The sequence below is a fragment of the Cynocephalus volans genome, chromosome 17, assembly GCF_027409185.1.
Source record: "Cynocephalus volans isolate mCynVol1 chromosome 17, mCynVol1.pri, whole genome shotgun sequence".
NCBI lineage: Eukaryota > Metazoa > Chordata > Mammalia > Dermoptera > Cynocephalidae > Cynocephalus > Cynocephalus volans.
In genome coordinates this window covers 43940392-44007470 of record NC_084476.1, presented here as the reverse complement: position 1 = coordinate 44007470, position 67079 = coordinate 43940392, and the positions used below count along the sequence as shown (strand labels likewise).

Sequence of the window (67079 nt, the reverse complement as noted above, 5' to 3'; positions counted from 1 at the left end):
AAACAAATTCTTGGCATCCCAGATCTTCTGAATCAGAAACTCTGGGGATGGGGCTCAACAATCTATGTTTCCGCAAACCCATCAGATGCTAAAGTTTGAGAACCAGAGACCTAGAGGAAGAGGACTTCATCCACTGAGTGAAGACGGATGCTGTGGTAGATTGCAAAAATTATAATTCTTCACTTTTTTCAATGTTTACACCTTTTACAATGTAATTTTGCAGCTCCTCCCAGCAACGGTGGAGTCTCTTTTCCCTCTCCTTGAATCTGGCCTGGCCTTGTGACTTTCCTATTAGGCAAGAGAATGTGGAAGTGCAGATGTGTCCATTCTGAGCCTAGGCTTCAAGAGACTTCTCTCTCTCTCTCTCGGACTCCTGTGATCACCTGTAAACAAGCTCAAGCTAACATTCTGAGGCCACCTTAGATCAGCAGTTGACTGAAGAAGACATGAGAGTGCCAGTCAAGACCAACTAGGTAGGCAGTGTCTCTAATAACTAATATGATAGAGGTGTTGTTTTTGGTAAACAGGCACAGTTTATATTTATCTGAGCCTGGTGCTGACCAGAACTGCCCAGCCAGTCAGTGAAAGTGAGTGGTAGAAGAGGGAAATTTGAGGAAGAAAAGGTGTGAAAGAGCCATTATACCAAAAACAATGAGTGAGAATACTAGAGCAACTTGCCCACTAAAGTTGTAGATCATATGAAGTTGAGGCGACTGATTACATTTTTATGGTACACCAATCTGTAGTTACTGACAACTGAACAGTTGGTTCATCCAAATTGAGGTCACATGAAAAACAAAAACCAAATCTGGTTATCCGAGAATTTCCCTCTACCTCACAGCCCATCCCCTGCTAAATGGTGCCCAAATATTGCCTAGTCTACCTCAGAAATCTCTTGAATCCAGCCTTTCCTCTGGATCCCTATTGTAACTGTTCTTGTATAGGCCCTTCTGATATCCGGTTTGAGCTACTGCTCCTTAAACAGTCTTTTACTGAGGCTCTCCCACTCCAAACTTTCCTATATGTTATGGCTAGTTGCTTCCCAAAAACAAATCCAACTGTTCCATTCCTGCCTTCTTTAAATTTCCTGTTGGTTCTATCCTATCCATCCTTATATCCCTAGCATTTAGCATAGTCTTGGACCATACGGACTCAATATTTGTTGAATACATGAATTTTATAGACAGAAAAGCAGAGATATCCTCTTGCGCTAGGAGAGAACTGTTTACCTATTTAAACTGCAGATGGTCATGCAGATAAGCAAGAGCCAGCCTACGCCAAGAAAATTCTAGAAGATGCCTAATTTTGACCCTTTGTGTCTACTAAACAAATTTCAGCCAGTGTTCTGGAACAGTCACAGCTGCAGATTCTACAGGGAGAAATTTAGACTCAGAGCTTAGCCTAACTTAAATTCCATTCTCCTTGCCTCTTGTTTTTCTCCAGTACAGATCCAATGGTATTTACCATCCCCCAAATACCCTTGCAGGTATAGTAGGAAAGAATTTGCTGATTTTCATGACATTATATAACAACCGATCTTACTGTACTTTTTAAAATGGCCATATCCCACTTAACTGTTTTCCAATATTTAAGTGATTCATATATTGATTAAAAATCCAGAATAAGGAAATAATCATTTAGTCAGCAAGTTTTGATTATCTTCTCTGTTCATGTTCTAGCTTCTGTGAGGGAACACAAATATAGTTTAAAGGACAAGATATAATTGCATGACACAACTACCATTCTCTTCTCCACCATGTATCTCCTGCCATCACCCAGTGTGTTTCATGTAGAGAATACTCACAGCCTCGCAGATCATTATTCTCAATTCCAGTCGTCTTCACCTCCACCCATTTCAATTTCAGTCACCCATCCCCAGCCATGCCTGGAAGTAGGCACTCCCTAAAACACTTTTTGTCTTCTTTCTCCTGCCCCAGTACCTACTCGATCCTCACTGGAAAACCAATCTCTTGACATTTCCGTCCTCCAAGTGTACTCGTCATCTTATTGCTTCACTTCCTTCCCAGCTCAGCCCAGATGCCAGAATGCATTAATTCAGCTGCTCTTACCTGTACCTCCCTCCATTCCCTTGCCCATTCTTTTACTACTCACATCCAGCAGAACTTCAGCCACAGATAAATCTATGTATTCTATTCACTCATTCAGTATATATACTGAATGTACACTACATGGCTAACATTAGTTTCTGTTGCTATTAGTTTCCCTGTGTTGAATGCTACCAGGACAAAAATAAATCACAAATCTTAATGCCCCACAAATTTAAATATCCCATCTCAGGTGAGGCCTCAACACTAATCAGCAATTCTTTTTTTTTTTTTTTTGTCTTTTTCATGACTGGCACTCAGCCAGTGAGTGCACTGGCCATTCCTATACAGGATCCGAACCCGGGGCAGGAACATCACTGTGCTCCCAAGCGCTGCACTCTCCCGAGTGCGCCACGGGACCAGCCCCTAATCAGGAATTCTTAATTAACCCTTTCTCCATGCCCTGCAAGCGACATTTTTTCACTCCTCTCCTCAGGCCCAATCCTGCTTAAGATCCATTGTTCTCAGAAGACGAGATTCTCCCTACTTCGTGGAGAAAAGAGAAGCTTTAGGGCATATACTACCTCATCTTAATGTACCTACCCACAAATATTTGCCCATTTTTACCTCAATACTTCTGCCATTTTAGAACAAGACTTTCCTCTGCCTCTAATGCACTTGCCTGTGCTCTGGATCGTCTCTCCCATTCAGGAACTTTGCTTCATCAACTATTGCTCTCCTTTATTTTCAACCTTTCCTGCTCCAAAGTCTCCTTCACAAAAAGCTCAAGTCTCTCCCTCCCATCTTAAATTTAAAAGGCACAGCAAACTCCCTTTTTGTACCCCTCTAGTTTAGACTTTCTATTTTTCTTCATGGCCGAGCTTCTAGTAGCAGCCTTTACTCAACACTCCACTTCCTCACCTCTTAACCCAAAATAAACTTGCTCTGTTCTACTGAAACTGCTCTCATGATTGACTTCTCAGCTGACAAGTTGGATGATGTAATAATCTTCAAACTGGTCTCCTCACTTGTAGCCTCAGCCCCTTATTACTACTAGTGATATTTCTTAACACAAAATACACCTGATACTCCCTTGCTTAAAATTCTTCCTTCCTACAGAATCAAATATAATCTTGCAGGGCATTCAATTCTTTATTAAGACTACCAACCTTCCAGTCTCAAATCATACGCTGTCACACTTTATGCTCCAGCAATTCTTAACTATTCTATTGTCCCAACTATATCATGTGGCCACTTACCTGTACTGGAATGTCAAATCCTCCCACCTCTCATTTTATATGCCTTGCAATGTCTTACCTTTGAACCCAAAATCAAATGCTACCTTATTGGTTTGGCCTTTCCTGATGTGTCTGAGCACATTTGGTTCATTATGTTGAGTTTCAATGCACTTCACACATAAGGCCATTGGTGTATACCGCTTTCCTGTGACCCTGAGTTATTGAGGTTAGGGCCAAATCCGACAATCATTGCACAACTCTTGGCATCTAATGTGCAGTGTATGACACATATTTATATGTTAAAGAAGATTTCGTGAATTTAATAATGTAAAGTAATGCATGGTTAGGAAACATGAATAGTAGTGTGAGACAAGTTCAGAAGAGGGAGGAATCTAGGAAGATGCTATGTGAGAAACAAATTGGTTCTTGAAGGGTGTTGGATGTCTAATGAGGCAGGGGAGTAATTTTCAGGTGATATCAAGAGCAAGAACAAGGGTTCAATGGCCAAAAAGAATACAGTATGTTCAAGAGAGAATAGAAAGTTCAGCCAGGACAGAATAGAGGTTAAAATCAGAAAGAGTCAGATTTTATACAACCCTGCATGCCAAGCAGAGATTTGGACATTTTTCTGTCCAAGTGGGGAGGCACATTTTAAGTATAGCAAGGTTCTTGTTAACTAAATTGGTCATTGTTAACAGTATGCTGGAGATATAGTGAAGATTTCTGCACAAATTTGGGAAACAAGATTGTCCTGAGTTGAACTCTAAAATCAATGAATAATGGATAAAAACAGAGTGGCCCTAAAGTTCCTTTAAAAACTGGCTGACTTCGGGTAAGGTAAGTGACAAGGCTAGAATATTCTTGTTACACTAGAAAAGAGTGCTAAAAAAAAAAAAAATGATGGACTATATTAAAAGGATTCAGAAGCCAGCTTGAAGATGTTCTCATTGGCTAAATATGGGAAAATTTGAGCACCAAAATAATGACAGGACTGGATTATAACCCATTGAACAAAATAAGAATCCATGGGTCCATACTAATAATAGATAAATGAAGGGAAAACTCTTCCTTACAGGAAAATGCCACCTAATAAACATAAAAGGAACCATGGGAGTTAAAAGATCACCACTTAACAGTCATCATAGTAAAAACTGATTCAGGCAAGAAGCATCAACAGATGCTATATTTAAGCAGGGGAAAGCTTAATGAGGAACAAGATGCTTACATGACTTTAAAGTATCTCCCCACAAATTACTTAATTGCAAAGGGAAAAACAGTAACTAGACAATGGAGAAACCAGACAATCTAACCAAGTGATCAACATTAGTATCACCAATAAGGTGCAAATGGACATCTACTGCCCTTTAGATATACCACCATACATGTAGTACTTTGTAGCCCCAAATCTACAATCTGAATCTAATTCTGAAGAAAACCAGAAATTGAGGGACATTCTATAAAATCTATTCTTCAAAAGCATCAATATCATGAAAGGCAGGCTACAGAACTGTTCCAGGTTAAGAGAAACAAATCAAAAAGCAAGAACAAAAAACAAAATGCAATCCTGGATTGGATCCTATTGGAGGGAGAGAGGCAATTGCTATAAAGGACATTAGGAAGGACACTTTAATAGAATATAGACTACAGATTATTTTATCAATGTTAGATTTGCTTAACTTGGTAACTGTACTGTTAGGTATATCCCTGCTCTTAGGAAATACTAATATTAAGAGATAAAGGGACATTGTGTATAAACTTACTCTATAATGGCTCAGAAAAAAATATGACATATATAGATGGAGAATAATAAAGCAAATGTAGCCAAATGTTAAAAATTGGCAAATGAGGGTAAAGAGAATATGGGAATTCTTTGTAGTATTCTTGCAATTTTTTCTGTAAGCTGGAAATAATTTCAAAACAAATTAAAAACAAAAAAAAAGTTTAGGACCGGCCCATGGCTCACTTGGGAGAGAGCGTGGTGCTGACAACACCAAGTCAAGGGTTAAGATCCCCTTACTGGTCATCTTTCAAAAAAAAAAAAGTTTAAAAATAATAAAAGTGCCCTTATAGGCCTGCAAGTCTGCCTGTATAAGAGTGTGTCAACCAGAGTGACAACAAAAAGAAAAAAAAACTACAAAGGCATATACTGAACATCGAACATCAAAGCCACTTCCTCTAGAAAAAAGAGCCAAAGTCACTAGACAAGTATTCTGGTCCCATTTATAAGACTGGGCCTGTAGAGATGAGGATCTCAGTCCTAGATCATACAGTTAATGTTCCATGTCCAGAAGCAGGCTTATGATTATGATTCAGCTTCCCATGTTGGTTTTCCTAAAGGTACAAGCACTGGACATGTATACAAATTTTGGTCTCAATGAATCTACATTACCATAGTAATCTCATCAGTATTCCGATTGTACATAAGTATGAGCTTAAAGCAAGAAATGGACCACACTCTGAATGCTGCTGAAATCAGGTTTTTGACACAGAGGGACTCCTCTTCCTCCACTTCCCATTCCCTGTTCCCACTGGTGGAGACACTGGGGTTGGCAACAGTCCAAACCATACCATATTTGGGTTCCAGCAACCCAAAGTGCCTCCCAAAATTTTTTCCAAGCCAGAGCTGCACTACTCACTGGCTCAGTGTGTCCACAGTCTACAATGCAATTATTCTTCATGAGGGAATAATTCCCAGCAAATGTGCGTCGTCTCTTGCCTTGCTCAAGTCCCTGCCCATCACTACTACAGACTGAATGGGTTAGTGGGGCCCTTGGATTGGCTAGCCTAGAGAGGCTGATAAGGTCAAATTTGACTTAGACTGGGAGGTAAAGCCACAACACTGAAAACCTGAGATAAAATGCCATGGACATTGAATTCAAAAGAAAAAGTTAAAAGTATACACTATTAGGCTAAAAGTTTATAGATAGTGGAGATTCGTGAAAGCAGGTCAGGTTTCAGACAATTTTTTAAATCTCTAGCACCTACTACCCATTCATCCAATATTTTAAGCACTTCCTATGTGATATAGTGAAAGGATATACCAGTACACATAGTTATCATAGAACTTTCAGACTGGTGAGAAATACAGCATTTAGTAATCAATTACCAATTGCAATGAGTGCTCTGAAGAAGTCTAGGGTTTTTCAAAGAGGAAGTAATTAAGGAGAAATAATGGGGTAGGGAGTTTAACCAGGATGGAGTTCAATTTCCAGCAGAAGAAAAATGCCATGTATGAAGATCTGCCATAGTAAAGAGCAGCACCTCCACAGACCTGAAGCAGCTAGTGTGGCCTAAGCACAAATGAGGTGGCAGAAATGCTGAAGATGGAGTCTGATTGGCCAAAGATCTGTAAGCCGTACCATATCATGTTGTTGGAATTTTGGGTTTTGTTTTTTGGGTTTTTTTGTCTGCTTTTAGAGAATAACAGCAAACTACTGAAAGATTTTAAGTAGGGGAATGCCATAGGAAAAAAAAAAGACAACACTTTTTTTTAAAGATCTTTTGAATGCTGCATCAAGAATGGATTGGGGAAAAGGCTGGGTGTAGAGCAACAGCGGACGCAGGCAGATGCATTAAGGTAATACAGGTGAGAGATCTTGGCTGCCTAGGCGAGATGGTATAAGTCATAATAGAAATATTAGAAAAATATTTAATGACCGACATTTGGTGGTTGGAAGAGGGGGCCGAAAGAGAGGGAGGAATCGAAGACTTCGAAATCTTTGGTTTGAACACCTAAGAGGACGATGGTGCTGTATTGTTTCATTAAATGTTTTACTAAAAACGTGATGTGAAATCACAACCTGGAATAAAACAGCATGCTTCAGGTTTTAATACTCATTAAGAAAAATCATATTGTAACTGCAAAGTAATTTCATAATTTCAAAGGATATTCCTTGATCTACCATAATCTTTCCAAAATTTCTCAATGTCCGAGCTTACTAAAAATTGCCAATATCAGTTTTAGATTCTTGTAATTTTAAATCAACTTTCTAACTACTCTTAGGATAAACAAATTCTAAATATGGCCTACAAAGCTTGCTCCCACACTTTGTCCTTTAGCTAACTCACCCTGCCTTCTTTTAGTTCTTGGAATATGCTAGGCTGCTTCTACCTTTGGATCTTTATATTTTCCTTTGCTAACAGCAACTCTACTCAGCCAATGTTTACTTGTTTTCTGGATCCCAATTCAATCATCATTTCCACCTGAGATTAGGCTCGCATTATATACTCTTATAAGGAAATTATACTTTCCCTTCAGAGAACTTATTAATTTGTAATGTTATATTTATATAAATATTATCTGTCTTAATTCAACAGTCTGTAAGTCCCATGAGGGCAGGGAGCATATCTGTTTTGCTCTATCACTAAAACCTAGTACAGAACCTGCCACACAGCAGACATTCAAACTTCTATTGAATAATAAATAAATATGGTAGCAAGACAAACTGAAGGCTGAATTTAGATTTAATTCAAGCTCTGTTATTCACTGTTAAGCTTGTAAGGCAATTTCATCACCTCTAAACCAAGGTAAAATATAAACATAGCCAATTTTTGTAAAAGAACTACCAATTGTAAAAGAAGTTTGGCAAGGGGTTTTGTATTTTTAGTAAACTAAACGCCAATTGCATTTTACTGAAGATAGAAAGCAATTAAGATACTCCTTAAAATCAGATTAAAGAACTAAAATAATCTTTAAAGCTGTGAAGTATCTGTACATGCTGATCACCTGAAACTTAGTATTTATGACACAATTATATCCTGTTATTTTCAAGATTTTGGCTCTACTAAAATAACTTTACTTTTTAAAAAAGCAATATTGCATAGGAAAATTTCTGATTGTTTTGAACTGTTACTGTTTTATTTTTTCTTTTATTGAATACACATTTCTTTTATTGGCAGTCCAGATAAACAAGTTTATAAAGGTAACATTAAACTTTTCTTTTGGCAGAAGATAAACTGTGCAGATTTAAATGCCTCAATTTAACCTGAAGAAATGGTTCTGAATCATACAAATTTTTAAGAAAAATAAAGACTGTCCAAAGGGATTCTCCTAACTTATCACACATCTCCAGAATAACTTTCAAAAAAAATTCAAAAATACTCATTGACTACCTTAAAAATATGTCAATACCATATGGCTTTATGAAATAACTTCTAAATTTTATATCTTTTATTTAAAAAGGATCCCAAGTTTTAAATAAACTGCTACCAATATCATTTTCTTCACTTAAAAGTGCATATCTCTGAGGGTGGAACATACATACATTTTGAACAAATAATGATTTTTACAAATTAACACCAAAAAAATCATTTAAAATATTTTAAGGGGGAAAAGAGTTTTAACCAAAAGTTATCTTTAAATAGACTGCAGTAGATGACATTGTTCTTTTTTTTTTTTTTTTTTTTTTTTTTTTTCCCTCTTTATACCATCAGAACTCTCAATGAGATGCTTTGGCAGTTTTAAGACATATCACAGTCTACCGAGACACTCTGACATTAACGATGTCCGTGGAGATGGCAATTGCCTTCTTGATGGCTCAGTTTGAATAGATACAACATTACTGGGCTGGTTCTCCAAATCAGAAGCAAAGGTGCTCTCTTCTCTTACATCAAGAGTTTCTCCTACTGAAGCTGCCTGGGATGGATTATCTACAGTTTTGTTGGTATTACTCAAGTTGTTAGTAAGTGTGGTAACATCACACTCCTTGTCCAGGACACCAAATTCATCTTCTATTGTAACTATATCTTTACTTTCAAATGGTTCCAAGGAAGGAGCCAAAAACTCACTTTGTAGAGGGTCTTGAGGACCACTATTACCACATTCTGTATCTTCCCTTAGTTCAGAATCTTTATCACTATCACTGTCAATGGTAATTACAACTGGAGAATGTGAAGTATTATCTCCATGGTGTTTCTTATGCTTCCTCTTGTGTTTCTTTCTTTTCTTTTTATGATGTTTAGTTGTATCAGTAGCTTTTCCTTCATAAACTATCTCTACACTGAGGCTCCGGGTCCTCCTTTTTCTCCTTTTGTGTTTTGTCTCTCTGTCTGATGATCGACTATCTGAAAAGCTGTCACTCTCGTTTTTGTAGTTTCCATCCAGTTTTGATGAAGATTTTGGGTAATGACTGTCCTTCACTTTAGAAGTAAATTCACGAGACTGTTGAGACACTTCATTAGTACCCTCCAAATGTCGTGTTTTGTATTTTCGTTTTCCTCCAGGCTTTTCATTTCTCACCCGGTCAGGCCCTGTAGATGCGGTCTTCGATCTATTACTAGACAGGCTCCTTGATCTGTGCCTTTCGTAATAGTAATATTTCCTTTCACTATGATTATTTTTTTTCCTAGCATTTGTTCTTTCAGAAAAGGACTGAATTCTAAATTCTGGACTTGAAGATTGTCTGGAATAATGGGCTCTGGACAGAGTTCTCCTCCTATACGAGGATTCATAGCCATCCCTGTCCTTGTTTCTACTATAATAAGTATACTCCCACTTATATCTGCTTCCATAATTATTTCTCAAATAATAGCGATCTCTATTTCTGCTCCGTGACCTTCTTTTACCATGATCACTGCTACGAGACCTTGATCTGCTTGTGCTTTCACTACTTAGGGACAGAGTTTGGCTTCTTCTGGACCAACTGCTATCTCTAGTTCTTGCCATCTTTTTGTCTCTTCTCCCTCTAGGTCTGCTACTCTCCCTGCTTCTGGATCGTTTGCTTTTCATTCTTTTCTTCCCATGATGCTTTCTATGATTCTTTTGGTCATGACCATTTCTGCTCTGGGAACGTGAATCTGAACTTCTTGATCTTCCCCTCTTTCTGTGTCTATGGTTATATGGAGAATATATTCTGTCTCCTCTCATAGTTGAGCTCAGGTCTCCGGGAGATGACAATGTAGATCGTTTCTCTTCCTTCTTTGATTTGATTCTCGTACCAGAATCATGACACTTACTTATTTGCTCATCCTTTCCAAGGACAGAGTGTGGAGATGAACATCTACTGACATCACTATCACCAGAACTGTAAGACTGCTCCTGTTCTTGTATTTTCACTGTCTCCGTTTTCTCATAACAGCCTAACTCCTCAGAATCAGAGGACAGTTCAACAAGTTCTGGGGTCCTCTCAGCTAGTGGTTTAACAAATCCAACAATGACACAATTATCTGAAGAAGAATCACTGTCATTATTTAGGTCCTCAAGGGCTTGTACTCCTGGTATCTGAGTTATGGCTCCTCCTGTGACAAGGTCTTCATCTGAACTGTCAGAAGTATTTAAAAGGGAAGACATGGTAACATGTACCTGCTCTGAGCTTGAGTAAGATGGTCCTGGAGTTTCATCATCCCATGGTGCCTGACTAACAGTGCCTACATTAATATCCAGCTCTTGGGTCTCAGCCTCATCTGGAGATATTGTTATGACCGAAGAATCAGAATGGCTGCCTTCTTCATATGAAGGGGCAGGGCAATCATAATTAGCATGCTGGTCAAAAGCTGCCATGTTAAAAGGAGACCGAGCAAAACTGATAAATTCATGTATAAAATGCTCAGTTCGATTAAGTAAAAATGGTCTTAAATCAGATACAAATGCCTGGCTCTCCAAGTCATAGCGAGTAACGTTACTCATGATGATGTGCTGTACAATATTAACTAAAGATCCATGAGCTCCAAAAAGAACTGTAAGTTCACGTTTTAACCAGGGGACTAATCTGTGAAGGCAAGCTGGATTTCTACGGAAAAATTCAGCTGAAATATCCCTGTAGCGGCCACCATCTTCAATATTTCTAACTCGAGCACCAGCACGATAAAGAGTTCGTCTAAAATTAATAATATCCTGTTCTTGAATTTTCCGCAAAGATCTTTCATCTGTTGTAGCTGGCCTCCTTATTGTAATCTGTCTCATAAGTTGAGGAATTTCAGCATCTCTAGATCTTGTTGAAATGCCTAACCCTTCAAACAGTACTCCACTATCTGGTGGAGTTGTTGTTCTTCTATTTATGGCATTAGTAGGTGAATAAACAGAAGCATTTCGTTCTCTTGTCATAGTTGTACGGTAGCGAAATCGTCGAACATCAGAGGTGGCAAAAGAACCATTATATGAAGGCCTTAGGACATACTCCTTGAAGTCATCTTCTGCCCTCACAGAATGGAAAATAGAATCAAAAGGCTGTTTACAGAGTGGACATTCAGCTTTGTTTTTTGACCACTCCTGTACACAGCGAAAACAGAACTTATGTAAGCAGCGATCTAAGTAAGACACATTATCAAATCTATCCAAGCATATAGGACACTTAGAATCAGGAGATGCATCAGCTGGTACTGTCTGCTGCAATTTGCTAGTGCCAGCTTTAGGTGAAAAGTTGTCCATTTTAAATTCCTTAGCAGCTGATGCCATTATCTGTAAAAGGGAAAGAAATATATCAGTAACCTGATAAAAAGAAGAATGACTAAATAATCTGAACAAAGATGCAAATAAAGCCTTGAAACGTGTAGTTTGGTGAAAATACTTCTGTGCTTCATTGTTTTTGTAATATAAAGGAGCAGTGTAGCATAGTAATATAGTGCTTAAAGCGTAAACTCTAAAGTCAGATTTCTTGGTACTGAATTCTGGTTCCACACTACCAATGTGACTGTAGACCAGTTACTCTCTCTGTGCTTTAATTTCATCTGTAGGTCAGTGCTAATAGAATCTGCCTCACAGAATTTGTGAAGATGTAAAAAGCCCTTAGAAAAAGTTCCTGGTATGTAATAAGCTCTCAAAATTATATAAAATTCCATTATTCTTTTTAAAAATAATTTGAGAAATATTTGACATATACAAAAAAGTATGAAAGAAGATATATCAAGTACTCATCTCTACCATTCAGATTTAACAACTAACATTTTCTCATAGTAATTCCAGATTTTTTAAAAATTTCCTTTATCTTCCCCTTCTATCCCTCTCTAGAAAACAAAAGACAAGAACATCACAGTCCTCAGCTGATGTTATTTCTATGTATGGTTTTACATCTTTCATATACATATGCCCCTAACAATACAGACTACTGATTTATTTTATGTGTGATAATACTGTATATGTACTTTTCTAAAACAGCTTTAGTGAGATGTAATTTCTGTTTAACCAATTCTATGAATTTTAGCCAAAGATTCTTCCACTAAAAAAGGACCTTTTAGTAAAGATTAAATGAAATAATAAATTTAGTAAAAGCACTCAAGGGCAGTGCTTCATCACACTGGTTCATGGTAACTGCTAAGTAAATGTTAGCTGCTGTTATTACTTTACTACTACTACTACTATTATTTCTACTACACTATTATATTCAGTTTATCACTGATTACCTTCAGCATTCCTAAGAAGCCTTCCTTAGCTTTTGTATTTAAGCCAAAAGTCAAGCCACGAAGTATCTTGAAATTATGTTTTCAGTCCCCTTCCCTACTATCTTTTCCCACAAGGATCACTAAGACGTTAATGATTAGTTTTGTCTTCTTTAAATTTATCACTTTCTATTGGCTCTTAATTTGCCAAAGCTGAAATCCAGTAGGCATTATATTTTGGCCTATCTTATAAAACTCCTTTTTAGCTGCATTTCATACTAATGATTTTTTATATATTAAATATTAATTTCTTCTTTTATGTTTCCCTAGGCCTGTTATTCATCTTCCTCCACCTCCTCTTTTACAGGAAGGTCCATCATGGGTCAACTGCTCTCATATCAGTCAAATAACAGTAATTTTCTAAACAATAGACACACTGCCTTAACAATCTATAAGAAAAACAAATAAAACTCACAACAAAAACACATGATTGTGAAATACAAGCATTCCATCATAGGTTTCAAATTAAACTTGCTCATCTAGGGCATCATAGCTTTCTCAGAACCATAATTTAACAGAGAATCAATGATGAACAAATGCGTTTCTTCAGGGACCCAAATATTTCTAGTCTTCCATTTTCTGGACTGGAAATGCAAAAATCACCACTGTACTGAAATCTTTAACAGGTCTGGAAAAGTAGAATTATAACATAATACTAACCACTTTTTTGTTAATATATTTAAACTCTGAAAACTTAATACTGCATAAATATTTCTCAACATTTCCACCTACTTCTAATTTTTTTTATCCATCCGCTTACGGGGGAAAAAAACCCATAAAAATAAAAACCTTTAGGATCAGAGACAGTGTGTATTTTCTATGGGGAAGGGGTAGAGAAGGGTGGGGAGGGAACTGGAGAAGTTATCAGAAGACCTAGATTAAAGACCAGGCAGGTTTCACTAAAACTAGCTCTGTAAACCAAAGAAATCCACATTAACTCTAGACTTTAGTTTTCCCCTTTATATAATGAAGAGATTATTAGACTTGGAAAAAAGACTGGTGAATTTCAAGTTAAAACATTTTATCTTAATCTGGGGTTTTTCTGGAATGTAAAATTTTAGTGTTTACTGAGCATTTCCAGTTCACATAAAAATTATAACCTAGAATCAATTTATTATAGGAAAGAGGTAGTAAACTTGATGTTTAAATTTTTAAAAACTCAAGTATGATTTTTAAAAAGTAAAACCTTAGTCATCCCTTCTCTAGTTTTATAAGCCTGTTAACCACTTTGGCAACATAAGGCTAAAGAATGACCAATGATGTTTTCTATAATAGCTAAAAAGAGTAAACAGGAGTTCTCTCTTGTATTTCTACACAGGAATATCTTTAGCTACAAAAAATAGTATTCATCAGAAACATCAAACAACGGTAATGCACGTAGATCATGAAATAAGAAATTACCTCTTCAAAATCATCACTAAATATTAAAATTAAAATGTTAACATACAAATGAAGTGGAATTACCACATGACCCAGCAATTCCACATCTACATTATCTACTCAAGAGAAATGAAAACATGTCAAAAAATATATATATATATTTTTATGTCCACACAAAAAACTGTATGTTAATATTCACAGCAGCATTAGTAATAATACCTCAAAAGTAGAAACCCAAATGTCCATCAACTGTTGAATGAATTACGTGGTCAATCCACACAATGGAATATTATTTGGCAATAAAAAGGAATGAACTACTGATACATGCTACAACACAGTTGAGCCTTTTTATACGCTAAATTAAAAAAAAAAAAAACTCAGTCACAAAAGACAACATATTGTATGAATCATTCATATGAAATGTTTAGAAAAGGCATATCTATAGAGAAGGTAGACTGGTGGTTGCTTGGGGGTGGTAATGAGGTTTCCTTTGGGGATAATGAAAACATTCTATAATTAGATAATAATGATGGTTACACAACTCTGTAAATATACTTTATATACTTTAAACAAGTGAACTTTATTTTACAGTTTAATCACCAATTCCAAAAGAGGATACCAAAGTTATAGGATCTATTGGCCAGATCCTATCAAATTTAATTTCAACTTCAGCAATAAAAAGAATTGCTTAGGAACCATTCCCCTCTAACGCTATTCATCTCAGATAAGCATAATTGGTTTTGGCTGACTGTATATAGCTTTGCATTTCATGCACTAAAACCCTCATGACTATTAAATCTTGAGTAGCTGTTTCTTAATTTAACTTAAACAATCCTTAAAATTACCTACCAAAAATTCTATTCAGTTTTCCTCTTAAATCACTATGTGCCTCATCTTGGCACCACCCCCTTCCAGTCTACGAATTGGTAGCCCATGCATGAGGAAAGCTGCACTAATTGGATGGATGAAGTCGCCACAGGCAGGCAAGCCAACCCAGAACGTGGAACACTCCACAGTCAACTCCAACAGTCACAGTCATAATAATCGCTTCCTCTGATTGAGAACTGCCACCGGCCAGTATCTAAGATAAGCACCGTGTGTATTATATAACTATAACGAACTAAAATACAGTCATGTTCATTTTACAGATAGGCTCAGGGGGTTAGAGGAACTAGCCAAGGTCACACACCCTGTCAGTGGAGATGCCACGACTCAGACTCGGTGGTGTTGTTTGTTTGCTTCTCCCAGAGACCGAGCTCTTTCCAGGATGGCTAGGCTCACGCTCCTCGGGAGCGCTTCTGGAAACGCAACCCTCATCCTCCCACCGGCGCAAATCCACAGGTGCGCCACCGGAGCCGCCCTCCGAGACCCCCACCTTGCCGAGGCCCCGACAGCCCCTCACGCCGAGATCTCAGCCTTGGGCCTCGCTCCTGGCGGGAGCGCCAGCTCGCCCAGCCCTTCCGACCCCCGCGCCCCATTGTTCGCGATCTTACCCACCCCAGAGGATGCCGGCGCAGGCCTGGCTGGAGCGCTCGTGGCAAGCTCTCGACGGCCCAGTAAGCTGGGTCGGTGACGGCAGGATCCGCGGAGGCGTACCCGGCGACTTCTCCGCCTACCCTCAGGAGCAGGAGCAGGCGGGGGCGCTTCACCCTCCTCGCGAGACAGCGGAGACCCCGGCGGTTGCTGCGACCCCTGTAACGTAAAATGCTCATCACCAATGGCAGGCTGGGGGCGGGGCAGAAAGTGAGACCCACCCCCAGCTCCCGGTGGGTCAAAACACAACACTCGCCCTCATAACGCATGCGCGACAGAGGGGCGCCCGCATTGAAGGCGGGGTTTAGTGGGCTCCGGCCCGAGACCCGGCCCTCCCCCACCGCTCCCTTCCCAGACTGAGAGCAGCGTGACCCTCCGACGCAGAAGTCGCTATCATCACCATCGCTCTTCTCATTAACTGCCGGAGTTACAGGGACACAACTTAAATGTCCGCAACTAACTTACTAGGAAAAAACGAAAACTATCTTTGTCTCATTTGAGCCTCACCAAACTGTGTGAGAAGTGACTAAGATTATCTCTAGGGTATACATAAAGGAACTGTTACAAGGAGTCTCACCCCCGGTTGCACCGCTGGGAAGTAACACCGAGTTTCGAAGGAGATGATCTACTCCAGCCTGGGGAGAAACAATCTGACCTAACAGAGCAGGGCCTGAACTTCCTCAAACAGATAAGATTTCTCTCTCAAAAGAGAGCTTTGTCCCTTCCCACTCCCCGAAATCGGGGTTAAAACCCGATTTAAACGGTATCAGACGTAGAGACCAGGCACGTCCGAGCCTGAAGCGGCACTGCCAGACCCTACCACTCGGGCCTCAACTGTGAGCACGCAAACATTCTAGAGCGGAACGTGGTGCGTTCGCGAGCCCAACGGCCGTGCTACGGGCTTGATACTTCACATGTGCTGCCGGTCTAAGCACCTAAAGAGCGCTCAATAAACACTTGTTGAGTGGCTGGTACATGTATGCAGGGTAACGCGTGACACGCTGTTTCTTAGAAATATTAATATCAACAAGCCACTGCGTTTTCAGACCATACGTTTCTTGAAAAGGGGCTCAATTAAGAGGGTGTCCCATAACAGTTGTCACTGTTCTATAAAATATTCTTGCTTAAGTCAAAGATGAACATACGAAAGTCTAACTATATTATGTGGGAACAGAGGAGGGGAAAACGTTAATTCTTCCAGCGTTAGACGCCGGTGTAATATTTAAAACATGGATTATTTTTCAAATGCACACGACGGCACATTATCCTGCCTTAATACTGACTGCAACTAGAAAGAAAACTGGTTGAGGAGGCACGCCTACCTCTCCAGGTGGGAGATAACAAAAAAAAAAAGCAATTTTTATCATATTTTCTGGTTTATTTCATTCCCACCCAGAAAGGCGGGCTAGGTCCCCGGTCACGTGATCCCTCCCCCAACTCCGGGCGGAAGAGGCCGGCCGGGACGATGGGAAAAGTTCCTGGAAGCTAATGGGCGGGCGTTCGTGCCCGGCTGAAAGATGGCCGCTGCCGCTCGGCAACCACCGCCCAGGAGATTACTGTAGGGCCCCGCGGCTTTCGCCGCCGCCTCCTTACCATGAGACCAGTGAATCGCCGCACTCTGGACTGGACTTATTCCGTGGTAAGTCTCGAGTCTGGCGGGGTCCCACAGTATCGAACACCTGGGCCCGCAGGCGGAAGGCCCCCTATTTCTTCAATCCCAGAAAACTCCAGAATCCATTCCTGAATTAAGTATTTCACTCCCTCACCTAGACTCCGCCTCTTCCTGGAGGACACGAGCTTCCGCTTCTTACGTAAGGGTGGCTGGGTACGCGCCTCTGAACCCTTTATTCGGGTTTGTCTGTGTCATTTCCACCTTAGCAATGAAATTCACGGGGCGAGGGGAAGTACTACGCATTTTTTTTTTCTTTTTTTTTTTGCTTTTACAGCCCTTTTGCGTTTGTTTTTGTTTCTAGTTACTGCTTGCAATTGTTTTAATCTCCTGGGGATACGTCATCTATGCATCGACAGTAGCTGCACGACGACAGCTAACGAAGGAATACCCAGACAAAATCTTCGGGATGAACGAAAATTTGTAATTCCTCTGGATTTAATTCTCTGCAAATACAGTTCTTTTCCTCATGCTACGTAGATTTAAAAGTAAAATTCATAATAAAAAGTTCCCAAATGTATTTTTGCATAATCCTTTATAAAAGTCATGCAAATTTTTCAAACAGATTTTAGTCTTTTACATTTTCAAATGACGAAATTAAAAGCAACCTAGATCTGACAACCTCTCAGATCATAGATGGAGTGACAAGCTTTCCAATAAAGTTTATAAAATACTTCTTTTAAAATGCCTCAGAAAACCTTTAAAAGTGTGTGGAATTTTTGTTCTTATTTTTGTTTTTTTCAACTTTTCACTCTGTTGCATACCCTCACACCAAATTAAAGTACTGTGTAAGAAAAAACATCTATCATATAACTACTTTCCTACATCTGGTTTTCCATATAACCAGTTGTTTATTAGCATGTCCCGTTTTTACTTATTATTATTCAAATAATTCCAAATTGTAAATGTTTGGGAAGGAATATTACAACACATTTCTGAGAGTTAACTTTATTAAAGTCACTTTTCCAGAAAATATATTCAGTAAATATGGTAATGTAGGAACAAACTTGGGCTAATAATAAGCCTTTGAAATTTGTAAGTAATCTTCAATGATGTTGATCAGGAAATTCTTTCATTGGTGGAATTACTTCTCCAGTCTCCAGAATTGTATCACCCTAGAAAAATGAAAACACATTTACTAAAAAAATATTAAGTCTGCAGAGGTGATAGTTCTCCTCAGTTCCATATCGGTCAGCCCTCTCATGGAAAATCTAGTTGAGTTCTGGCATTGTCTTTAAAAAAGACTTAGACAAAGTAGAAGCTGTCTAAAGATGAGCAACCAGTATTCAAAATCTTAAGGTACAAGTTAAAGAATAGGAGAAGTTTCCTTGGAAACAAAGTAACCAAAAACATCATGAAAGTTGTGTTCTCCAAGTGACAAAGGGATAATCCTTATTTCACATGGCCCTAAGAAATAGAAGCCCTAAAAAGAAGTTGTAGGTAAACACCTTCAGTTCAATTTGGGAAGGTAATGTATCACCAGTTTTCCATTTGGCTTATATATTGGAGACAGAATGCAAACTTTGTTTGTAGTCCAAAGGGCTTTGAAACCAGAACCAAGTGGTGGGAATCTTGGAAACTCCATTGACAAACTATAATTTTAGGCAAATTGCTTAGCTTTAGTTCCAGTCATATGTTTAAGATAACAGATTCTCTGTCAGAATCTAACAGATTCTCTTGACAGTCCCTGAATGACTGGGTAGAGGAGAATTAGCCCCACCCCCACCCCTGCCATTCCCTGACCTAGTACTGCTCAGGACTGTTATCTAATGAAGAAATAAACATTATGTTTAAGCCATTTTGGGAACAATTTGTTACCACAGCTTAGCATTACCCTAACACAGAAATTAGTGCCTTGAAGTGGTACTAATCCTGCTGTAATAAAAATCAAAACTATATGTCACTGGCTTAGAAGTTTGGTGGCAAAGACATAAGCACTGGAGGTTAAAAGATGGAAACAAAAGGCAGTGGCAAACTATTTAGCAAAATGTCTCCTATAATAAGTAGGAAACAGACTGCCTAATGAACTTGAGGTTCTAGGAGAAGTAGGTGAAAAAGAAGTTATAGTATGTACTACTGGCTGCCTTGGGAATGTACTTAAAGAAACATGAGCTCAGGGAAGAAGTGGCTGATTTGAGAGGAGAAATAAAAACGGACAGAATCTAAAAATTCAAGACCTTGTAGTATTAGAAAATCAGATTGCTTCTGAACCCCTAAATAGTAAAAGTTATCACAGATTCTGAGCAACAGAAGCCCAATAAAATTCAGTAAACAGACGGACTCAGCCCTATGGCTAAGATCACAATGAAGGCAGCCTTTGAACCAGTCTGTTTCAGATGGCCTACACATAACTGCCACTGAGTTGAGAGAAGAGAAGCATGAGAACAAAGAAATGAGAGAAATTTATAACTGTATAGAAAGAACAGATACTGGCATGACTAGAAGCAAGTAGATTAGCTGTCTACTAAGTACTTTTCTTTCCATGCCTATCAAATATTGAGGGAAATGGATGGCCGATGAATGGATATTCACAGACTATAAATGCCTGTGAATGTTTGAAATTAAAACAATCTCTGGCACTCAGCCTTCTGTGAGCAGGAGGCAGATTTTGAAGGCTGTACAATCCTAAGGAGCGTATGCTTCCCAATACCCATTTATATGTGGTCTAGGTTGATAATGAAAAAGAAAGAACCCCATGGATACAGCCAGGGACCAGGAAGAACAATGGACAAAGTTGTTCCTTCCAGAAAACAAAATCAGTGCCCATTCTAGTAACTTCCACACAGGAGTTAAGAGTTTTTACAATGTTTCACTACTGGGATTTCAGAATTGCCAAGAACCAGTGACTGCTGTGCTTTCCCACCACTGAACAATGGGTAGGGTTGGGGAATACAGTTAACTTGCCTTCTTAATTCAATGATCCTCAAATCAAGAGAAGTCACATTTAAACCTCACAGATACTACTGTGTATCACCTGTAGATTTTGGATTCTGGGCTAGCTGTAATGATGGAATGGGCCTTTCGAATTTCTCCCTATAGGAGGTACTGAGAGTGTTATATGTGTGGGAAGAAGGAAGCAAAGAACTCTCTGGTGACTAGAAGGATGGACTGTGGCAAGGACTCCATGCATAACAGTTGGAAATAACAGAGAGCATACAGATATGAGTATTGGGGGCAATGAGGAGTTCCAGCCAATATGACTTGAGAAGCAATGTAAGTGACTTTCAAGCTTAGACCTTAAAATCATTCCAAGTTGTCCAGCCCTCTTTTCCCCTTCCACGATGTTGGAAGCCTCATATTTCAGAGGCACAGCAATAAGACTGAGGAGGATTGTAGCATCCACACTAGTCTGTGATGTCAATAAGAAATAAACTTTTTTTAAGCCACTGAGATTTGGGTGTTTATTAACTGCCCATTCTATTCTAAAACATTTGTACAAATGAACATTCTTCAGTTTCTCAAAAGGGAAGATTTTCAGAGGGGTCAGTGGCACAGAAATAGAAAAGAACTACAGTAGCAAAAAATACAGAAATATGAGAAATGCTAGAGAATCACTTATGTGGTCTTCCGAAGAGAGCCCTCCTTTTCCTTTGAATAATAATGGCAAAATAAATAAATAAATAGTAAACAAACATATAAATGGAAGACTAAATAAATATAAATTGCCCAACTGGTGAAACCAACAAGATAATTTTCTATTTGGAGACTACATAGGCCCTGACACACATCAATTACACACAACGGAATAATAGGAGAAATCCCCTACTATTTCCTAAATCAGAATTCCAACTGGGATGGTCAGCCAATTTTGGTGGTTCTCCCTAAAATTCTCTTGTTGCAATAGATAATGGATTATTGTGTCTATGTCATTTGATTGAAGCAAGAATCACTGTGCTTTGTTTTTTTAAATTATAGAATTTGGAGTTATGATAGTTCATGCAAGATCTGTGACTAGAAATAGTCAACATTATAACATGTATTTTACTATGCTAAACAATAAACTCCCAAATAGCCAACTAGTTACTGAGTAATCTTAACACTGAAAGAACTCAGTTAAAATTATGGCTTACATATTCAAAGTATAAAATTTAAAACACACATTAATGGATTTTAAATGTACAGATGACAGCTTAAGGTCCAATCTTGAAAATGAGGCACAAAGCCATAGGAAATGAGAGTTTGGAAATAAAAGCAGAAATTCAGTTGTGACCATGCTAGGTTGTCTGCTCAGGCTTGTGCTATAAGTCCTTTACCCAACATGAAAGAGGGCACCAGTGAAAAACAGCTGGTATCGTCATCTCACTTTAAGACAAAGTCATAAAACAAGACTGAAAATAAATATGCCCATTTCCAATTTTTAACTGTAATTCTACCTCAACCTATTTCCTCCAACTTTTTTTTTTTTTTTTTTTTACAAGAATACACAAAACAAGCATTTAAACTGACAGCAAGAAGAAAAACATTTTAGTCTAATGATCACTTGGTGGAGGGGTGAAGAGAGAAAAATAATGAACAAAAGAAAACTCAGAGAAGTTTTAAGACTTACTGGGAATATTCTGGGCTTCCGTTCAACGATGCCATATGGTTTTTTCTGTAAAAAAAGTAACTCTGTTAATTATGGTGTTAGGATTTCTTCTGAAAATAAAACAGATCATATCCCAAATTTTAACTTAAGATCCAAACTTTTACTGAAGTCCAGACTCATACATCCAACTGTTTACTCAACATCTCTACTTGGCTATCACATAGGCATCTCACACTCTCTATATATAATAACACTCTCTCTATATAATATATATATATATTAATATATAATTAATACGTATATTAACATATACGTATTATTCTATATATATAATAACTCTCTATATAATAACATTATATACCTCTTTGTTTATGTATTTATTGCCAGACTCCAACATTAGAATAAACATTTCATGAAGACAGAGACTCAATCTGCTTTGTTCACTGCTGCATCCCTGTGTTTAGAACAGTGCCTTGCACACAGGAGGTGCTAAGTAAATATTTGCTGAATATGTACTTATCAAGCACATACATCCACACCAAAAAATTTAAAAGATTATTGGCATGATATAAGACCTGGAGAATTGGAGTCACAGGTATGAGAAATTCAGAATACAATATGAGGTCATTAAAATGTCTTTATTAAAAACTGTGGCCAAAAGCAAGAAGACACTGAAATGTCTTCAGAGAGATTTACAATTTAATTCCGCAGTAAAGAAGTTAGCTGAAGCAAACGGTCTACAATCGTATCAAAGATGCAGGCTTCCACCTACCTGAATCAAGAGAAAGAATAAAGAAAAGGGGTGGCCTTTGGGACTTCTACTGACACAAAATGTTTAACTAAATATGTTCATCCATGGCTCAGAAAAAATTACCTGAACGTGAATCCCTTAGTTAAGCAACCGTATTGATGTCCTGAATTGCCAACACACTAACTGCAGCTTGTTAAATTTGCTTTTCCTAGAAGATAAGTGTCTTTTCATCCTAGAACATTTTAGGTTCAGGATTCCAGTTAAGATGCATAATTGATTTAGACTTATGATTTTAAAATGAAAAAAATTTTGCTTCTTATGGTCATAAATTTGCCCTGTAAATATTTAAAAATAAAATTGAACATATAAAATTTATAAATGCACTTTAAAGCATTTAAGAGAATTTGTTTATGTTTGTAAGTGGAATTGTCTCAGGAGAGTTCAATTTCACTTAATCCAGAAATAATACGAAGAAAGAAAGAAGATTGTTCTTATTTTACTTCAAATAGTTTAAGGGAATTTTAAAACTTAACTTAAACAATTAAGAAAAAAGTGGGCTTTCAAATTTGAAACTAACGAATTGAGTATTAATTTATATTACAAGTAACTGTAACCAGTTCTTTCTGTACTCAAAAAACACTCTCGGATAATAAAAAAACTTTCATTGACAGAAAGTAATATTTTTTCTTCTCTGGTGTCTTACATGCTAAAACAGTGGGAAAAACAGATGTAAAATGATATTAAGTGGCCTGTGGAGCTGCAGGTGAACATAAAGTTTTTTTAAGCCCATCAACAACAGATATATAAACTATCCTCTGACCCTCAGAAATATAAATTGTCAGCCCCCTTTAGCAGTTGCAGAAAGTTTACTATTGGATTATAAAGTGAAAACATTTTAACCTAACTCGAATTCCCACTAGCCCCAACCAATCTCATGTTTCTAACACATAAGACAGGCCATCTTCAGAAACTTCCATGGCAGCACATGCTCCTAAACAAATTCACTTCCTCCCCATCATCAGAAAGCTTTCCCCTCCAAAAACCCTACTTATAACTTCCAAAGCTAGAAATGTTACAGGCAGAAATGCCTCAGAACTTTGGTTTTTATCCCCAACTTAATCGAGTGCTAACTTCAGGTGTTTCTTCCTTTAAAAGTGTCTCCTAGCTTCACTTTCCTTTTTTCTCCCTGCTATCTTCACTCTAACAGATTCTCATCAACTAACATCTGAACGGCAACAGCCTCTAGCTAATCTGCCTGTCAGAGCTTTCCTCCCTTCAATTCACCCTACATATCAATGCTTTCCTATGTTTTCTTCAATATATTACATTCATCAAGTCACTCCCCTATTTAAAAATGAAAAGCTTCCTACTGCCTACTATACATAGTTCAATCTCTTCTGCCTAGCTTTCAAGACCTTTTATAAATTGGTCTCAGCCTACCTAATCAAGAGAGACCTTCTTCTATTCCAATCATTTCCTCAGTCATGGGTACATATGGCCATGCTCATTACTGACTCCATATCTTTCCTTCTAACTAGAATAATTTTTCTCCACCCTCTTACCGAAATCATACCTATTTTCCAACTTTACTATAAACTCCTTCAAGTCAAGAACTTGGTTTTATATATCCCTTCTGTAGCAATAAAGGAAGAGGACATACTAGGCACTCCATACGTATTGATCAAGGGACATAATCTGCTTAGTGAAGAGAACAAAGATGATGTCAGCAATCAGAATTTTAAAGAGCGTACACAATTAACAGAGAACAAGTCATGTTAGAGGGGATTTTCTGAAAACCCCAAACAATTTTGGTTATTTGTTTCACTATCCTTTCAGCAGGCTAACAGAAAGCAAACCTCAACCGGATAACCTATAATTTGTTAGGAAGTCTCTCCCTATCTTTTGTTTTCTTTTTATCTTCAAATAATTTTAAACTTACAAAAAGTTGCAAGAATGATAAATAGAATTTTTTTCTTGAATCACTTTACAGTAAATTGCTAACTGGTTTATTACTCTAGTTTATATACAAATACGGATAATATTCTTAAAATAATCACACTACAATCATCAAGATCATGAAATTAACACTGATACACTACTACTTTTATCTAAAGAACCCACTCAAATTTTACCAGTTCTCTTGATAACTGTTTGAACTTCTCATAGAATCCCCTTACATAAGTTATTCTTCATTGATTGTGCAGGCTCTTTAAAATACTGACTGCCAATGCCATCTTTGTTCTTTTGACTTCTCAGATTATACCCATTAATCAAGAATTGGATTTAGTTGACATGTCTCTTTAGTCTTCAAATGAACAATTTTTTAACTTTCATGATCTTGACACTTTTGAAGGTAACAAGCCAATAATTATGCAGAATAATCTCTCAATTTAGGTTTGTTTTATGTTTCTTCATTATTAGATTCAGATTATGCACCTTGGGCAGGAATATCACAAAACTGATGCTACTTTCTTCTTATTGCAACCTATCAAGTAGTACATAATTTAGTTTGTCTCATTATTGATAAAGTCAATTTAGATTTCTTGACTTAAGGTGGTGTCTGCCAGATTTCTCCACTACAGTGTTACTCTTTTTCCCTTTGTAACAAATAAGTACTTTGAAAATAGGTATATTAAGATTAGTTTTAGCACCCTTTGATGTTCCTTGGCTTAATTAAATATTACTGACAATTCTCAAATGTGACTTTTCCAATTCTATATACCCTGTCCATTTATTATTTAGCAATCTATTGCACACACACACAAAAGTTTTCTCTTCTATCCATTTATTAATTTTATTTATATCTGTCTGTACTCACGGATTTTCATTTATTTATTCAGTTGACTTTCGTTTATTACTATCATTTATTTTGAAGCTCAAATTGTCCCTGTGGGAGTCCTTTCAAGCTGGCTGTCCTTTTGACATGTCCCCATCATTCTCTGAACACTTCTTTACTTCCTGACACAATATGTTCCAAGCTCATCTTGTACTTTCCCTGTTCCAGTCCTGGAATCAGCCATTTCTCCTTGGTGTTCTGGTTCCTTCCAACACAGAACTGTCTTCAGAAAGTAAGACTTGGCTGCTAGATGTGCTAATTACTAAGATGTATCACTCCCCCCAGGCCCACTTAGTGGACAGAGCATGGGAAGATGCCTATACAAACACATACACACACATATCTATATTTACATCAATACATATTAAAAACTATGAGTTCAAATCAATATCTCCAGTTCCATCCTAGCACCACAAGGTTTTCTCTGTTTTCAAACACATATCTGTTCTAACAGTGAGAATCCAGGGTCCCATTATCATGAACATATGTGCTTATTTGATCAATCTCCCTATATAGAACCAATCTCCTGTCACCACCACCACACCCCAGTATGAATACTCTCCTCACCTCATTTGGGTTCTGACATCTCACTCCAGGTTGTCACCTCCATCAATGCCCCACACTACCCTTCCTCCAGATGTCCTCCTCCCTCTGCTCAGGTTCTAACATCCTATACCGGGTTGCTGCCACTGCTGCTCCCCAAACAGGTGTGCTCACCTCCCACCCCACAACCTACTCAGGTTACTTGGTAGAAGAATGCCTTCCTCACTCTATCTATGTTCCAACACTCCATGCTGGGCAGCCACGGCTGCTCTCCCTTCCATGCCACTCCTCAAAATGTATGCCCTCCTCATCTTGCCTGGGATCCAACACCCGCACCAGACTGCACCATCTCTAGCCTTTAGAACATGGCAACTGGCTCAGTTCAGTCAGCCCATGCAAGATCTTTCAGTGAAAAGTTCAAGCTTTTGGATAGCCTTGATTCTAAAGAAAGTTGAGGAAAATCATTTAAAATGAAGGATAGGGAAACAAGATAATGATAAAGATAACCTTTGCCTATTTTGAATTTTATCTTATACCAGATCTACGCTCAAAAAAAGGGGCAGAAATTCTTTTTTTTTCCTTCCTACTCAGGACCCCAAGTTTATACTGGTATTCTGATCATCTAAGCACTATAACTGCATTTAGAAAAGTTCATGGAAAGATTTGTATTATCTTGTAGGTCTATTTTTCCATGAACTATCAGAAGTACTCTCACATTTCTATGAGGAAATGCATTTCAAGTTGTAAATATAAGGACTAACTTTTTGAAAAATCATACTTAATCCTTAAGTTTCATTAAACCTTTTACCTAAAAGAATTCAAAGCAGAACAAAATCAGTTTAAAGTGGCAGATTTCCACTAAAAAAGCAGGATAAAGCATACCCACATACAAAATAATTTTGAACAATATTAAAAATAAATTCTAAAAGGAAATACTTAAAACATACTTACAGTCACATGATATTTGAAATAATAATGAATAGTCCAAGCAGGTACAAGTACATGAGTAAAAGCAAAAATACTGTGATAGTATGTCTTATAGACCTGGGGGGAAAGGACACAAAATAAACAGATATCCCATTTTTTTATGTTTGTGTTAGAAAAAAAAGCATTGATGATTTAACAATGTTGTTATTATTTTACAAATCTCTAACTGGTACATATTTTCTTACAGTCTGTAGCTAACCTCATCCACTCAAATATTTTCGCTAAACGTAGGACCTGCTAGGGAATACTTACAGAGTCCAGAGCAAACGAGGCTTAAAAGTAGTATTTTGTGAGACTGTAGTAAGGCATTTATAAATATATCTTTTTTAAGAAAGACTTCTGAAAGTTTCCTCATAAGTTTGTTAAAGATAAAACATGGCATAAATAATGAAAGAATAATTTTAACGGATTTAACACAGTAATAAACCTACAGAATTTTTCAGGTGAAAGTCATCTCCCTGATTTATCAATTTCAGATACCCACAATCAACACCACTTACATCATTCTAAATTTAAAGCAGACACCCTTGAGTACACTGATGCTGGAAAAAGAACGTTTTACATACTGAGATAGGGGTTCCAAGCGCACTCTGAGATGCCTTCTGATATACTATTTTAAAAGAGAAAGACAAAAGAGAACTAACAATGGAATTTTTACGTGGCAGCCAAATTGACTAAAACATACCTATCTTTTCCAGGAAAAGACAATCTAAAGTCTAAGTATTAAAACAGACATGATTACAGAAGAAAATAATTAATTCAAAGTAAGACAAGATGGATTTAAACAAATGATTATTTACTTCCTTAGATCACTGGCTGATTGATGGGTGGGATGTCATCTTTCAATCAGTAACTGCCAAGGTCAACAGGTAAAGTGAAGTATACAAAGGGTCAAAGAAAAGTTGAATTAAAGAGTTGAATTTTACCACCATAAGTAAGTATCTAATACCACTTTCTCAGAAAAATTTGCACCAATTCTGTTGCAGTAGACTTTGAAATATAGAAAGTATATATATATGGATTTCAACTTAAACTTCAATTCTTAACTCCATGACCACAGGTAAGTCACTGAATTTTTGTAGGCCTCAGTTTCCTCGCATTTAAAATGAGGACTAGAAATAAATTTCTACCTTATAGGAGTAAAGAAATGAAGTAACAATTGTAAAATCCTCATGAAAGTGCCATGCACATAGCAAGCACTCAAGTGTTTCTTCCTCTTCTTCTTCTTCTTCATTTATTATTATTATTATTATTATTATTACTATTATTATTATCATTAGCCAATGTTGTAGATACTGAAAGCAATTGTGGGATGTGTTCATCACCCATAATTGATGCGATTTAATTAAGACTTCAATAAAATACCCAGAGACCCTGAAAATAAAGACCAGTCCTTGAATGAGTGATTTTCCGCACAGCAAAGTCCAGGAATGTCATTTTTTAATGAAACAGTGTGTTAAAATTACATAGAGGTGGTTTAGAAAGGTGGTTCTTGAATGAGTCACCAGGACCCTGTCTTTTATGGCGACCACATGAGGTTGTACTACTAGCTAAGGGGCTCACTGTGGCCTCCGGTAGTTGGGTGCAGTGTAAGTTTCTCTCTATAATCTCAACCTTACAAATTAGACAACTATCCTCAAATACTAAGACTGTTACTCCGCAGGAAGATAACCACAGTCGAAAGAACCAAACGTGCAGCGTCCTGTAAAACCTAAGATTCGAGTCCTCATCACATTTGACAGCAAAAGGGCACGATTCTCCCAAGACCATACATGCTTCTGGACTCCAGACTCCCAGCCCAGGACTCACAGGACAAGACAGCGTCCTCGCTAGACTTAAGTCTTTGTTGAACCTGATTCTCCCTTGGGTAAGGAGATCTGCAGGTGCAGAACAGTGTCAGTCGTTGGTATGGCTGCAATGATCGGACGTTTAGCGACCGGGCTGGGAGTCACGGTGGGGCTGTGTCTGGGGACGGGGAGGTCTGTCACTCACCAACTTCCTCCAGGGGGTCCCATCCTGCAAAAACTTATTCCAGAATTTCTCCAGAGACCACGTCCTCTGCGGGGGCATCACCGGCTCCCGAGGGCTCAGTTCCTGGTCCTTCAGCCATCGCCTTCTCAGCTCTCGCAGCTGCTGCAGCCGCAGTTTCTCATCTGGCGTGTACCCCGACATGTTGCCGCTGATACAAAGGCAAAAGGACACAGCGCGACCCCAAACTAGGGTTTAGTCACCTACATACGCCTCCGCTCCGCAAAGCGACCTTGCGAGAACACCAGGGAGCGGCGCGCGGTTATGGCGTCACACCCCGGTCCTGTTCCTGCCCCGGCTCCAAACGTCTGGCGAGGAAAGCAATGTCCAGGCATGCGCAAAGCCCTCCACCCCGATTTACCGGCGGGGATTACGAGTGGGGCACGGGAGGCCTTAGTTATGGGGGTAAGGAGGGGAATGACCCATAAGAAGGAAGTATGGAAGCTCAGAGGACTGGAGGTTCTGATAAGGAGGAAGAACTTGTGTACTGGGAGGTGGAAGAATGATTATGTGTGTTTCAGTGAATGTGATGTTCAGATGCACAATTCTTTGCTTTCCTCACCCACCTTGGAATTCCTCTTCCCTTGACCTAGAGAGTCGTGAAGACAGTTACTTCCAAATTCAGGTCCCCACCCTGTTAGTAACTGGTAAAGTGACTTTGAGCAGGTACAGCGGAAGTAAAAAGAGTAGCTTAGTATTTAGCAGGATTACAGAGATGAATTCACTGTTTGACCCAGCAATCCCATTTCTAGAGCCCTATCCCGAAGATACGACGTAAATGAGAAAGGGCGTGCACGACTATTCACTGCAGCATGACCTATAATAGCAAAACACTGTAAATAACCCCAAAATATCTCAATAGAGGACTGGTTGAATAAATTATGGTACAACAAAGCAATGGAGTGCTAATACAGTCATAAAAAATAATAAGGAAAAACTTTATGTATAACTGTAGAGTGATCTCCAGAATGCATTGTTCAGTGAAAAAAACTAAGTGGCGAGAAGTGTATACATAATGCTACCTTTATCCAAAAAGAGGAGGGTGGTGGTAATACTAAAAAATATGTATATACATATTTGCTTAAATTTAAAAAATAATGGCAATAACAATTGATTTGTTTTTTTTTAATGTTACTTATAAGGCAGGGAAAGGAATAGAAGCTAGACTTCTCTAATATATCTTATTTCGTAGGTTTTACTTTAGAAGTAAATATTTCGTATCATTATAAAACAAAATTAAATTTACAAAAAGCAATCCCTAAAATCAAAAGTAAAATAAAACACAGGGATCTAACTGATCTAATTGGTGGATAATCTCAAAGACACATACTTCCAATTATCCATACAGTAACCAAAAGCATCTGTAGTTCCTATGTTGTGATCTTCTAAATACCATTTTCCACTGAAAGGAACCAGGCTCCTTGAAGCAGCAGTTCTCACATGTTTTGCTCCCAAGACCTCTCTAAACTCTTAAAAATTGTTGAGGACCATAAAGAGTGTTTGTTTATGTGAGTTATATCTATTGATGTTTACTGCATCAGAAATTAAAACATTTAAAAATAGCAATATACCCATTAACAAAAATTAGAGGAATGCCATTGTTTTACCTTTTTGTAAATGTCTTTAACGTCTGGCTTAATAAATGACACCAGAATCCTATAACTGCTTCTGTATTCAGTCATAATACCACATATCATGTAGCCTCTGGAAAACCCCATGTACACATGTGAGAAAATGAGAGTTAAAAAGGGAAAATACCATTTTAATATTATTATGAAAATAATTTTGACCTCACAAACTCTGTGAATGGACCACAGGGACTCCCAGGGGTCCCCAGACCACTCTTTGAGAACCACTGTCTTGGAAAAATAGCTAATTTCAGATTCAGTTAGGGAATGCAAAAAATCTTGGGACATCTTGTCATACCAGAAAGTAGGGAAGTTTTTAAAGACTAGTAAGGTAATGTCAAAAGTATTCAGGAGCCAACTTGAATAAGGCTCCCACTGGTCAAAGGTGAAAAAATTTGAGCATCAATAAGAAATGTCAAGTATGTTCACATACATAAATTCAAAATGATTTTTTTAAAAACGCATTTGTCACTTTTGGATGATGTTAGGAAACCAACTCATTGTTTTGAAATCTGGATAGGAAAAGTCAAGCATTTTTCTAGCCTCTCTACACAAATTGCATCTTAAAGTAACAAAATAATTAATGAGGGGAAATTTCTTCAAAGAAGCGTGAAAAACTAATAAAAGGAGAAGGAATGGCGGAGTTAGAATATTACCATTTTGCAACCATTTGTTCATTAATGAATCAATGCAGTGAGCATCCATCAACACCTGTGTATACCCCAAAAAGAGACAACTGTGCCTCCTGGTGGCATGTTGCCTCACTGCCTATGAAGAGGCCTTGCCAAACAACAATTGAACCTGAATCTGCTTCTAGATCTAACGACTCATTTAAAAGAAACACCAGGACAGAGGTACTCCTTGTAAAATACCAAAATGACACATTCAGATAAATACAGATTGTCATAACTTCAGATGAGTGATTCAGTTTCTTAAAAATATATTGAGGGAAAAGAAAGAGAGAAAGAGAGAACACATAGATTAAAATTTCCCACAGACAGAAATTTGGATATTACCTCAATATTTTATGATATTAATGCATTGCAGTTAATTTTTTGTATATGATAATATTATGGTTATATTTTTAACGGGAAGTTCTGATCTTTTAGAGATACCTTCTGAAATATTTATAGGTGATAGGATATAACAGTTGGAATTTACTTCTAAATAACTGAGGAAGAAGGAAAGAGGTATCGAGGAAATAAGATTAGTAATGAACTGGCAATTGTTGAAGCTGTCTGATAGGTAAATGGGGGCTCATTATATTCTTCTCTCATATTCTTTCATATAAAAAGTTTTTAAGAATATATGCCTTGAAGTAGTAAGTAACTGTGTATTTAAGCTATTATTAGTACTCATTGCCTTATAACAGGTATATTTTGTTCTAAAACTTTGCAGCCTACTTAGGCTGGAGCTCTTAACTATGTTATGATGAGATCTGAATAATTGTTACTCGAGCGAGAGTAAGTCCTTGAGTGTTTAACCATCCCTGCAAGGACTATATTTAGGTCCCCAATGAAGCATTTGATAACCCAAATAAATGTTTCCTTTGTGAGTGAAATTAAATACATCTAGTAATTTCTTTAATTTGGGACCATCATTCTGGCTTATTCTAGGAAATTACTACATTCCCCACACTCCCCATCACCACCACATTTGAAAAGAAAAAGAGAGAAATGAAAATAATATTGTTTAGAAAAATGTATTCTTATACCACTGGCTACTGCCTACCATATTTTCACCCCTTCCAATTTACCTATGGCTGTGAAACCCATGAGGCCAAGTAAAAAATAAAGCAGTGGCAGAGGGTGTTCATCCTAGCACCACTGGAATATGCGGACCCATAAATTCAGATGGTCTGCAGTACCTGGGTAACTACTAGGCATTCCCACAAGAGGGCACTCTAGCTTGCTGAAAAATTATAAATACTTAAATTGGGTTTTATGTAAGGCCTCAATAACCAGCCCACAAAACTTGGAAGTAGCTATGACGTAGTGGGCAGGGGAAAAGGTGTCAGGAAATAAGATAAGAAGGTGTCTCTGTCTCTTACCTCTTCAACTTTGGATCTAATAAGAGTCTGCACTTCCAGTTAGGTTTTTAAAAGCCAGTAGGGAGTTTGGTTTGCCCCCTGGCAGAGTGTAGTATTTAGGGTAGACATGAGATAGGGGCCATGGATTTCAGGTGGTGGGGACAGAAGGCTGATTTGAGTGCAGGACCTCACCAACAGACTGAGTCTGCACCCAGGAATTGAAATGGGAGTTCCCCAAGCCTGGAAGACATTGTGTTAAGTAAAATGTCAGGCACAGAAAGATAAATACTGCATGTTCTCACTCATATGTGGGAGCTAAAAAAAAAAATAAGTTGAACTTTTAGAAGTAGAGAGTAGAATTGTAGTTAGTAGAGGCTGGAAGGGGAGGGGGAGAGGGGATAGTGAGAGGTTGGGTAATGGACACAAAATTACAGCTAGATAGTAAAAATAAGGTCTAGTGGCATACAGTAGTAGTAGCATCTATAATTAACAATAATTTATTATATGTTCTCAAATGGCTAGAAGAGAGGAGCTTAAATGTTCTCATCGCAAAGAAAAGAAAAATTTTTGCAATGATGAATTTGCTAATTACCCCAATTTGATCGTTACACATTGTAACACGTATTGAAATATAACTCAGTACCCCATAAATATGGACAATCAATACATTTCAACTAAAAAATAAATTTTAAAAAATTAAAATTAAATTTTGAAAAATTCCTTCATCTCCCTGTAAGATTCCTTCACCTTGTTCTTCAGTTTAAAAAAAAAATCATATCACCCTACCTTACAAGGATCATTATTTGTAAGGGAGCACGGGGGAAAAATTGCTCATGTTCATCAGAAAAACCTGTGAAGGTGCATTAGAGAGGGCATTCTCCTACAAATCCCTACTTTGAAATTTTTTTGTGTCAGTGTTTTGGAGATGCATAGAAACCAATATAATCAGCAACTGCAAGGCAAAGTTTGTTACTGTGCCAGAGATAGAGGTTTGAGCTGAACCCACAATTAAATATTAGTTTCCATCTAGAGAGGACAGTTGACATGACTAGGTCTGTCTTAATATCTCTCTGAGATTAGTAGAGCAGAATAACTTGTCTGACTTCATGTAGAAGATCAAGACAATGTTCATTTGCTTAAGAATGAACACTACAGAAAGAACGACTGATTAAAATCACTAACTCTGTATCACAGAAGGACTCTGAGTTCACTACAAGAAGTTTCTAAACTTTGTTTTCATTTCAGCGATAATCTTAAAAATTTAGTGTGAGTATATTATAGATCACTTAGATAACCACCTTATAACCAAACGCCCAAATTTGCATCTGTCTTTACAATTGTATGGGAGCCATGTGGAGGCCATGTGATATTCTGGCACATTACATGAATAGAGGTTTCAAAGTCATTCAGATGTAAGGAAGTGGTAAAGTTACCTCCTAGCACACATTTCACAGCATGCAGATCCTATCCTTGTATAGACACTGACTAGCAACAGTTCATTCAGTAAGTGAGGTAATAAATAGGAAAAATGGAAAAATTTTTCATTGTGCCTTTTTATTGTTAAAAAAATTTTTTAATTGCAATTTGGAGGGTGCTATTAAGCAAGTCGGCCATCAAAACATTAATTAGTTCAAATTAATGTCATTGTTTAAAAGGAGAAAGTAAAGACAATGCTCAAGGACTCAAATAATGTTCCACCATGCTCAAAATCAAGGAAATATACAATGAAGCAGAAAATCCCCAAGTGCACCTTTCAATTTTCCAACCCAATACCATTTTTTTTGTTTTATTAAAACATATCTATTACTTGAATTTTATTAGTTTTATATTTTTGTCTGCATTTAATTTGTAAATTGATTTCAGTTTTATAATCAGACCAAACTATACACCATCAGTTTATATGTAATTTGTTATTTGTAAATATTTAAGTAAAGGTATAATAAAAATAATTTAACACTGAAAATATGCAAGAATTTGTTTTCTCTCCTCTAAAGGGAATTATTACATTACTTAAGTTTGAAAAACACTGTTGCAACATCATACAGGTTTATTTATTTTCTGTAGAGTTATTAATGACCACCAGGGAATAAACTAAGGAAAAATAGAGCAGGCATCTAGTCATGAGTACTGCTGCACTGCCTTTTGAGGACTTGAGGTTCAACTAACTTTGCAAGATCTAGTATTCTTTTTTTTTCTTTCCCCTAAGAATTTTTTATTAACATTATTTTTAATTGACAGATAGTAATGGTATGTATTTATGGGGTACAATGTGGAATGATATATCAAGCTAATTAACATATTCATCACTTATTTTTGTGATGAGACATTGGAAATTTATTCTCTCAGAAATTTTGAAATATATACTACATCATTATTAATTATAGCCACCCTGCTGTGCAATAAATCTCACAAACTTGTTCCTCCTGTCTGACTTAAACTTCGTGCCTTTGACCAATATCTCCCTAGCCTCCCACCCCCACCCCCAGTCTCTGGTAACCACTGTTCTATTCTTTACCCCCACTAGTTTGACTTTTTTATATTCCACATGTAAGTGATCTCATGTGATATTTGTCATTCTGTGCTTGGCTTATTTCACTTAGAACTTCAAGTTCATGCATATTTTCGCAAATGACAGGATTTTTTAAGGCTCCATAGTATTCCGTTGTGCATATATTTCATATTTTCTTAATCCATTTATCCATTGGTGAACGCTTAGGTTGGTTCCATATCTTGGCTATTGTAAATAATGCTGCAATAAATATGGGAGTACACATATTTCTTTGACATACTGATTTCAATTCCTTTGTGTATATATATATACCCAGAAGTGAGATTGCTGGATCATATGGTAGTTTTATTTTTAGCTTTTTGAGGAAAGACCTAGTATTCTTCAACCTAGTGCATTACATTTCATAAGCAATACATGTCTTCAAACATCAGGGGCAAAGTATTTAATCCCAAAGTTTTCTTAAGTCTTCCAGAAGAATTTTTTTTTCTTTTTCCCCCATGGGCAACTAATTTTGTCCTCTTTCTCCTTAGTTTTAGTTGGCTTTCTTGAATGTAAGATGGATGGCTTTTGGAAGGAGAAAGAGTGTGATCTAAATCATAACGATTGATTATAACACGAATTTATACAGTGATTGATACAGTTTGCCTTCATTTTTGCTTGGTAGATGTGACATCAGTCTTAGAGTCCTTATTATTAGTAAAAAGGAAAAGTATCGTTTAACAATTTTTAAATAGCATTAAAGATGTTTATCATTATATAAATGCAGCTGTCTTCTATTTGTGCTTCTGAAATAACATTGTATTTCTGTGCTACTCATAATTTATCTTTGATCTCCACATACCTGATTTAAAGGATGTTTGGGTTTCTGTAATGATATGAGTAATGGGAACATGTGAAAGGCTTCTTTGTTCTTTTATCTGTACTTGTGCATTTCATTAGCATGATGATGCAGTGGTCATAATCCTGAAGAGTTATTATTATTCTCCCCACTTCCTTGTTCATGTAATACACAAACACACACACATGCACAAATGGATAGATTCTACCTACTTCAGATCACACTTCAGCCACTATCACCACTTTATTTAGCTGGCAAATTTGAAGTATGTCTCGACTGGACCAAATAAAATAAAGAGTTAAGACACAAAACTGGATAAAATCTTTTTCTTAATATGTGTTTTAGCCAGAATTCTGCTAATACTCATTAGCATTGTTCAATTCATTGAATGTTACTTGAACTTTTTATCTGTATCTTTAAAGAAGGAACATTTTACTCATTGATTATACAAGTATTTATTCAGTAAAAACAATAGGCAATTATTTTGTGGATAAACTTTAATTATAGTATCTATTGTTGGCATAAAGCTTTCTAGTTTATAAAGTACTTTCATGGATATATCTTATGTAATGCTCATAACAACTTTTGAGCCTATGTTTTTGTTGACTCTGAGTTGTTTAGAGAAATTAGGGAAAGAATAGTCTATTTCCTCTATTTTTCTTCTTCCCAAGCTACTCATGTTCAAATAAGGCACTCTTAACACCAGGCCCTTATAAAGGAGGAAAGAGACCTGTTTATTTGTTTTAGTGGATCAAGAATGAAAAGAAACCACCTGCCTGGTCATTTTCTACTGGTCTTGGATATGGTTGGATATAAATGCAACACTAGTGGTTTTTCTCAACTGAGGGAAAGGTAGAAGTCACAAGAATACATTGAGTATCAAAGTGTTACATAAACCAGTGGGGTGTATCCTTCAACAGCCTCTGCCATGGCTAGACTAGCACACCTACTCCTGTCTATCAGATGGAAGTCCGCTCCTCACCAGTCCATAACCCCCAAGGGTACTACATCAGAAACAGTGGCTTACTTTTTATCGGCCCATTTACTCACAAGTAGTACTCAGAGAAGCAACAGACTAATTATGATGGGCTCAATTTGATTTATCTTATTCAGAGAGATAAGTCTTCAATATCAAAACCTAAAACATTCCTGTGGCCAGTGCAAAGTTTTCTGTAATTTATTTATTTCAAAAAATATATTATAATAATCATCCAAATATGCCCCACCATACTTCTGTTTTCAAGTTCACGTCTTACCATGTGTGAATATGAAAGCACTCCTGTAGCAACTGTCTGATTATACACAATTTTCATTTATCACATTCCTTCCAAGATCTCATACCATCAAATCCTGGTAATGTATGAGTGCTTATAACAGGAAACATCCATCCACCCATTCATTCAGTAAACATTTTATTTAGTGTTTTATATATGCTAGACACTGAACTGTGCTGAGAACAAATTTATGAACATGACTTGGTTCATGACTATGTTCATTTATGAACATAACATAAATTAGATACCAGGGGTCTTGGTATCTAAAAAAGGAAGACAGGTATCTAGACAAATAAGTGTACACAACAGCTGTGGTGGATGTCTAAACAAAGGCATCAACCTTTTTTCAGGGTAAAATAAACTTATTTAAGTTTCATTCATTTATCCGTCCATCTATGCATTTGTCATATGTTATTCTTGAGTACCTACCAGATGGCAGGCCTTATCCTCAGTGTTCAGATACAGAGTTAAATGAGACATGGTCACTTCCCTCAAGGAAAACATGGTTTAGTGTGGGAGCCAGATAACTAATAAATACTTGCAATAAGCAGGAAAAAAATAGAGGCATATATCTAGTACTGTGCCTGCACAGGGAGGGAATGATAAGCTACGTGGATGAGGCTTCACAACAGAGAAGGCAACAGAACTGGACCTGGAAGGATGAGACTCTGTCATCAGGTGGATGAGGAGAAAAGGTACCCGAGGAAGAAGCACAGAAAAGTACTTTTCATTATTTCTGAAAGCTTAGGTTTAGGAATGGGGTGTTCAGTCACGCCTTCTCCCAGCTAGAAATGCCCATGAATGTGTCATTGGGGAAAATTAAATGACAAAAAATACTAGAATAAATGATTGGGTAAGTCCAGCTTGTCTATATATTTGATTGACCTGGGAGCTCTGGCCTGTAGCTTCAAATTCAAATCCCAGTGATGGTTTTCAAGGCTCTTGGTAACACGACTTTATTTTGCCTACACTTCTTAATTTCACCTTCTTCCCCTACCTCATTCCTACATTACAAGACTTTCACATCATCGCTCCTCTCTCTTTACCTTCTGCTGCCAGTCGCACTTGCCTCCTTCCTCCTCTCCAAACTTTGAATTCCATGGCCCAGTGGTTTTTATTTCTTTTGCTCATATAAAGACTTCTTGGTGTGTTAACCCTGTGCCAATTATTGCTTCCACAAATGGCTCAGATGAAAAATTTTTACTAATTTTCCATTCAGCATAGCCTGGATAGTCCTGGGACACCCATTACACAGTATCAGGCACAAACCATATCTTGCAGGACATCTTGGAATAGAGTTAATTAAGAAGTTTAATTACCACGAAACATGTATAAGAACATTAGTAAATGTCTGGTAGCTAAAGCTGACAAAGCTCTGTTCCCACATTTCCCATCGCAATCGCCAGTGTGGTCTTTACAATACGGGAAACCTGAGGGAAGCGTCTCTGTCCAAGCGCCATCATCTTCATCCACAGCCTGCCTCTCTGATTCCACAAGCTCAAACTCTGTCAGAAAACACTTTGTGGTTCTACCTCCAGCTATTCTGCTACATGTTTTCAGTGTTTAACAACCATGTGTGGTGTGGACTGAATGTTCCCCTGAACTCAATGAGGCTTGAAATGTGTTTTTAGCTTTATATATTATAAAGTTGGCCCCCACTGTGACTGTTGGGAGGGTGGGAAATCCTATTATGATAATTAAAAGGTGAGGCCTTGAAAAAGTGATTAGGTTGTAGGACTTTGCTGAAGTGAATGGAATAATAATGGTGGTCAGGGGCATGGTTCTGAGAGCTTTAAAAGAAGAGCACTTAAGAGTTTAGTCTCCCAGTTTCCAAAACTGTAAGCAATAAATTTCATTTTCTTATAAATTACCCAGTTCCAAGTATTTTGTTATAAGCAACAGAAACAGACTAATACAATGTTCTTCTTTGAAATCTGCAGAAAAAAGTCAGAATGTTCACAAGGAAATTATTGCCTTTCTCTCACATCATCCTCTCCTTTTTTCCAGTTTCTTCTCTCCTGTATAAATCAGGGTAATTAATAAACAACCCCCAAATCTCACTGGCTTACAAGGATAAAAGTGCATTTCACATCCACATCACAGTTCATTGCAGGTTGTGAGGTGAATTAGTCTGTTTCTGTTGCTTATAACAGAACACTTGACACTGGGTAATTTATAAAGAAGTAAAATTTATTTCTTACAATTCTGGAAGCTGGGAAGTCCAAAGTCTGGGGAACACATCTACTGAGGGACTTTTCCTGGTGGTGACTCTATAGTGATGCAAGGTGTCACATGGCAAAATGGCTGAACAAGAGAGAGGGAGTTAAGCTTCTTATTCACTCTCCTTCTAAAGCCATCAGAACCATGCCTATTACTCAATGAATGGATCAATCCATTCACAAGGATACAGTCCTCACAGTCTAATCACCTCTTCAAGGCCCACCTTTCAATTACCATAATAGGATTTACAACCTTCTTAACACTGTCACAGTTGGGATTAAGTTTCTAATACATGAAACTGTGGGGGACACATTCAGGCCATATCACAGGGATTAGAGTGGAGAGGTAGGCTCCACTCAAACATTAAAGGTCCCAGGCTGATGGAGGCTCCCATGGTCTTCCTGGGCAATGACAACCACCAAACAGGGGTGGGAGAGGAGACACAAGAAAACATGGAAGATGATGTGGAATATTTCAGGAGCTAACGCCACTAGTAGTGTATAGCTTTTTCATCCTCGTTGCTTTTGCCAGAACTCAATCACGGGGCCCCTCTACCTTCAGTGGATGAAGCTGAAAAATGTAATTTAACTATGTTTCCAGGAAGAGAACAAAATGAGTTTGGTGAACAAACCCTCTATCCCATTTGACTAGGGAGAGATCTGCATATCCTTCCTTAGAGTCCTGTTCTCTTCAGCCAGTCCATGGAAATACCCTTTAACACTGCCCACAATGCCAGCAATGTGTTTGATGGGTCATATACAGTCCAGTTAGTTCTGTAACAAACATCTGGGTCCTATGCCATCTATATCTTTTGTTCATCTCAGATTGTCTCATGTATATATTTCTCAATTCTTCAATGAAATTTGATGGTTGAGAGGGTGGCAGTGTGAGAGGAGACAGTCTAGAAAGGGCTGTTTTCCGTAGGAAGGGAAAAAAAGTGAACAACTTAGAACTTTTAGAAACATAATTAAATGTGTACTCACAGAACTAATCGCCGAATTAACCAGTGTAAGAATTTGAGTCAAAAGGTATTTATTTCTGAGCAGCCTATTTATATCAGGGACAGTTAATTTGGATTTAGAGGCATTAACAAGGGTAATTTAAAGTCTGAAATGTAAGGTCTTAGAGGGTGTGCTCATGGTTTCACAGGGGATTTCACTAGATGGCCCTGTTTCAAAACATTACAAAGCTGGAGATGAGCAGCTTTCTGATGAACTGCAATTCTCAGACATTTTCAAGTATTTAGGGCACTTCATTATCAATTTTAGCTGGTTTTCCTAAAATACTATTGATGTGGCAAATTTCATCTTTTAGTATGACAAGGAATTTTGGTAAAAGAATTTAACCCAAAGTTTTCTTCACAGAGAGCATTTTGTTCTGAACAAATCATTTAAATGAACAACCTGCACTGAAATGACAGCCTGTCTCCCAAAGTGCAGAATCAGCAGTGAAGTGGCAAGAGTGCAGAAAGCAGCCCAAGCTGTAAATTTCCCTTGCTCTGAGTGGATTTTAAAGTCAACACAGATTCCACACACCCCCTTTTTTTCCACCTCTATTTTGAGTCATACATTTCAAAATCCCTAAGGTTATTCTGCTATGCTATATGGATTCTGACAACTCTAAATCCGTCCAAACCACCCAATTAAAATATCTTTTGAAACCAAAATGCAGTGATTATAATAAAAAGCTGCAAACCCAGTATTTAGTAACCAGAACCTGGTAGTTGTCATTATAAAGTATCTCCAGAATTGCTGGCAAGATAGAACAGAGGACGCTAGTGTATCTTTTTCTTATCCAAGCATCCATTAATACTGGACTGGCGTCCTTTGTATCAGGTGTTGGCTTTCAAAGCAAGAAGGGAATTCATCTGATAAAAGATAAAGTCAAAGAAATGGACAATAGGCCCTGACTATATCCCTCTTCCTTTCCCCAACCCTCGGTCCTCTGGAAAGAGACCAATGGTGGGATCTCCTACCATTTTAGCTCTCATCATCCTTCCAGCAAATTTGATGGTAGCAACATTGGTTTATTCCCAGAAATGACAGAAGTCAACACCAGAGCACATCTACTGCTACCGTCCCTCAGGATTTTTCCTGTGTTTAAATGGAGCCTCCCACTACCCTCAACATGACTAAACAGTCCTTATACACATCCACAATTGTAGATAAGAAACCAGAGAGCTGCATTCAAGCTAAAAAAAAGGCTTCCACCAGTACAGTGGCCATATGCATTCTCTTGGGTATTATATTGGAAACACCTTCCATCCTAGTTCTTACAAACTTATAACAACCACATTTTTCCTCATTTACTAAAACCCATACCAAAAAACTGCACATTTGTGTGTGTTTTTGTCTTTGTGTGAAAGGTAAATCTATAGGAGTCCAGAGAGTCGAGGGATTAAGTTTGGCTGAGCTAATGTGTATGTAATACCACCTCTGGCCATGATGAAGAACCAGGGACTGGTTTACCTTTCCACCCTAAACAGCTAGAAAATCAGACAAAATATATGAAGCAATGGTTTTAAGACACTGGCCAAAGGCCAATGTGAGATTGTGATCTCTGATAGAAGGGAAATAAATGAGGTGAGCCCTACAACTGCCCCAGTTTTCCGCTGGAGGAAGTTTCCAGGTAGTAGTATAGGAAGAGGAAACCCAAGCAGAGCATGGCAGTTTCACAAGATGAAGAGATAAGAGATTGAAGTTTGAGGAGGCCAAGGCAGCTAAAATTTCCCTTGGAGAGGAGGGAGCTCCATTGACAGTTCTAAAGTCTTCCACTGGGTAATGATCTAGGGCACCTGCGAGAGAAAACTATCAGAGCCAGGGAATGAAGTCTGAGAAATCACTACACCAAATTATGCCAGGCATGCGAAAGAGCAGGAAAGTAAGATCCACAGTGAGCCAAAATTCAATCTATAGAAATAAGGCCAAAAATGACAGAGATATTGGAATTAGCAGACAAGGGTGTTTTTAAAAGATATTATATACATATGCTCCATATATTCAAGAAGTTAGAAGAAAACATAGGAATGAAAAAAAAACCATAAGAATGATCAGGAGAGGAATGAAAGGTATAAAAAAGATTCATGGAACTTCTGGAAAATAATATGATCTCTGAAATTAAAATTACAATGAATGAGGGAGCAACAGCTTAAACACTGTAGAATAAAAAAATTGTGAACTTGAAACATAGCACTAGAAACTGTCTTAAGCAAAGAGTGAAAAAGACTGAAAGAAAGAAACAGTACATTAATGACCTGAGTGAAAATATTAATGTGTAAAATTGGAGTCCCAGAAATACTGTGTTATATGAATGTAACGACAAAGATAAGTTGAAAGTAAAAGGATGAAAATATATACTATACAAATACCAATATTTTTAGACAAAGTACATTTCTGAGCAAGGACTATTACCTGAGACAAAGAGGAACATTTGATAATGATAAGCATGTATATACCTAATAACAGAATTTTAAATACATGAAGAAAAAATTCATAGTAGTGAAAGAAAAAAATTGATAAATCTACAATAATAGCTGGAGAGATCGACACTTCTTTGTTAGTTATTGACAGAACAAGAAGAAAAAAAAATTCATAAGAACATCAGAAATTGAATAACACCACCAACCAACTTGATCTAATTGATATTTACAGAATGCACCACACAACAGAAGTAAAAGAGACATTCTTTTCAAATGCATGTGAAACATTCACTAAGGCAGACCATGTTCTAGGTGATGAAATAAGTCTCAAATTTAAGAGAATTGAAATTATACAATATGTGTTCTTTAATCGCAACCAACTTAAACTAGATATCAGTTACAGAAAAAAAAATCCCTAATTAGTTGGATATTAAGCAGCATACTTCTAAACATCCCAATTCAAAAAACATATCACAAGAAAAATTAGAAAGTATTTTGAACTGATAGTAAGATGAAAACGAGACTGTCCAAGTGTCAGCTAACAGTATAAAGCCCACCAAACTGAGAAGATATCCTGATATCAAAGAATGAGCCAGGCAACTCCATGTGATTTACAAGGAGTTTATTATTATTGTTGTTATTAATATTGATGGGTCGTTACTGACAGGGATAGGTGAAGTATCAATCCATCCAAGTGCTGTGCAGCTGCTTTCTCCACAACTCCTGAGGGATAGAGCTGAAGCTTATAAGGGACTTGGGACAAAAGTGGAGCTATGCCAAAGAGTGAAAGGCTAGGAAAGTGGAAGATTCCCAGGCATCCCACAGCCTCCTATTGCTTATCTTAGCGGTTGCTGGCATCATTCATCTTATCTTACACAAGTATAGCATTTTGCTACTTTCCCTTCCTCGGTTGCTAAGCAACCTGTGGAGGGAAAAGATTGTAACTATTGAAGCCAGAGCCCCAAAGACCAGAGGATGGACTGAGTTCTGACCAGCATTCCCACACAAGACACATCAAAGAAGAAGGAGAAGAAAAAGAAGAGGAAGAGCCTCAAATCAGTGATGTAAACTTCCACTTCAAGAGACTCAAAAAGAGAAGAAAAAGCAAATTAAACCTAAAGTCATCAAAAGGAAAGAAAAATAAGAGCAGAAATCAGTGAATGAGGAAAAAGAAAGAAAATAGAGAAAAATCAATAAAACCAACAGTTGATTCTCTGAAAAGATAAAAAAGTAAAATGGAATTAGCAACAGTTTAAACGCTGTAGAATAAAAAACCTGCGAACTCGAGACACAGCAATAGAAACTATCCCAAATGAATAGCACAGACAGAAAAAGACTGAAAGAAAAAATAAACAGAAAGATAATAGCCAGACTAATGAAAAAAAAAAATTAGGTCGCAATTCACCAATATCAGGAATGAAATAGAGGACATAACTACAGATCCCGCAGACATTAAAAGAAAAGTGAAAGAGTGCCATGAACAATGTCATGCCAAGAAATTCAACAACTTGGATGAAATGAACACACTCCCAAAGCTCACACAATAACAAATCGATAACATGAGTAGCCCTATAGCTATTAAGGAAATTGAATCTGTAGTTTAAAAACCTACCACAAAAACAAGCAGACAATTTTTAGCTCCAAATGGCTTCACTGGTGAATTCTATCAAACATTTAATGAAGAAATACCAGTTCTACAAGAACTCTGAGAAAATAGAAGAGGAGAGAACACTTCCCAAATCATTCTACGAGGGAAGCAGTATCCTGACACCAAAATGAGACAGAGACATTACAAGAAAACACAATTACAGGTCACCATCCCTCATAACAGAGATACAAAAATTTTGAAGAAACTTTTAGCAAATCATACCCTGCCATATATAAAAATGATAAACAAACAAAACTTCATCGTGATTACATAGGGTTTATCCCAGGAAATCAAGTTTGGTTTAACATTCAAAAATCAATCAGTAGAATTCACCATATGATCAGACTTAAAGAGAAAAACTGTATGATCACTTCAGATGGTGAAGGAGCATCTGACAAGATTTAACACCCATAAAGAGCATCTATGAAAAACTTACGGAGAAAGACTTAATGCTTTCCTTTAAGGTTAGGAACAAAGCAAGTATGCTTGTTTGTACCACTTCTATTCAGTATTGTACTGAAGTCCCTCGGCAGTGTCACAAGGCTAAGAAGAGAAATCAAAAGTATACTGATTTGGGAAGGAAGAACTAAAGCCATGTTGGGCTGGCCAGTTAGCTCACTTGATTAGGGTGAGGTGCTGATAACACCAAGCTCAAGAGTTTGGATCCCTGTACCATCCAGCCATCAAAAAAATGAAATAAAATAAAACCATCATTACTGGCAGACCAATAAAGCTACAAGAAATAATAAATGAATTTTGCAATATTGCAAGATCAAAGGCCGATATATAAAAATCAGTCACGTTTCTATATATACTAGAATGAACAATTGGAAATTGAAATAAAAATGCAATTTCCAATAACATAAAAATATTAAATGCTTAGGGATACATTTAATGAAATATATTTAAGAGCCATAATTGAGAAACTACAACACTTTGCTGAGAGAAATTAAAGACCTATATAAATATAAAGATATATTATGTTTATGGATCAGAAGACTAAGTATTAAGATAATAATTCTCAGCAAATTGATTGATAGAGTCAACACAATCCCCGTCAAAATGTCAGCAGGTTTTTAATAGTCACAGCAACTTTTACAACTGAGTAATAAAAAAAAAAACAACCTGATTTTAAAAATGGGAAAAAGATGTGAATAGACATTTCACCAAAGGAGAGTTATGAATGACAAATAAACACAGAAAAGATGTCAACTTCACTGGGCATTAGGGAATTGAAGAAACAAAACAAACAAACAAAAAAACCTGCAATGCAATTTTAAAAGAATAATAATACCAAGTGTTGACAAGAATGTAGAGCCATCAGAATTCTCATTGCTGGTGGTAATGCAAAACGGTACAGACACTTTGGAAAACAGTTCGGTAGTTTCTTAAAAAATTGAAAGTACATTTACCATATGAACTATCAATCCCACTCCTAAATTTACCAAAGAGAAGTTAAAATATATATCCTCACAAAAATTTACATTCAAATATTTGTAGCAGTTTTATCTATAACAGCCAAACCCTGAAAACAACTCTAATGAATCAGATGGTAAATGAATAAACAAATGGTGGCGTGTTCATATAACGCAATACTACTCGGCAATAAAAAGGAACGGCTAACACATACAAGCAACAACATGGATGAATCTCAAAAGCATTATGCTAAACGAAAGGAGCCAGACACAAAGACTACCTATGTATAACTCTATTCATATTAAATTCTAAGAAGAGCTAAAACTATAGGTATAGAACACAAATCAGTGATGGCCAGGGGGGTAGAGGTAAAAGGAGAGAAATGACTGCAAAGGGCACAAGGGTACTTTTTGGAGTGATGAAATGTTCTGTTTCAAGATTGTGGTGGCAGTTGACTGACTGACTGTATATATGAGGCGTCTTCAAAAAGTTCATGGAAGTATTATCTTTCAATTTCATTTTTCCACAAACTTTTTGAAGTACCCCTAGAGACACAGGGTAAAAGAGATGCATACATACAACAATAAGTATAATTTGTGAACAGGTTGCCAAGAGAATCAGCAGAACCATCAACCTTAACTAGATGAGGTTACTCCCCTGAGGTTAGGCTATAAGGAAGCCACAATCTGTGGTCCTATGAGGTCCATTTTGCCTCTGAAGCACTTATATGCTAACTCACAGGTGGTGAAAGCAACAATGTTGCACTGTAGCCTGTATGACCAGGTAGATGATGGAAATATTAACTGAAACAGAGAATACCAAGCAGCAAGCACCATGTGCAGCTGTAAAACATAACACAATTTCTAGCACCCCAAAGAGCTGTGCCAAGGGAGACAGGGAGAGTAACTTAAGATTCCAGAAGCAACCAAAAATGTAAACTCCCCTGTGGGACTGAGAATTACATAGTTGGATGTCTAGGGAAATAGAACAGTGCCTTTCTTGGGAAGATTGAACCAGAGGACTGGTTCAATCGTAGGCAGGGGACTCAAAGAGCGGACTCCAATACTTTTGGTCAAGGACGTGAACAAAAAGCAAAATAAACCTAGCATTGATGGGGGATGGGAGCAGGGTTACATGAAGACTCTAGAAGATACATGGTCCTGGTACTGTCCTCTGCACTCTCACTTTTACTTTTCTGCCACTGTGAAAAGAACTGTTGAAAATTCTACAAGCTGAGAGCTTTAATATCTACCCAAACCTTAAGGCTTCCTGAATAAAGTTTGGCAGATGACAAACACATAGCATGGTCAGACCTGTGGAAATCTACACAAAAGCCAACTGTCATCTCCTTGTATCCTACAACTCTTGCATCGTCTCACACTGCTCAGCATCACTGGACGTAGAACTCAGCACCTCTTCTAGTTCCACCCACCACCAGATCCATCACACAGAAAGCATTAGTGGGCGGTGTGCATCCTGGAGGAGAGGGACGGAGCAGGAAAGGTAGTTATACCACACAGCCTGAAGAAACCAAGGTAAAATTCACATTCTACATCTGCACCTCCAAAATCCCTTCCTGGTCCCACCCTCTCCACGACTTTCCGTCCCTGAAGTCTCTCAGACTCCGCTGCTTGCTTCAGTCTCCTGGATTCTTGACCCCCAAGCCCATGCCTCCATTCTCCATTTTTTCTTTCTTTTCTTATGCAAGCAATTATCTCTTCCCCCAATCCAACGCACAAACCTGCAGACCCAAACACATCATGGTGCTCCACAAAACAAGGTGCCCTACAGTTAACAAGACCCACCCTCCTAAGGAAACAGTTAGGATTACAAATAATCAAGGATTTGTTGCTGTTTCATGTCAATATGATAATCTCCAAAAGTAAAATGTTTTGCCTCCGAAGTACGGACTTTGTGCCAAGCACTTTATATACATAGGTACAGCAAATTTAGGATTATTAATACCATTCAGTAAAGTAGGAAACAAAGCCCAGAGAGATTAAATATATAAAATCACAAACTGAGAGAGGTGGCCCAGGATTGAAAGCCCGTTTTAATTCCAAAGCCTGTGACCTTTCCCATGCTGCTACATATTTTGAAGAACACTTTGCTGGCAAATATTTAGCTTTAAGCTAGAAATTACTCAACCCGAGAATCTACAGTGGTGTGGAAATATAAAGTGAGGCTGAGTTGAACAGAACAGAACAAAACAACAGTGTACAGTGCTGTGAGCAAGGGGTGAGGACAGAGGAGGGACTGCAGTTCCTGAGCACGTGGGATGTGTCAGGTTCCATTGTCCAGTATTGTTGGGCCTTAAAAACTAACGCCACCTTAAGTGACATTACAAGCGGCGCCATTATGGGCCCACAAGGGCGTATTCACGTGGCAGCCTAAGATGGCTCCCGAGGAAGTAGGGTGGGAGTGTCTGCGGGAACCTTGCCTTAGCCCTTATTGGCCAAATACGCACTTCTGCGCTCGTGAACACTGCGTGATTGCAATAGCTAGGCATCGAGACAGGATGCATGCCCTTGACCTTTAAGCTGATAGGATTATGTTAAAACCTCCCCTCCACATCTGCCTATAAAAGCAAGTGCTTGTGTGATAATAAATGGAACTGCTCGACAGAACCCCCTCCGTGTCTGAGTGTCCTTTAACCGGGCTGGTTGGGGCCGGTGGCTGTGCTCACCTCTCTTCATGGCTCTCTTCCCCCATCTCCTTCCAAGGGGACCGGAGGGAAAGAGGAATCCGGGCCATTTGCTCGCCCACCAAAGGAACGAGGCTAGGTCTGTTCCATCGGCCAGCAGCGGACCCGACACAGTATTTACATACTTTTTCACTTTTACTCTTTCCAACAACGCTCTGAAGCAGGGATTATTATTTTCATGTTACCAATGAGGTTTTGGAGTACAGGAAGGTTTAAACTGATGCAAAACGGTCGACTTAATGAAATTTGACTTTTATGTTTTTGTTTTGTTCTGTTTTTCTCACTCCCCTCTCCCCAACATTTCAATGCCTCCTGCTTCTTGGTGCCCTCAAATAGCAGATATTTCCTTTGAAATTTGAAAATCTAATTCTTGACAATCAGAAAAAAGTTGATAGAAAAATTAGATGATTTAACTTCAACTGTTGATTGGCTTGATTTTACTGTTGAAGTGTGTGTGTGGTGTGTGTGTGTGTGTGTGTGTGTGTGTTAATATCCTCCATTCTTCCTCTCTCTTTTTCTTTTTGTTGTTTTATTATAGTCATGTGTTCAAAAACGTCTGCCTTTTGCTTTCCAGTTTGAATGACAGCTTGGCTTAGTATAATAACATTGGGTCCCACTTTCCTTTCCATAGAAACATGTGGATACTGCTTTCCTGTCTTCTGTGGAAAAGTAGGAAGCTGGCCCCATCTTTCCTGCTTGTAGGCGGCTAGCTTTTTCTGCTTGAATGCCTCAGAAAATCCTTCCTTATCCCTAAAGTTAAATACGGTAATCAATGTCTACTGTTTAATATCAAACATTTTCTGGGTACATAGTATAACCATTTAAATGGCATATTTCATTCTTCACTTCAGAGAAATTATCCTTCATTGTATTTCTGAATGTGTTTCATCTACTATTGTTGAGTAACCTGTTTCAGGGACAATAATTATATTTCGTATCTTCTATATCTGAACACCTTCTTTGGTCTCTAATTGTTTTAATTTTTTTTATATATAATTGTCTGCTGTGTTCATAGTGATTATTTTAAATCTTTCTTCAATGCCAGTAACTATTCAGATGTGTCTAGACTATTCTTTGATTTCTAATTTATTTGTTGACTTGTAAGACTGTTATTGTGGTTCCAATTTCTCTGCCGTCTCTTTCTGTTGTTTTAGCATTTTGTCTGTGAGGTCGTATTTTATTAATATCAAATATTAAGCTTTCCTTTAGCACAAGGCAGTCTGGGGGAGCTGTCTTCTTGTTGGTTGGCTTCTGTTTTCCTCTGAACTGTTTTCTTTGTGTCTGGTTCTCTCTTTACAACTGTCCCCCACCCCCCACCCCCATGGCACATTTACAAGGTTGACATGACATTTATTTTCATTTTGCTCAAGCTAAATTTGGGTAGTTCTATACAAGTCTTCGGTTTCCCTGACCTACTGTAGTTCTTGGCTCTCTTCCCTGGAAACCGTTCATCGCCCTGTGGGCAACGATTTGCGGGCTGCGTGTTATTTTCTGTTTACTCTCCCGTAGCCTGAGGAGGCAAGACTGAGGACGACAGCTCGTCCGGAGCTTCCTGGGGTCCTCGCTGGGGTCCTGGCTGCGTTCTGTCTTCTGAGTCCCAGGAAATGTCCTTTACAGAGCCAGTCTTCCCAGCGTGGGGCAGGCATTTGCTGATGTCTGGGCTTTGGTCGGTTACCCCAACGCCACGGGAACCTCAGAGAAAGGTCAGCCCTGTCAACCCTTCTTGCCTGGGCAAAGATCTACGCGTGGAAGCTCCCTGCCCACTCACCCTTAGTTCGCTTCTCTTCCCGTCAAGGAAAATTCAGCGAAAGTTCCAGGATTTTGTCGACTCACCTTTCCTCAGTTCTCTTTCTGGAAAGAAGGTTTAGTAAGCAAGGTTAAGAGCCACTTTTCAACTTTATTATATGAAGTTTTATCCTTTTTCAATGTTGCTTGCTGATGATGAATTGTTTGCCGTTGAAAATGCAATAGTGTTGTCCATGACATTAGGTACTGAAAGAGACAGCTCTCTGATCTGACTTCCTTTACCCCAGATTTTCAGAACAGCTTTTCATGAGCACGGCTGCTGATTCCAAGCAGGTGGATTATGGGCCACACTTAGAAAACAACCAAACCCTGAAATTCAGTGTCAGGGTAAAAAAAATTAAGTATGAGGTGGAAACCAGAGAGCCTTATTTCATTTGACTTTAAATATTGAGATGGTTTCTAATTGTATATTTACTTAACGCTTCCAAGAGCTCTTTTAAAAGGCCAAATTTTACTTAAACCATATACTTATACTTCCAAAAAGGCCAAAAAAAAAAAAAAAACTTTCAAGTTTTTCCCTTTCTTCATGTTAAAAAAGCTCTAAAGATGAATAGTTGCAGGTTAAAAATCTCATATACTAAACAGACATTTTTAAAAAGGGAATCTTTATAATCACGCAAGATATCAGAGTGGAATTAAAATGTGTTCCAATTATGCTGTATCTTTTTCTGAAGATGTTGCCTCCTAAAAGCAGCCGAGCTGAACATCTCAGATTTACCATACTTCCCATTTATTTATCTTACAAAGTGAAACTAATTCTTCCATTACTTTTAGAGATTAATTCTGTGTGCTGACTTCAACAAGACTTGATGTTTTCCATTTGTGCTCAGCCACATTTTAAGCAACACCCTGGGAGATAGGGTCAGTGCTGTGTACGAGGATTTAGCTGCACAGTTCACGTCGAGATCAGCAAAAGGATGGATAAATCCCTAGGTGCAGTTTTAATTTTGTTGCCAAGAAGAAAAGAAACAGTATTCAGAGTCTATCATGCTTAGCTTCTCCAATGTGCCTCTGCAAAGTGCAATGGGCAGGAAACAGCACATCTTGGAGCCTGACCCCCCTGAACCACAAGCTGCCTGCCAAGCTCAGGAGGCTGGGTCCTCGGAGTCCAGCAATCATACTGTTCAGTGTTGCTGGGTCACAAGTTCTTGAGGGCTGCTTATCTTTCCAGCATTTGGCAGGTGTGCTTCACCATTAGCTTAATTCTCCCTGTGTTCCGTGGATGATTCACAATGATTGCTCCACATGTCACCTTAACCTAGTGAACAAATTAGAAAGAGTTGTTCACTCATTTTAAGGTATAATAATCTCTCCAAGTGACAATGGCTGTAAAGGCCACATGGCCAGTTGCCATTACCATTGATTTTCTGGTATGTTTCACGACTAGTTAGGTATAGTTATGGAGGCAGGCTAGCAGTGGTTAAGCACCTGTGCTTGGACTCAGGAATTTAAAGCCTGGCTATGTCATGTACTTGTATGACAGGGCAAGGTACTTAGCCTCATTAAACCTCAGTTTCCTTATTTGTAAAATAGAGATAATAATGGCACCCACTGGGAGGATTTTAAAAGCTAATATATGAGGAATTCTTGACCCTGTGCAAATATGCTCTCAATGATGCAGCTGCTGAAGATGATTACAGCTTATTATTTTATTTAAGGAGTTTATATATTTTATATACTTCAAATTTTTCTTGTGTTTTTATTGAGTTGTTTTACCAATGAATATGGATATAATGAAGTACCTCTGAAACCAGATGCTTTTTATTTTCAAGTTTTAAAATTTTCTTTTTAACTATACAAAACCACCTTGTTTTATGGATGAGGACACAGAGAAATATAAAGAGACTTGCCTGTGGTCACAAAGCCAACTACAAGTAAAGTCAATACTCAAACTCCAGTGTCCTTACTTTGAGTCTAGTGCCCTTTGTACTACATTGTCCTGCCTTACCTTGTGTGATCATATTTATCAGTGAAGACATATTCTAACCATTCTAGATATTGATAATTTCACATTTTAGCTGTTATAACAGAGAGCCTCAAAATAACCCTGGGTTAAGCGTGATATTTATCTCTCATGTTAAAGTCTGGGTAAGCAATCCAGAGCTGGTACAGAGGCCCTCCGATCATCAGAGGCCTGGGCCTCCTCTGTCTGGGTGCCCCGCCCACCTTAGCACTTGGCATCCGTCTTTGGTCTAGGGCAGCTACATTAGCTTTTAACATCATCTTCACTTTCCAGTCAGTAAGCATGTGGAGAGAGGTAAGAGGCTGGATCCTTTAAGAGCACACAGCGTTTTTGCTCACATCCCATTCACCTGAACTCAGTCATACAGTTACATCTAGCTGCAAGTGAGGCTGGAGAATATAATCTTTGGCTGTGTCCACCTAAAAATTCTATTTCTGTATAAGAAGGGGAGACTGGATATTGAGATACAATTAATAGTCTCTCTCTCTCACACATACATACACACACACACTAAGCTGTAAGTAATAAGATATTTTTACAAAAGTATAGCATTTATAAATTTTAATACAACAGCTAGAAGGTATACCTAGGTCCTAAGCCTCTACAAAGGATAATCTATTTCTTGAAATTTGGTTCAGGACAGCAACTTCCTCATAAGGATCTCCAAAGATGTTGTGAGGTTTTACACAGTCTTTACAATATTTACAAAGTCAATAGGTTAAAAGACAGACAATAACAAGGGTTAACAAGGATGTACAGAAACTGTAACTCTTGTACTGTTGGTGGGAATGTAAAATGGTGCAGCCACTTTGTAAAGCATTTGGCAGTTTCTTAAAATGTTAAATAGAGTTACCCTATGACCCAACAATTCCACTCCTAGTTATCTACCCAGGAGAAACGAAAACCTATGTTCATGCAAAGACTTGCATGTGAATGTTCATAGGAACATTATCAATAATATCCAAAGAGTGGAGATAACTCTAATGTCCATTAACTGGTGAATGGATAAACAAAATGTGGTACGTCCACACAATGGATCTCACGACTTCAGATGCTCAACACATATCCCGCTGATACTCATTCTCCTATTTGGTAGGTTCATGATTTTTTATTTCTCATATATCCTTTCTCATCAAATAATTTTCCCTCAAAGGGTGTCTTTTGCTTTCTGATAACCCCACTCAGGCCTCTTGAAATGTACTCTTCAATGAATCTTGCTCCTGCCATCAGCTCAGCAGTGCCTTCAATCAACAAAGGGAATGGGATGGTGTCACCAGATATTCCATAGCTTCTTCTGGATGTAGGCCTCTGTGAGTCTAAGTGTGTTTTTCATTTGCTTTGCAGCCTGAGAAAATCTAGAATTCGAAAACACACCATGATTAGTTGCTGGGGAAATTAGTTAAAAACACCGTGGCCTGTGTGATGCTCAGGGATGGGAAAAGGTGAACCAGGAGAGTAGCAGCAAGCAATGGGAAGAAAAAAACCAAGAGGAGAGTCAATTTTGCTGTACCCTTGCATTGAGAATTAACATGTGACAATTTAAGGGGTGTGCAGGAGAGTGAGCCAAGCACATAACAAAAGCAGCCTTCAGAGTATATGCCCATGGTCTCTGAGGTCCAGCTTGATTTCCTACAGTTTCCATGTAACCAAACCACACTGTGAGAAGTGGTAATCCTAATCATTTATTCATTCATTCATTTGTTCATTCATTCTTCATATACTCACCAACAAATATTTCTTGAGCCTCCTATTGCCAGGAGTAAGAGCCCTAACTTGGCCTTTTGTTCTGTCTTGGCTGCTTGTTCCAGCTCAGCTCTCTTCTTAGCATCTTATAAGTTTCTCCTTACATTTTTTAAAATTTATTTCAAAGGGCCATATCTTCTTGAATTTTACTTTAAAAAATTAAGTGAGGTCTAAAATTTGTTTCTTGTGCCTGCAATAACTCTTTCCAGAAAGTACTACCTTCCCATGTTTCTTGATCATTTTGTTTCTCTTCCTTAATATTACAAAGTCCTTTCCAAGGTCATATATATATACCCACAGTGCACAACTTTAGATTTAATGTGAAAAACATTAAGTGACTATAACCAATTTAGGATGAAATTATCCAGTCTAAATACCAATAACAACATTTTTTAAAAAATCATAGAATTCTCTTCAAAGAAACCTCCTAGCCCAGATAGCTTTGTAGGTGAGACCTTTCAAATATCCAAAAAACACATGATTCTCATTATAAACTGCTCCAAAGTTAAAAATTGAAAACCTGCCTAATTAATTGTAAAACAAAAAGCCTAAAAGTACTTTGATACCTGCAATGGTCTGAATGTTTATCCCTTCCAAACTCATGTGGAAACTTGATCCCCAATGTGGTGGTGTTGAAAGGTAGGGCCTTTGGAAGGTGATTAGACCATGTAGGCTATGCCCTCGTGAGTGAATTAATCTGTTCATGGATTAATGGGTTAATGGATGATTGGGTTATAATGGGAGGGAGGGGCACTGTTGGCCTTATAAGGACAACATGTGAGCACATTAACACTCATTGAGCCCCCCATGCCATGTGATACCCTATACCACCTCAGGACTGTGTAGGACTTGTACACCACCAAGAATAAGACCCTCACCAGATGCAAACCCTTGACTTTGTTCTTCCCAGCCTCCAAAACTGTAAGATATAAATTTTATTTTCATATAAATTACCCAGTTTCTGGTTTTTTTATAAATTACCCAGGCATTCTGTTGTAAGTGACAGAAAATGAACTCATACAGTGCCAAAACTTGAAACAACACTAACAACTATAAACCAATCTTATAGATGCAGAAACCTTGGGTAAAATACTTACAAATTAGATTAAAAAACATATTTAGGGACTTTCCACCATGTCCAAGTAGGACTTCTCCAAGAAATGTGAAGATTTTTTTAATATTAAGAAATATATCAATACCAACATTTGTGTCAGACTAAACATGGTGAAAAATTCTTTGCCACTCTTCCCATTCAGAGGTAGGGTCTATTGGCCCTCCTCTTGAATCTGAGATGACATGTGACTGCTTTGACCAATTTAGAATGGTGGAAGTGACATGTTGCCTGCTGTGGGTTTACCCTTTAAGAGGACTAGCCGCTTTCACTTTAGGTTCTTGGAGCCCTGAGCCACTTCTGAGAAGTTGGACTCTACTGCCAGAGAATCTCCATGGAGAGGCTCTGAGATTACATGGAGAAGGATGCGGCCCAGCCAAGTGCACCCTTCCAGCTGTCCCCAACATAATACCAAGCAGATAAGTAAAGCCATCTTGGACCCTCCAGACCACCCCAGGCTCCATGCCATCAAGAGACCCCACTCTGGGCCGAGCCCGTGGCGCACTTGGTAGAGTGCTGCGCTGGCAGTGCGGCGACGCTCCCGCCGCAGGTTCGGATCCTATATAGGACTGACCGGTGCACTCACTGGCTGAGTGCCGGTCACGAAAAAACGACAAAAAAAAAAAAAAGAGAGAGACCCCACTCAATAGCATGTGAAGAGAAGAATACCCAGCTCAGTCCCGCCCAAATTCCTAAACCACAAAACCATGAGATATACTAAAATGGTTGTTGTATTTCTGGTAATTTTTTATACAGCAATAGATAACTGGAACATCGCAACATGTTTAGCAATAATTCACTAAAAAAAAAATATATCTAATTTATATATATATATATATAAAATTTATCTCATTTCCTCTACAACAGCAGAGGAAAACTGACATTCCTATACTGTTGTTGAGTGCAGAGTTGGTGCAACCTTTCTAAATGGTAATTTGGCAACATGCATTCAAATATAAAGTTTGCAAATTCATGATCCAGAAATTTCACCTTTAAGCATTCCTCCTAAAGAAATAATCTAGTAAGCACACAATAGTCTGTACAAAGGTATTTTCTGTAGAGTATATAAAAGAGAGAAAAATTGGTAACAGTCTAAATGCTTATCAGCATAGAACTGGTTAAATAAAATACACGCATCCCTCCAGTGACATTATATACAGCTATTAAAAGGGATGCCTGGAAGATATAAACCAAATTACTTACAATGTTTGTCTCTGAGGTCTAGAATTATGGGGGACTTTTACTTTCTACTTTACATTTCTCTCCCCTGTCCTATCATGTGTTACTTTTGTAAAAGAATAAAGATAGAGTTTTTAAAATTTTTTTTAAAAAGATACTGTATTTTAAAGGAGCCCCTCATGTGGTTTTGAAAGAAAGTGAGCCGCGATGCTGGTACCGTTCAAGCTTTATTAAAGAAAGAAATCTGCTGGGCTGTTCTCATAGTGGCACAGGGCCCCGGGGCTGCCCAGAAAATGGGGGACAGCACCAGGGTGGTAGAGCTTATATAGTGCACCAGGGGCTGGCTGATACCATCAAGGAGGGTCATTATGCTAATGTGGATCAGGGTGGACAACTGAGCCCTTGCAGAAGCAAAAGGGGTTTCTGTTTAAGTCAGGAGGCTTCTGGTAAAGGGAAGGGGAGAGGGGAGGGGAGGAGGTGGGTGGCACCATTTTGTACTTGGGCTTGTCTAAAGGGGCGCTGGTTATGTTGCAGATCTATTAGGTTTAGCTTAACTGGAGTTCTGTTCTGGGGCCTGGGACCCACTCTCAGAGTAATAAAAACTTGCCTGGCTTGTCCTCTATGTATATTATGCTACTTCCTCCAGGGACCCTGCAGGAAAAGGTATTTGGTAGTGGGTAGAATCCCCATGTTCATGATGTGATGTCTTAGCCATCTGCCTTTCGACTTATAAATATCTCTTGGCACCTGGAGATGTAACTGTGCATGTGTACATACCTTCTACAGTTAGAATTTGTAAACAAAATAACTTCACTCCTCCTAGGCAGCTCTAGAATTAACAACATAATTCGAAGATCTTTCTTTTTACCTAAATTTTGAATCTGTATCACTTTATTAACCAATGTCATTACCATCCTACCTCTAGCTCCTTGATTTAATATTTTAAGGTACCACTTCCCCTGTCCCTTGCCTTTGTGTCCCATGTGTATGTTTCTTTGTATTATCTATGAATTTGGGCACAATTAGGAGAGACCCAGCACAGCCGAGGCATTGTAATGCTCAGACCAGAAGTCCCTGGGCTTCCAGGGCCTCCAGGCATTTCAAGTTCCTCTTCTGAATCTTCCTTAAACCTACCCTAGTTATCTGGAGAACTGGACCATACTTTCTTATTGCAATTGGCTTTTAAATTAACATGTAGCCATGGTAACAAGTGAGTGTTGGGAAGTCTTATTTGGAGGAAAATCCTTTTATTGCCAAGGCAGCTGTGTGGATGCCTTCTTATCTATTTGAATCAATTATTCATTCTGTTATTAAATGGAGCTTCTTCTTTTGTATGAGAAGCAGCATATTCCAGTTTAAAAGGGACTGGAATATTCAGAATGAGAGGGGAAAGCAATTCTCCTGGATGAAGTTGGAAGCTTTGAAAAATAGATGGAAGGCTGATACCATCATGATCGCATTTTTCTGGAGGAGACAGATAAGTGAGGGAGTTACCCAGTGTTTTGATTTTAAGGAATTATCAGTCAAACTAAAATAGAAATATCTTAATTTTTAAAAATAGAAAGGAATTAATAGCACACTCCCACCTCTTGCTTATAATCCCATACTTCCAGAGATAAACTCTGTTACCAATTTATTATATACACTTGCAAATATTTTATGCATACGAGGGTACTTTAAAATGTTTATGGACTAGTTAACATAAGGTAACTTCAGACTGTCTCTTTTGTGTAAGAATTAAAACAGGGGGAACTTCATTATCTTACCTATTAAGGATTAAAACTGGCCTGTTTGGGAAATTGGTTGTTACCTCTTTCTCCTGACTTTTTGAAAGGTCAGACTACAACCCAAGTGATGTGAAGCTTAGCAGGGGTGACTCCATTTTGATTTTTAGTCTGGTTTATTGGGGATTAGTGCAAGAACTTAGTTCAAAATAATGGCTTCCAATAATTTTTATTTCACTGTGTGAGCTGGGGTGCTTTTTTGTTTTTTGTTTGTTTGTTTGTTTGTTTTAATAAAATTAGCCTAAAATCAGGAAATTAAACTGGAAGGAGCAATGGCCATGAACACATAAGTTATGGTTGAAACTACTTGATTAATGGTAATAAAAAAGAAACAAAAGCCTACGGTGCCTATCAAAGGGCTAACACTGAAGGAGGCAGGGTTTCCCAGAACAGGCAACATTGCATAGCCAGTATCATTAAGTTGAGGACATCAAGGTTACTATTTCTCTTCCAATCATTTCAGCATGGCTCCTGTTATAGCTTTTTCAATTTCCATTCCATACACTTTAGCTTCACAAACTGAAATTTTAAAAGAAACCAAATCGGTATACAAGGCAAACATGTATTGGACACCAGTATATATTAGGCCCTGTGCTTACAGTTGATGGGTCTCCACAAGAGGGATAACAAAACGTGTTTGCCTCAAGTGACAAGTCTATTTCTCCCTCCTGTTAGGGGTGATGTAAAACACTGGCGTGAGTTAGTGAAGCAGCGGAGCCTCACTGCAGATGACCTTCCTATGAAAATATCCTTGGCTGTCTAGCCTTGTCACAGGGGGCTGGGAGCCAAACCACAGGGGACAGCAGGAACTACTGAAGGAGCACCAACTCAGAAGAGGAGCCAAGCAAGCCAAATGGAAAGGAGGAATGTGAAGCGATAGGGAGCCTGCCCTTCACTGAATATATCATCACCCTGCTCTCAAGGGCTCCCATATATTCCATCAGCAATTCAGAGAGGTGACCAAATTGTCAGACCAGTTCTGAAAGATTCAACATGGGCTCCTTAAAAAGTGATTCTTCAAAGCAAATATTACTGAGTACTATTCTGATGTATGTTTATAACAGTTTGTTTATCCATTTATCAATGGATAAATATCTCCCACTTCATTACTGTTATGAATAAAGCTACTATAAACATTTGTGAACAGGTTTTTGTGTGGACGTATATCTTCATTTCTCCTGGGTAAATATCTAGAAGTGGGATTCCTGGGTTATATGGTAAATGTAAATTTAACTTTTTAATAGGCGTCAAACTGTTTTCTAAAGTGGTTATCCCATTTCGCATTCCCATAAGCAATCCATTTGTTCTGCATTCTCACCAGCCTCTGGTATTGTCAGTTGCTTTTTGTTTCATTGGTTTTGGTGGGTTTTTTTGACAACTGGCTGGTATGGCGGCAGTTGCTTTTTTAAAAAATTTGATGAGTAGTTGTATACTCTTATAGTTTTGATTTGCATTTCTCTGATAACTAATGACATGGAACATCTTTCATAACCTTATTTGCCATTCTTAACTTACCTTTGGTGAAGTGCCTGTTCAGATCTTTTGCCCATTTTTTGAACTGGGCTTTTGTTTTGTTTTCTTTTTTTTTTTTTTTTTTTTTTTTTTTTTGGTGGCAGTTGCATAGGGAGACCCAAACCCTTGACCTTGGTACTATAACAGCATACTCTAATCTGTTTTCTTGAGTATTATTTTCTTATTAAGTATTATTTTCTTGTTATTGAGTATTGTCTTTTATCATCAAGTACTCTGGATACACGTCCTTTTGGAATACTTAAAGAATTCTGTTTTGCAAATAGTTTTTGCAAGCCTATGTATTGCCTTTTCATTTTCTTTATAGTGTATTTCAAAGAGCAGAAGTTTTTAATTAAAAAAAATTTAATTTACACATTGTAATTGTACATGCAGATGGGGTACAAACCTAATGTTTTGATACACATACATGTTGTATAATGATCTGGTCAGGATAGTTAATGTAACCATAACCTCATGCATCTATCATTTCTTTGTGACAAAAACATTCAAAAGCCTCTCCTCTAGTTATTATGTAATATACAAACTTAACTATTATCCATTGTTACCCTACTGTGCAATAGAACACTAGAACTTATTACTCCTATCTAATTGTAATTTTGTACCTGTTGGCCAGCCTCTCCCTGTTTTTCCTTCCTCCCTTCCCTCCCCATTTTCTGGTAACCAGTGTTCTACTCTCAGTCTCTATAATATCAACTTTTTTGTTTGTTTGTTTTGTTTTTGTTTTTAGATTCCACATATGAATGAGATCATGTGGTATTTGTATTTCTGTACCTGGCTTACTTCACTTAACATAATGAACTCTCCCTCCATCCATGTTGCTGCAAATGATAGGATTTCATTCTTTTTTATGGATGACTACTACTCCATTGTGAATATATACCACATTTTAAAAATCCATTTATTCATTGCTGGACACATAGGTTGATTTCATATCTTGGCTATTGTAAATTGTGCTGTGATAAATGTGAGAGTAGAATCAGAGTAATGCTGGCCTCATAAAATGAGTTGGGAAGTATTTTCTCCTATTCAATTTTTTGAAATAATCTAAAGAGAACAGGTATTAGTTCTTCTTTAAATGTTTAAAGAATTTAACAGCAAAGCTATCAGGTCCTGGGCTTTTCTTTAATGGAAGACTTAGTATTACTGATTCAGTTTCCTCACATGTTATTGGTTTGTTCAGATTTCCTATTTCTTTATAATTTAGTTTTGGTAAGTTGTATTTCTCCTGGAATTTATCCACTTCTTTATTATCAAATTTGTTGGCATACAGTTGCTCATAATAGTCTCTCATGATCCTTTGCATTTCTGTGGTATCAGCTGTCATGTGTCCTCTTTCATTTCTGATTTTATTTATTTGAGTTTTCTCTCTTTTTCTTGGTTAGTCTAGCTAAAGGTTTGTAAATTTTGTTTATCTTTTAAAAAAACCCAACTTCTCATTTTGCCAATCTTTTAGATTACTTTTTTAGTTTCTATATCATTTATTTCTGCTCTTAGCTTTATTGTTTCTATTCTTCTGCCAATTGGGGGTTAGTTTGTTGTCACTTTTTGAGTCCCTTTAGGTGTACCATCAGGTCTTTTATTAGAAAACTTTCTCTTTTTTTGATATAGGCATTTATTGCTATTAACTTTCCTCTTAGAATTGTTTTTGCTGTATTTCATAGGTTTCAGTTTGATGTGTTTCATTCTTGTTTGTCTCAAGAAATTTTTAAATTTTCCTTTTAATTTCTTCATTAACCCATTAGTTGTTTAGAAGCATGTTGTTTAATTTCCACGTATTTGTAAAATTTGCAAAGTTTTTCTTGTCATTGATTTCTAGTTTTATATCATTGTGGTTAGAAAAGATAGTTGAATGATCTCTATCTTTTTTAATTTGTGTAGACTTGTTTTGTGGACTAACATATTATCTATCCTGGAGAATGTTCCATGTGCAGTTGGGAAGAAGCTCCATCCTGCAGCTGTTGAATGGAATGTTCTGTAAATGTCTGTAAGGTTCATTTGTTTTATGGTGTAGTTTAAGTCAGATTTTTGTTTATTTTCTGTCTAGATGATCTGTCCATTGTTGAAAGCAGAATGTTAAAATCCCCTACTATAATTGAATTGCAGTCTTTCTCTATCCTTAGGTCTAATAACATTCACTTTATATATCTGTTGCTTTGCGTTGCTTCACCCCCCACAGATTTGTCACCCCACTTCCCCTGGGTGATGGAGATGCAAAGGATTACTCAAAGCCCATCTCTTCTGAGCAGTGAGAGGCCCTGAAGTGGTTAATCTCCAGGAACCCTCAAGAGAGAGGCATTCCTTGCTTGGGAAATTAACGCCAAATTGGGGTTCTCTTCCTGCATTTATTTTCCAGACCAGGAAGTTACAGGAAGAGACAAAGGTGGGGTTATAGTTTAACAGTATAGGCTGGTAACTTTCAGAGAAGCAAGCCAGATAACATTCCAGTAAGGCAATTAAGTGGTCCTATCAACAACAGTTTGATCTTAGCAAACATTCCTTCTTAACAGCAATTTCTCAGTATCTTTACATATCAATCAGTAACTAGTCTGTCTTTGAGCCAGCAACCTGCTGTGCCACAATCCTTGTCTTGCAACAGAGACTTGTAGCCTGAGGGAAATTTCCTGTCCTTGCAAGGTCAATATTTGAAACTTCAAGACTTTGGAAAGCCAGGCCCTGTGAAGTACATATGCTTTATAGTATATTCCACATATATCTGGGTGCTCTGGTGTTGGATGCATAAATATTAACAATTGTTATATCCTCTTGTTGAATTGATCCCTCTATTATGAAATGACTTTGTCTCTTTTTACAGTTTTTGTTTTAAAGTCTATTTTATCTGATATGTGTATGTCTACTCCCTCTTGCTTTTGGTTTCCATTTGCATGGAATACCTTTTTCCAGCCCTTCACTTTCAGTCTATGTTTATCTTTAATACTTAGGCAAGTCTCTTGTAGGCAGTATATCATTTAGTCTTGTTTTTTAAATCCATTCAGTCACTCTGTATCTTTTAACTGGAGATTTTAATCCATTTATATTAAAGGTTGTAACTAATATGTGAGAATTTATTCTTGCCATTTTGTTAACTATTTTCTGGTTGTTTTGTAGATCCCTAGTTCCTTTTTTTTTTTTTTTCTTGCTATTTACTTCTGTGGATTGGTGATTTTCTGTGATGCTAAACTTTGATTTCTTTCTCTTTCTCATGTGTGTGTCTGCTACAGTTTCTTTTTTTTTTTTTTTTCCTGGTTTCCTTGAGGCTAACATAAAGAGTCCTGTAGTCATAATAAACTATTTTAAGCTGATAGCAACTTAACTTTAGTTACACGAAAATACTCTAAACTCTTCCCATACACAAAAATTATATTTTTGTTGCCTTATATGTTTGTATCTATTGTATGTTCATTAGCCACTAATTGTAGCTGTTGTTGTTTCTTGACCATTTTGACTTTAAACCTTTATACTAGAGGACTGAAGTATTTACATAGCACCATTACCTCACTGGGGTGTTCTGAGTTTGAATTAGGAATTTACCTCTACAGGTGAGTTTTGTACTGTTTCATGTTTTCATAGTAGTAATTACTGTCTTTTCACTTTCAATTGTAACTCCTTGAAGCATTTCTTGTAAGGCTGTTCTAGTAGTGATCAATTCCCTCAGCTTTTGCTTCTCTGGAAAGGTCTTTATTTTTCCCTCATTTCTGAAGGATAGCTTTGCTGGATAAAGTATTATAAGCTGACAATTTTCTTCTTTCAAGTCTTTAAATGTATCATCCCATTCTCTCCTGGCCTGAAAGGTTTATCTTGAGAAATCTGCCGATAGTCTAATGGGGATTCCCTTATACGTGATGCTTTTCTCTTGCAGCTTTGAGAATTCTCTCTTTGTTTTTAACTTCTGACAGTTTGATTATGGACTGGCAAGTTAGCTCACGTGGGAAAGAGTGGTGCTGCTAACACCAAGGTCAAGGGTTCGAATCCCCCTACTGGCCAGTTGTAAAAAAACCCCAAATGACAGTTTGATTATGATTTCCCTTAGAGAGGATCTTTTTGGGTTGAGTCTAATTGAAGACTTTTGAGCTTCCTGGACTTGAATGTCCATATCCTTCTCACCTTGTGAAATTTTCTGCTATTATCTTGTTAAATAGGGCTTCTGTGCCTTTCTCCATCTCTTCTCTCTTTGGAACACTTATTATTTGAACACTTGTTCACTTAATGTTGTCCCATAAGTCTTGTAGGCTTTCTTCACTCTTTTTTATTCTTTTTTTTTTTTTTTTTTCCTTTTACTGGGCAATTTAAAAAGATCTATTTTAAGTTCAGGAATTGTCTCTTCTGCTTGACCTAGTCTGTTGTTTAGGCCCTCAATTGTATTTTTTATTTTATTGATTGAATTCTTCAGCGACAAGATTTCTATTTTGTTCTTTTTATGATATCTATCTCTTTGTTAAATTTATCACTCAGATCATAAATTGTTTTCCTGATTTTATTGAATTGGTTTTTTGTGTTTTTTTCTATCTCATTGAGTTTCCTTAATATTGTTGTGTAAAATTCCTTTACCGGCATTTCATAACTGTTCTTTTTAGAGTCTGTTGCTGGAGACTTATTGTGTTCTTTTGGGGATGTCATAGTTCCATGATTTTACATATTTTTTGTGTTCTTATGTTGATTTCTGTACATCTAATGGAGGAGTTGCTTTTACCAATTTTATGTAGTAGATTATGTAGAAATGACTTTTTCCTATATTTCAGTTGTAATGTGTCTGGATATGCTGTGTTGGCTTTGGTTTTAGGTAGACTCAATAATGTAGTTTCTGTGCAGTTTCTTTGGTTGTAATCCTCTCCAGCAATGTCTGCAAATGCCTCAGTAGCCTAGACTGCAGTACTTTTTGCCAACACAGGTTTTGCTATGTTGGGTTGGAGATTCACGACAGGTTGTTGAGCCAGGCATGTGCTGGCACAGAGGGATAACTGTCTGTTTGGTGGTCTCTCTGAGGTGCGGATTTCCTGCTCAACTAGCTATCAGGCTAGTCATGGGTACACAGCTCTGAGGTTGTCTCTTCCAGGGGGTGTTGCACTTCCTGGCCAGCTTTTATACTGGATACAGGTGTTCCTGGGTACAAGGTAAGGGGGTCAAGTGGCTCTCTGAAGAACCATCAGAGGAGTGGATGCCACTGCCTGGCCAGGAGCTGGTGTTTATAGGCACAGCAGGGCCAGGTGGCTCTATGGACATGTGCTGGAGGAGGTGAAGCCACTTCCCTATTCACTGTCAAGTACGGAGCAGGCATGCACAGGTGCAGCAGCTCTGTGGAGGGCTATCAGGTAGAGTTAGAGGTTCCACCTGATCTGCTGTCCAGGAGGGAACAGGCATGCACTGGTGCAGCAGGGCCCAGTGGCTTCATGGAGGGCTACCGGATCAGCTGTCTAGCCTGGAGCAGGGCTGAAAGGGTGCAGCAGGGCCCAGAAGCTCCACAGAGGCCTACCAGGTGGAGGCAAAGCCACTTCCCGGTCTGCTGTCAGGCAAGGGGTAGGTGTGCACTGGTGCAGCAGGGCTGAGCAGCTCTGTGGAGGGCCACCAGATCAGCAGTTGAGCATGGAGCAAACCTGCAAGGGTGGAGCAAGCCTGCAAGGGGGCAGCAAAGCCTGGCAGCTCTCCAAGAGGCCTGTTGGGGAGAGGCAAAGCCACTGCCCAATTGCTGTTGGTCAGGGAGCAGATGTACACTAGTGCAGCAGGGCCTAGTGGCTCTCTGGAGAGCCATGGGGAATGGCAGAGCTACCTCCAGTCTGGCTGTTGGGCCAGCACAGGCACCTGTGGGCTTAGCAGGTGAGTGGGTTGTGTAGATAGTATACACATGAATATGGTGGACTGCTGCTTATTGGCAGTTTCCCTACCAAGCAGGTCTCCCTGTTCTCCTGGGGCAGGGTTGGGGGTGCCATGTGGGTTCAGATGCTGGGGTCTCAGTCTTTCTGTCTGGCCTAGTGCTATAGATTTCATGCCCCCTTAACCTCATTGAGGCTTAATCCCCATTGTAACTGTTGAGGGTGGGAAATCCCATTATGGTAATTGAAAGGTGGGGCCTTGAAGAGGTGATTAGATTGTAGGACCATGCTGTGGTGAATGGATTAATAATGGTGGTCAGGGGTGTGGTTCTGAGGGCTTTGAAAGAAGAGCACTTGAGAAGTTTTCTCTTTGTTTCACCATTTTCTGTCATGTGATTCCCCTGGGTCTCTGTTACCACCACCAAGACCCTCACCAAATTTGTTCTCTGGACTTTGGACTTCCCAACCTCTGAAACTGTAAGCAATAAATTTCATTTTCTTATAAGTTACCCAATTCCAGATATTTTGTTCTAAACAACAGAAATGGACTAATACATTTGGCTCCAGGCAGCTGCTGGCACCTACATAAATGTGGTGGAGTAAAGATGGAGCCTCAGGATGCAGGCAGTCAGTTTCCACCAGCTCCCAGGACAGGATGCACTCTAACAGTGGGTTTGGTTTAAAGATGGTGCTGTGCTATAGCTGCTTAGGTCAGGAGTGGGGCTTCTTCTCCCTGGGCTTCTACTATGGCTGTGCAGTTGCACAAACTCTTAACTACTCTCCAAACTTGGTTTGAGGCCTGTTAGGATTGGGGGACTCTCTTATGGCAGGGATTGCTGGCATGTGTGGTGGCACTGGAAACAGCTGGGGTTTTTCCAGCTTGCCTTCTCTCTGCCTGACTGCAAGCCAGCTTATCTTCTTTCTCCCTTACTCCAAGACAGAGAGGCAGAGGCAGAATGCTTTTCCCTGCTCTCTATGGTGCTATCCCAGTCTTTCATGCTCCACAAAGATTTTGTCACTCCCCTGGTGCACTGCAGCATATTTCTTCAGTCATTCTGGTCAAAATGAAGTTATTTATTTGTCATTTTAGTCTCTTTTTGTGGGGTGGATGACCCATCTTGCTCTACCCTCCAGAAGCTTTTAATTTTGATGAAGTTCAATTTATCAATTTTTTCTTTGATGTTTCCTGCTTTTTGTGTCCTATGTAAAAAATCTTGGCCTAGTCCAAGGTCAAAAAGATTTTCTCCTTTGTTTTTATCCAGAAGTCTTATAATTTTAGATTTTAAATTCAGGACTATCATCTATTTCAAGTTAGTTTTTGCATATCATGTATGGGTGGGATGAGTTGAAATTCTTTTTTTTTTTTCTTCTTGCATATGAATGTTCAACTGTTTCAGCACCATTTGTTGAAAAGACATCAATTTTTTCCATCAAATCGCTTTTGCACCTTGATTGAAAATCAATTGACAATATATATCTGGGTCCACTTCTGGACTCTCTGTTCCGTTAATCTATGTGTCAATTCTTTTTAATATTACATTGTCTTGATTGCTATAGCTTTTGTA

The 67079-nt window shown here is 38.1% G+C and overlaps 3 protein-coding genes across 4 annotated transcripts; 1 reads left to right on the top strand and 2 right to left on the bottom strand.

The window, feature by feature from the left end:
• Positions 1-8136: 8136 nt before the first annotated feature.
• TOPORS (TOP1 binding arginine/serine rich protein, E3 ubiquitin ligase) lies at positions 8137-17332 on the bottom strand. Its single transcript, XM_063082415.1, is given in 4 exon segments — positions 8137-8762; positions 8764-11678; positions 15533-15727; positions 17162-17332. Coding segments are annotated over 4 exon segments (3132 nt in total). The 5' UTR covers positions 17165-17332; the 3' UTR covers positions 8137-8743.
• On the top strand, positions 17073-17943 carry SMIM27 (small integral membrane protein 27). The gene is made up of 2 exons (XM_063082416.1): positions 17073-17207; positions 17542-17943. Exons 1-2 carry the CDS (start codon positions 17163-17165, stop codon positions 17662-17664), a joined length of 168 nt encoding a protein of 55 aa, XP_062938486.1. The 5' UTR covers positions 17073-17162; the 3' UTR covers positions 17665-17943.
• A 226-nt stretch (positions 17944-18169) lies between these two features.
• NDUFB6 (NADH:ubiquinone oxidoreductase subunit B6) lies at positions 18170-29194 on the bottom strand. Of its 2 annotated transcripts, XM_063082498.1 has the most exons (4): positions 28872-29189; positions 26844-26936; positions 21784-21828; positions 18170-18352 (listed from the first exon to the last, which is right to left on the bottom strand). In XM_063082498.1, exons 1-4 carry the CDS (start codon positions 29049-29051, stop codon positions 18284-18286), a joined length of 387 nt encoding a protein of 128 aa, XP_062938568.1. In that variant the 5' UTR covers positions 29052-29189; the 3' UTR covers positions 18170-18283. The 2 variants fall into 2 exon arrangements, with proteins under 2 accessions (XP_062938568.1, XP_062938569.1); XM_063082499.1 differs by lacking the exon at positions 26844-26936 and having other exon boundaries at positions 28872-29194.
• Positions 29195-67079: the final 37885 nt, after the last annotated feature.

Bases quoted from the DNA above. Each gene is read 5' to 3' on its own strand.
- SMIM27 (XM_063082416.1), top strand. From the start codon at position 17,163: ATGAGACCAGTGAATCGCCGCACTCTGGACTGGACTTATTCCGTG. The intron at 17,208-17,541 runs GTAAGTCTCGAG...TTTTGTTTCTAG, and splicing joins TGGACTGGACTTATTCCGTG to TTACTGCTTGCAATTGTTTT.
- NDUFB6 (XM_063082498.1), bottom strand. From the start codon at position 29,051: ATGTCGGGGTACACGCCAGATGAGAAACTGCGGCTGCAGCAGCTGCGA. The intron at 26,937-28,871 runs GTGAGTGACAGA...CTTTCCCCCCAG, and splicing joins GGACCCCCTGGAGGAAGTTG to GTCTATAAGACATACTATCA. The intron at 21,829-26,843 runs GTAAGTATGTTT...CTTTTTTTACAG, and splicing joins ATTTCAAATATCATGTGACT to AAAAAACCATATGGCATCGT.